At 44.9% G+C, this 71,377-nt stretch overlaps 5 protein-coding genes across 5 annotated transcripts; all 5 read right to left on the minus strand.

The window, feature by feature from the left end:
* Window positions 1-11,163: 11,163 nt before the first annotated feature.
* LOC136050495 (ankyrin repeat domain-containing protein 9-like) lies at window positions 11,164-12,054 on the minus strand. Its single transcript, XM_065739401.1, has one exon. The coding sequence runs from the start codon at window positions 12,052-12,054 to the stop codon at window positions 11,164-11,166; it is 891 nt and encodes a 296-aa protein (XP_065595473.1).
* A 12,502-nt stretch (window positions 12,055-24,556) lies between these two features.
* Window positions 24,557-25,447, minus strand: LOC136050496 (ankyrin repeat domain-containing protein 9-like). Its single transcript, XM_065739402.1, has one exon. The coding sequence runs from the start codon at window positions 25,445-25,447 to the stop codon at window positions 24,557-24,559; it is 891 nt and encodes a 296-aa protein (XP_065595474.1).
* Window positions 25,448-37,642: 12,195 nt separating this feature from the next.
* Window positions 37,643-38,533, minus strand: LOC136050498 (ankyrin repeat domain-containing protein 9-like). The gene has a single exon (XM_065739403.1). It carries the CDS (start codon window positions 38,531-38,533, stop codon window positions 37,643-37,645), a length of 891 nt encoding a protein of 296 aa, XP_065595475.1.
* Window positions 38,534-50,453: 11,920 nt separating this feature from the next.
* On the minus strand, window positions 50,454-51,344 carry LOC136050499 (ankyrin repeat domain-containing protein 9-like). The gene has a single exon (XM_065739404.1). The coding sequence runs from the start codon at window positions 51,342-51,344 to the stop codon at window positions 50,454-50,456; it is 891 nt and encodes a 296-aa protein (XP_065595476.1).
* Window positions 51,345-63,252: 11,908 nt separating this feature from the next.
* Window positions 63,253-64,143, minus strand: LOC136050500 (ankyrin repeat domain-containing protein 9-like). Its single transcript, XM_065739405.1, has one exon. The coding sequence runs from the start codon at window positions 64,141-64,143 to the stop codon at window positions 63,253-63,255; it is 891 nt and encodes a 296-aa protein (XP_065595477.1).
* Window positions 64,144-71,377: the final 7,234 nt, after the last annotated feature.

Below are 71,377 nucleotides of genomic sequence, written 5' to 3' on the forward strand. Positions count from 1 at the left end.
CCAATTTTTTCGTTTCTTTGTTTTTATTTTTTTTGTGCCATGGTCTCTACAAGACAGAGGGCTTGCCTTAAGAAGGCTGTGGCGACCCAGACAGAAGGTCTGCCTAGAAGTGTGGCTACACAGGTCTCTGGTTGCAAGGAGTGCCAGAGCCTGCTACTACTAGATGAGGGTGCTAAGCAGTACTCCTGTGCAAGGTGTGAGCAGGTGGAAGATCTGCTTAACATGGTGGTTGAATTGAAAGAGGCGGTTGAGAGACTGAGGGCCATCAGGGACTGTGAGCGGGAGATTGACTGGTGGAGTAACTCCCTAGAGTGCCAGAGAGAAAGGCACCAGGGAGATCCCCCGCAGTTGGTGGTGGACTCCCTGACCTGTCCCCGTAGGGCAGAAGGGGGATATCTGAGGGATAGGGAGGGCTGGCAGAGAGTCCCTGCTCGGTACCCTGCTCGGTACCGTGAGCAATCTCCCCCTCTGCCTCCCCAGTGTCCCCAGATACCCCTAAGCAATAGATTTGCAGCATTGGAAGTTGAAGAGGTGATAAGGGGTGAAGTGCAGGAAGATTCCCGCAGGAGGTCACCAATGGCAAGGCAGTCACCTCCGTGCATTGAGACTGCTGCTACTGAGAAAGAAAGGAAGGTGATCGTAGTGGGTGGCTCCCTTCTAAAGGGAACTGAGGGCCCCATTTGCAGACCAGACTGTGTGGGTTGCCTCTGGCAAAGGCAGTAGCTTGAAAGTAAGTGTCTGTCTGCCTGACTTCTCTCTGAAAACAAACACAGAAAAGCCTATTCCCTGTGAGGCTGACCCAGCTGCCATGTCTTGCCTGCTTGTTGGGATACAAGATGATTAATCTCCTTCTACATAACTCAGTACTTAAACCATATGTGAAGGGGGCACAAGGGCTTTCAGATAAAGCAGGAGTAAAAAAAGACTTGTTTTGTTCTTGATGAAGAAATAATTTTCTTAAGAACAAAAAGCTCTTTGCAGCCAGTGCTTATAAATTGCTTAATTGGAAATACACATAACAGTCCTATGAGGATTATCTGAGCGCTTCTGGCTGAATTAGTCAGGAAAGAAAAGTTATTTTAGAGATACTAATAAAACAGGCTGTTGTGAAGTCTTCTGAGATGTATACAGATGTTTTATTCTAGGCTTTGCATATAAAGCTGATTTTTGCTGTTGTTGTTGTTACTGGTTTGGAAGGTTTTCTGATTAGGTTGGAGGCAGACAGAAGTGGAAATAAAGAGTTAGACCCTCAGACCAGAGGGCTATAGCTCCAGAAAGCTATACTGATTTTTGTTAGCTGTCAGCAATACAGCTTGCTCCCACTGTCTAGGGAACCATTTGAGATTTAATCAAATGTGCCAGAAACACAAATAAATACATCTTTGACAATACCTTTCCTTGTTCCTGATGGGTATCAGCCTCCTCAGCAGTACTTTTTCTTTCAACAACAGTTAAGCATGCACACAGGTAACCTCCCTGTCCTTCTACAAAGCTTCTGCCAGAGTGGAAATGTTTTTCTTCATATCCTGCCAGTGTCCCACCAGCCTTCTGTTCAGAGAGGAAGAAATGAGGTTCAACAAGGCCAACTGCAAAGTACTGCACCTGAGCCAGGGCAACCCCAGATATGTATATGGAATAGGAGAAGAACTCATTGAGAGCGGCCCTGCCGAGAAGGACTAGGGGGTTCTTGTCATGGTTGTATGATTTTTGGTACTGGTATTCCACATCATAACATCATGTAGTGCATTTAGAGTTAAAGAGTTAATGCTCCAGCTCTGTGGAACATCGATAGTTCCAGGTATGCCTGTCTCAGAAGAGAAGAAGAACTCCATTCCCCAGAGGACTTTGCGATGCTTTGCGTTCTTACGTGTTTACGCTCAGAGGGAAAGATAAAAACTGTCTGCGGTCACGGGACACTTTCTTTTCCTTTGGGATCGACTCAGCAGTGGGTGCTCGCTGCCGTCTCGCCTTCAGCGTTAGCGTAAGGCCTTCGGTTTATCGGACACTCTCTCTCTTGCTCATTTTATTTGATTTATTAGCTTTAATTCCAATTATATTGTATTATATTGTGTTATTTTGCTTTCTGATATCTTATTTAGTAAATTAGCTTTCCTCCTCAGATCGTTGCCGCTGTTTTGTTTCTAGGCCCATCTCCCTTTTCCCTTTTCTTTTTCCCCCTTCCCTTTTCCTGGGGCGTGGGTCCGTGGGTCCCCCGCACCAATCGTCACGGAACCGGGCCAAACCTGCCCGTAAACCGTTGACAGTTCTGATGACAAAAAGCTGAACATAAGCCAGCAGTGTTCACTTGCAGCACTGAAAGCCAATGGTATCCTGGGCTGCAACCAAAGAGGAGATTGTCTCAACAGGGAGAGGTGATTGTCCCCCTCTACTCTGCCTTCATAAGGCTCCAGATGGAGTACTGTGTCCTGGCCTGGGGCTGCCAGCCCAAGAAAGATGTGGAACTGCTGGAGCACGTCCAGAGGAGACCATGAAGATGCTCAGCAGACTGGAGCACCTCTCCTCTGGAGGTATGCTGAGAAAGCTGGGTATGTTTAGGCCAGAGAAGAGAAGACTCCAGGGAGACCACCAGTATTTGAGGACAGCTTACAAACAGGAGGGAGCTTGACTTTTTACACAGTCTGATACTGATAGGACAAGGGGGAATCGCTTTAAACTAAAAGAGGGGAGATTTAGGTTAGATGTTAGGAAGAAATCCTTTACTCAGAGGGTAGTGAGGACCTGGCACTGCTGCCCAGAGCTGCAGGTGCCCCATCCCTGGAGGTGCCCAAGGCCACGTTGGATGGGCCCTGGGCAGCCTGAGCTGCTGGGGTCAGCCCTGCACATGGCTGGGAGGTCTTTGGGTCCCTTCCAACCCAAACCACTATGATTCTAGGAAATGGGCAACCCGTATCCGTGCATCCTTAGCTGAACTCCTTTCGTTATAATACCCTATGGGTCAAATAAGAGCCCTGCCCGGCTGAGGACCCCACCCCTGAGCAAGTGTAGTATGGAAGTACAGAGCCAGCAGTGTTACAATCACATGTAAAGCACAAACCAACCATTTCAGATGGGGAGAGGAGTGGAAAAAACGACTAACTCTGCAACTTTTAGATTTGCTCATTGGCATTTGCTTCGGATACAGCGTCCAAACGTGGCACCACCTCCGAGTCCCGGGGGCCGCTGAGAGAAGGGCCGGGCTCGCGACGCCATCTTGTGGCCGCTCCGACGCCATTTTGCGCCGTCTCTGCTTTGATTTTGCATGGCGCGAAAATGTATACATGCGTGCATACATACATGTATACATACATGCATGCACAAACAAACAAACAAACAAACAAATAAGTCATAATCATCGGTAGCATTTGCGCAGATGTAAGGATGACAGTGATTTTACTGACCACACTGCAGCTTTGGCAGCCGGTAAGCAGGGAAAGAGAGGATTTTGCCTCTGGGGTTAATGGAGCAATGGAGGCAGTGGCTCATGCCACGGTGGATGGGGCTTTCTAAAGCTAAATACTCATAAGAGGGGTCTAAAAAGGGCTGTGTGTAGGTCTAGGTTTGTACCTTATGTTTTCATTGATGTTAAGTGAAAAGATGTGTGAGACGTTTTAAAAACTAGTTCATGTTTTCCAAAGAGCACAATGCACAAATCTACTTATACAATTTGGTAGCTGTGAAAGACAGATGGATATTTTAGTAGGAAAAATCTCCTTGTCCTCCCTGATCCCAGTTTGGGTTGCTTACCTTGCCTTGAGGTTCAGCAGATCTGAGTAAGCAAGTGGATTTCTGAGTGCTTGCGTAACACATCTTTAAACAGAAATTTCACTTAAGCAAAGCTCTTCCTATCACTTCTCTTTTCCTCAAATCTCAGTTTATGCACAGAATATAATTTTATCCCAGTCTGTCACCATGCAGGGCTTCTGCGCCATGCCTACCAGTACAGAAATAAGCCAAAGCCAACAGCTATCACTGAAGCTCAGTTCTGCCACCTAGAAAAAAGATCTGATTGAGCAATCAGCTATATTGGTGGGAAGTTTAGTGTCTGGAAATATATGCATCGCAGCAGAAAACAGCATCGAAGACCTGTAAACTCAGGAAAAGAGTCTGCTTATAGTGTCACCATTTAACACATTCCAGGCAGTGAAACAGTAATTTTTGTCCTATAGTTGCTCATTTTCTGCTTCAGTGAAAGCTTCAGAATCAGGAGATGCTCTAAAATCTCATCTAGATTTTCCCTTCAATCTTACTGTGACAGCAGTTGCTTCAGCGGGACCATCATAATGATACTGATTGAGAGCCTATAAGTACTTCTTTCATGAAGAGGGCCTAATTATTATGTCGAGTATAATTTAAACAAAACCTGATTAATGTTCTTCATCTGGACAGTTTTGATACAAAGTAGGAAAGGTTGTCCAACTTTTGTTTGTCCCAATACCAGAGACAGATCTATCTTGAATAAGGATTTCAAGACTTTGTATGCTCTGCTATATTCTTCAAATCCTGGTCTTCGAGTCTTTAGTGGAAAGAACTACTATACTGGTAAAATACCATGGTGAGGTATATTCTGCTCCATCAGCTTCCATTCTATCCAGAGTGGCCCTTCTTCTCTTGGGGAGATAGTTCTGGAAGCAGCCTTTGCAGAAACTATAGAAATCTCCCCATGCATAATGCTTTCTACTTCTCTCTTACTCTATCAGAACATTTTTTACTGTGGAATGAACTTCCGTAAAAATTGAATTGTTTCTAAAAGTCATAGCTAACTTAAAAGGGTAGAGGATAAAGAAGAGATACAGTGAACATAATGTGTGTGGATTTTCAGAAAGCTTTTGACAATGTTCAGCACCCATGGCTGATAAGTAATGAGACAGTCACAGGATCGGATGAATTATTTCATGGTGTGAAAGCTGGTTATGGCAGAGGGTGGGACTCAGTGGACTGCGTGAAGAGCCAGCAGTGGGGTCTTGTAGAGATAAGTGCTGAAACTTGTACTGTCTAATGTAAGACCAAAGCTGGAGAAAGGAGAGAACAGAAAGAAAAATATTAAAATATCAAAATTATTCTATTCTTTAAAAAGTATTTTGATTGAAGTTTGGGATCCTCCACTAACTATAGGAGATGCTTCCCAGAGGGAATCTTGCTGTACTGCCTCTCCCACTCCTTTTCTTTCTTTTTTTCTTTTTTTTTTCCTCCTAAATTTTCTTTTGTCAGTCTGACAACTCCAGGATTATCATGCTATCTTCTCACAGCTCTGCGTGGTGATCTGCCCATCTGATCACGCGGATGGGTGCAGCCAATGCATGGAACATAGTAACCTTCTCTCTGTATGTATTCATGAGATTCAGCAACAGCTTTCCCACTGGCAATAAACTTCTCTAGAGAGGAATATGAACATACTTTATGAGGGCTGGAACTGGAACTTAGTCTGGAAATTTACCATTGATTTTACAATGCAAGCGGCCTTTTGGAGTCACCCCAAGAGAAACTTGGCTTCTTTGTGCAGCTTCCCAAGTGCTAGAGACAGCTGTGGCTGTCTTGGGAGCTGGATCGCTTGGAGGCTGCATGCAGTTGTCCCTATCATTCCCTGAGTGTGGTGGTGTAGCAAAATGCAATGTGTGCTCCCAGAAGGCCAGACAGCTGCTGGCTTGTGTGGAATGCATCAGACTTCTCTGCCTGGGGTAACTCAACCAGAGAGGTAACTGAGGTGTGGGCAGGACTACAGTCATTGCATTGTGTGATTCTGAAAACGCTTCCCCAGCACAAGAGAATATATACTTTATATTTCTCTCTTTTAAAATACCTGTCTTACTGCTTGCTGCTGTGTGGGCTGCAACTAAGTGCAGTTGTAAAAAGACTGGTAGCTAGATGAATCTGGCTTAGATGGATCTATCAGTTCATCTGTCCATCAGCTGCCAGAGCCACTCACTAATGTCCTGGTGGTCAGCCTCAGCAGAGCTGTCAGGGAACATGTGAGCTGAGTTCAAGCCTAAAGAATGAAAATCTACAAGAGCAATTACCATTCACCCCTAGGGAGCCTCTTCTGATTCAGCTCCGCCTTGCAGCAGCAGGTCTGTGGAACGTAGGTTCACTTCATCACTTGGGCCATCCTCTGTCAGCACAGCTAGATATTGCAAGCCTGGAAAATATTATGTTCTTCTGATCACAATTTGGAGGACATAGCTCAGCAGTCACTTTGGAGTCATCAAACACCAGAATGGACCAAAGCAAAAGCAGCTGGCAGTACTTTTGACCAACTGTCTAATAAAAGACACATCAAGATTATCCTGCAAGTTTATTATGGTAGTACAGTCAAATTTAATAATTTTCAAAGCCATTATATTGGGGCATATATATATGTGTGTATATATATATATATATATTTGTATGGGAACTGCTGAATCACGGCCTGAACCACTGATTGGTCACCTGAGGTGAGCACCAAGTCAGCCATGGGGGCACAGGTGAAGGTGATATACCTGTGTGGGTGGAAGGGGTGGAGCCTAGTTCCTCCTCTCTCAAACCCCATTTAAGGGCTGACCACCACCAGGGAAGGATCTCTTCTTGGAGATCCCTCCCATGTGGAGTCCTCTGCGAGCCTTGTCATCTTAAAGGTGAGCCATCTTCTCTTTTGTATTACCTGTATAACTGTTTGTATAGAACTACTTAAAATATACCATCTTCTATACTATTCCCTGGTGGAGTATCGTCATTAGGAGTTATTTACTCTACAATATTATTCCCAGCACACATTGCGATCTGTTTCTCTTTAATCATGCAGTGAGTAATGTATGTACAATTACATGGAAGATTTTTTCCCTAAAAAAGAGAAACCAAAATTACAAAAGTATGGCTTTGTAAGAAAGTTGTATCATATAATGAACATTCATTTGTACTTGGGCATGGAACATTCAGTCGTATTCAGTAAACAACAGCGTCAGTCCCTGTCACGCTAAAGCCAAAGGAAGCCAAGGGAGCAAGGAGCAGGAAAGTGCCCGTCACTATTAGAGAATGTCTATATCTGTATACATTCGAAGTGTGAAAAATGTAAAAAATGTTTTCGAGGATTAAGTATCACTTTTATTTATAAGCAGAAGTCAGAGTAAATGGAGTCTTGAAGAATGCGTGCACAGATTCTGTTTTATTTTATACCGGCAAACGTCAGCAGTGGTGCAATTGACTTAAAAAGTGTTACTTCGGGTGTAAAGAGATGAAACTGAGGTCAGATTCTGGCCTGTCCTCCCTCCTAATGGTGCTGCAGAAACAGACAGAAGCACAGGATTAAGAAGTCATAGGTGGCCAAATTTTGCTGTCAGACCAAAGAAAAGATGGAGATACACATTTAATATACTTTATTTTAATGAAATAAAATGTGCCCACTGTCACAAATCCTTCACTGGATGACTGCTGGAATGCAGAAGCCCTTGTGCTTGGTGCTTAGGGATAAACGCCTGTTTCAAAAGCACAGCTGCTGCCTCTTTGCCAGAGAAGAAATATCCTTACCTGACAGCAGCACAAAGCTTGGGGCACAAACTTATTTCATTGAAAGGCTGCTTTCTTAAGGCATTGGTCACTGTTGAGTACACGATGTCTTAAGTATTGTTAGTTCATTATGAGTTTTACCAGAAGAGGGCAGACACAGACACACATGCGTGACACACGCACACACCCAAAGTCACCCACAGAGCTCACTGAAATGACTCTCAATCATACTGAAGGAAAACACATATACACGTCAGATCTTTACAGGGCTACTTCTCAAGACTGAAATTAAAAATTCTAACCTGCAGAGCCAGTCTGTAACCCAAAGATGAGCACAGACTGCACCCTCTCCCTTTTCTCTTTTTGCCAAGTTCTGAAATGAAGATCTTAGCTACTCTTACTCGGTATGTTTATATGCAAAATGTAAACATCACTATGTAGCACCTAGCACCTTTTTTGATTAACAAAGTCACTAATGTATTTGTCATGCAAATATAGGGATTTTTAAAGACTGCTGACAATCAGTTGCGGGAACAGTGGGAAAGATACAGAATTTACTTTTGCTAATAACCTGGCTTGGAAAAAATAAAAAGAAAATCAATGCAGATGGGGCTGAGGTAGATTTGGCTGTATCCAATGTAATGTCACTGTACTGAGTAGGAAGATAAATGGGATATCAAACTAACAGGCAGGTCACTGCAAGATAAATCCTCCTGCAGAGGGGCAACACATCCTGCGCTCTTGGCACTACAGGTGATGCAAAAAGTTTTGTAGCAGAAGCACCAGAGCACTAATGCCCTACATTCTAGCCCAGTGGAACTGTACATCAAGGTCAGAAGGTAGGTGACTGGCTGAGGCCCAGACAGCGCTTGAGCTCTTGTTAAAATGGTCAGGGAAACAGAAATGGCAGGGCTCTGCTATGATCTTTCCAGTGTGGACAGCTGCCTGATGCTGGTCTGAGAATACCGAAGCTTTTACATGCTGGCCAATGAACAGCCAGCAGTCTTCTTCTAGGCAGACAAAGATACGCTCTTATCCTCTGCCTTGGTTAACGGAGAGAGGGTAAACTTGTGCATGCACACAAAGCATTACATGTGCTACAAGTGTGCTACAAAGCCACCAGAGTGCCTAAATTCCTGAACTCTGACCTTCGTGATGATCCCTGGCTATTACAGCCAATAAATAATCCTTGCACCATTTTAGATGCTCTTGTTCCCACTGGCTTGCTCTGGCTCCCCAGGCACAGCCCTCTGCCTTATGAGAAAGTGCCAGTGTCAGTAATGCCAAGAATCCCTACCTGCATCACTCAATTTGTAAGATGAACAACCTTCCCCTCCCTCCTGTCTTTTCTGAAATTATTAGCAACACAGCATTCATGCAACCAAGCCAGTGATTGATAATTTACCTTCACTCCTTTGCTGGCATATCTGCTCCTGGGGCCTAATTACAATTCTAATAATATCCATCTCCAGCCTACTCTGCCTCTCGCCCACTGAGATGAGGTATTGCATCGCTATTGGGGACAGGCCCAGCCCCACTCTGGGGTGCAGAGCACTGCACAGTTGCTCTCAGCAGCCTCAGGCAGCAGTGCCTGCTTCGTCTTCTGCCCCCAGCGCTGCCTTCCTGGGGGCTGCCAAGGCACAAGGGGCTCAGCCACTGCTTATTATGCAAATCTGCCTTTGGCTCTGCTTTGCTTTGTGAAGCTGTGACAGCCTCCACCTGCTAGCACATGCCACGGCCTCTCTACAAAAACCTTGTCCAAGATTTACCCTGAATTTCTCTGCCACCATTTGCTCCCTCCCCCTTGCACAAGGCAGAATAGACTCGGATGAGGAGAACAGGGCTAGTAGGACACCATGGGGGAGGTGGGACTGCAGGAGGAGAGTTAACCCTTTTCTGGCCTGCTCACCACTCTTAGGGCTGGGCTGGCATTTTCTTTGTCTCACCAGCAAGTCTGCATCATCACCTAGCACAGCACAGCAGGCACGGGCACAGCAGTGCTTCCCAGCACCTGGACAGAGGTGTCTGGGAGGAATGTCCCCATGTCTCCAAAAGTACCTTCCAGATGGCTCTTGTCTAGGCATGCAAGAAATCTTCCCCTTGCCCTGCATCACCATCAGTACCCTGACACACACTGGTGGTGCCCCAAGCAGAGAGAATCCATGCAGAAGTGCTCTGTGAGCTGATACAAAAGGGTGCAGCTCAGGTAAAGCAGTCCTGGCGCAAGTAGATAATGTGTGGAGGGATCTTCACCATGCAGCAAGATTTGAATGCACAGGTCTGGTGTACATCCTTCCATAGCCAGAGCCTTTCAAACTGGGGCTTGGGTCAAATGGCATTTTGCACCACATTTCTTTAAAGAGATCAGTTATTTATTCACTGCTGTTCAGAACAGATCTGGGGAAATGTGTTACAGCGCTTCATTGGAGCAGAGGGTTACACTTACAAAGAGAGAAGGACATCTGGTCCAAAATAAGAGACATTCCCCAGCTGGGATTCTGCCACTGCACTGGTGACACTGAGCACGGCCAGGAGAGCAAGAGCAGCTCCTGGAACAGACAGGGCTCTGGCTGGGCAGGGCATCCCCAGCCCTACAGAGAGCCTACTCTAGGAAAACTGCAAACATACAAACTACCTTCAGTTCCCAGGGAATTCAATGGGAACTACTTATCTTTTTCAGAAGCAGGCCCTCTGTCTGGACTTGAGTGACAAAAACACTCTGACAACAAGTGAAAACTTGTAATGCACAATGTCATACCCCAGGTTAGAGTAACGAGGAAACAGGCGGCTCTGAGACCCACTGCTAAATCGAGTTAGTGAGCTACATCTCTCTTGGAGACACATTCATCCCTAAAACGCAGGTCACTGATAATGTCACTCATGAAGGATAGGGCTGCCACTAGCCCTGCTACTTTTTGCAGTTTTTTACTGGACAGCAAAGAAAATGGTACTCTCCCCATTGCACAACTTTGTGGAGGCATAAGGGCTGGAGCTGTCTTTAACCCCCTCACTCCTGAGTGAGATAGGATGTTTTCCATTACTTCTTCTGTCTGTCCCAATTTCTCCATAGGAATACACGCTTGGTGGTCTTATCTAAACATACACACTCCATGCTATGACCCAATGCTAAGTAACTCGTTAAAATCATGTACTCTATAGGGCTGCCTCTACGTCTCTGTAATATCAGCCACAGACTTTTTGGTTATTAATAAATGATGCTGGATCATTGTTAGAAAGGAAACCTGATGTCTGAACCCTGTTCGTACAAGGTGGTATTTTTCCTAGCTCTGGTAGAACGCAGATCCATAGTTACACCCTTTGAAAATCCTAGTGTGCAAGTTGTTCATTTTTACCCAGGTGCATTACACAGGATACAGTTATGTTGGGAATTCAGATGCATTGATACCAGCTGACAGCTAAAAAAAAGCAAACAATGCAGTCTCAGCTACAGTTAACTCTTCACATGCACAACGTAATAGAAAACAAGGAAGGCTTTTGCCTTTAAAAGTGCCGTGCCTGCAATTGATGAGAAATAAAAACCCCGACATTTAACATCTTGTCACAAAATATTGGATTTTCCAGCATAGCCTAGCAAGATAAGTATTAAAATCACAATAAAATACACATAGGGGTGGGTGACCACATCCCCTAAACTGCCTTTAAAAATCCAAGACCCACTGAATAAAGTCAAGGAAAAACATTTACCACATTTTTTGTCGATTGCTTTTTGCCGTAGGATGGTAAGGGCTTTAGTGCCTGAGGTATAGGTAGTTCCTGGATGCTTTTAGGGAAGTGAGATGGAGGCAGAGTCTGGAGAATAGTTTGCATAGCTTGCAGATATAAAGAAGCAGGTGTGTTCCCCACCAGGCTGTTGAATTTCTCTTCCCCTAGCAAAGCTTTCCAGTGTTCTGGATGATCTCGTGGAACTTTCCGCATCTTAAACTGTGGGTTGGGCATGAAGAGCAAGAGGTAGTCAAGGCAGAGCTTCTTTGTTGCCATGTTGACTTTGGAGTCCCACATCTGTTCCAGGATGACGTCCAGCGGGGTAAGCCCTTTACTGTCCTCTATCCTGGGAGAAGCTCCGTTGCCGAGGAGGATGAGGACTATCTCTGACCTCAGCAGCTCACAGGCGAGGTGCAGGGGTGCTTTCCCATCTTCCAGATGAAAGCAACCAGTCCTGTTGATGTACGAGTTTAAGCTGGGAAGCTTGTGCGCAATTTTGATGATCAGCCCCAAGATATCTCTCCTGTCATATGTGACTGCCATGGCCAAGTGAGGAGCAGAGGATGGGCAATAGCAGAAGTGTTCTCCGGGTACCTTAAGAGCCTCCTCTGGAAAATGAGACAGCAGATACTGGGCGTAAGGCAGGTGGTTATGCACCACTGCATAGAGAAGGGCTTCTGAAGGTGAGTATGTTCTTAGGCTGGCATTCTCCTCCCAGTAAAAATACTCCATAGTTCTCATGTCTTCCAGCATCCACACAGGCTTATGATCTCTCACAGCCTGGTAGAACATGTAGGATAAGAACTTGCAGTGCCTGCTTTGATCATCCTGCATGCTGGCCTGGTTGCTGGCCATGGCTCAGCAAATAAAGAGCTCCACGCAAAATCTCTCCAGACTGTACGATCTGTGCACTTGGAATGCAGATCTCGATGCTGCTGCAACCTTCAGGCTGTCATTGCTGCCCGGACTGCACTAGCTTGAATGCATGGGCTGATCATCTCCACCCGTTCATTGTTTTTTCCCCTCACTGCAGTGGTTTTGTTTAGGTAAGCACAATCCCACAGGCTCAGTTAACCCATGCCATGCAAGCTGCTGGTTTGTACGTGTATCCTGCTCCCTGTATGGTGTGGGCTACTGGAACGCTGTCAGACTGCAAGTGATTTTATACATACGCAGCTAGAGAGAAGGCAGGGAGAGACTAAAATTAGCTTGAGAGGTGAGGTAGTTTTCTGTCTGCATTTCATGTCTAACGAGATCGGCTCATACATCACAGTAAGTGTGATAGTAATTTTCAGATGTTTTTTGCATGTTGCTCACACACAAAGCTCGTTAAATAGTAAAAATATATATTGCAGCATAAAATGCTCTATGGTTGGTAATACAGAGGGTTATATACTCGTGAAATCAAGGGATTGGTAGCTGTACTATTAGCAAAGACTCCCTGTTTTATAAATAATGGTATGGCTAGCCAATTAGGAGACACTGATGTTAATGGATTGTCTGTAAGGCATTAGTGATATTTAAGATCCCAACATTAATCTCTGCAGAGAAAAGAGTCAAACGGGATGTGGAGTAACCATGCCTGGAGTCATAAAGCATATTGCTCAATTTAAATGCCTGCCTTTGTTTAGCAAAGAAATGTCTGAAGTGCCTCTGTTTTGCACAGCAGGTACATAGGCAAAAGGTTAATGGCCAAACCACAATGGCAGATGGAGAGCTTTGATCTAAGTATCTCTCATATGTAATGTTCCAGGACTGGGGTCAGAGTGAGTTATAATAGGGGGAAATGGACTTAAGCAAACATACCTGACACATAAAGATAATATCTTACTGCTTCTATATCCAAAATCTAAGCACTTGATCCCGAAAAATCATTATTAGTACTCATAATCAACTGCACTGAAGTCGGCACAGCTGGAGCTGCAGCGGCTGATTGAAGTACAGCGTCGGTTCTCCGGAGGTTCCAGTCTCTCCGGAACCGAGTGAGAGCAGCGAGTCCCAACGGCTGTTCTCGCGAGAGGTTAACGGGGCGCTAACGAGGCATAGGCGTTGCCACGGTTTCAGCGTCCTCGCCCTCACCCCTCCGCTGAATAGGGCTGAAGGGGTATATCCCTGAAGGGCTCAGGGAGGGCAGCGAAGTATCGCATTACAATTCATATCTATCTATATATTATTATAAACTATTATTTATTTATTTACTTCCAATTTTTTCGTTTCTTTGTTTTTATTTTTTTTGTGCCATGGTCTCTACAAGACAGAGGGCTTGCCTTAAGAAGGCTGTGGCGACCCAGACAGAAGGTCTGCCTAGAAGTGTGGCTACACAGGTCTCTGGTTGCAAGGAGTGCCAGAGCCTGCTACTACTAGATGAGGGTGCTAAGCAGTACTCCTGTGCAAGGTGTGAGCAGGTGGAAGATCTGCTTAACATGGTGGTTGAATTGAAAGAGGCGGTTGAGAGACTGAGGGCCATCAGGGACTGTGAGCGGGAGATTGACTGGTGGAGTAACTCCCTAGAGTGCCAGAGAGAAAGGCACCAGGGAGATCCCCCGCAGTTGGTGGTGGACTCCCTGACCTGTCCCCGTAGGGCAGAAGGGGGATATCTGAGGGATAGGGAGGGCTGGCAGAGAGTCCCTGCTCGGTACCCTGCTCGGTACCGTGAGCAATCTCCCCCTCTGCCTCCCCAGTGTCCCCAGATACCCCTAAGCAATAGATTTGCAGCATTGGAAGTTGAAGAGGTGATAAGGGGTGAAGTGCAGGAAGATTCCCGCAGGAGGTCACCAATGGCAAGGCAGTCACCTCCGTGCATTGAGACTGCTGCTACTGAGAAAGAAAGGAAGGTGATCGTAGTGGGTGGCTCCCTTCTAAAGGGAACTGAGGGCCCCATTTGCAGACCAGACTGTGTGGGTTGCCTCTGGCAAAGGCAGTAGCTTGAAAGTAAGTGTCTGTCTGCCTGACTTCTCTCTGAAAACAAACACAGAAAAGCCTATTCCCTGTGAGGCTGACCCAGCTGCCATGTCTTGCCTGCTTGTTGGGATACAAGATGATTAATCTCCTTCTACATAACTCAGTACTTAAACCATATGTGAAGGGGGCACAAGGGCTTTCAGATAAAGCAGGAGTAAAAAAAGACTTGTTTTGTTCTTGATGAAGAAATAATTTTCTTAAGAACAAAAAGCTCTTTGCAGCCAGTGCTTATAAATTGCTTAATTGGAAATACACATAACAGTCCTATGAGGATTATCTGAGCGCTTCTGGCTGAATTAGTCAGGAAAGAAAAGTTATTTTAGAGATACTAATAAAACAGGCTGTTGTGAAGTCTTCTGAGATGTATACAGATGTTTTATTCTAGGCTTTGCATATAAAGCTGATTTTTGCTGTTGTTGTTGTTACTGGTTTGGAAGGTTTTCTGATTAGGTTGGAGGCAGACAGAAGTGGAAATAAAGAGTTAGACCCTCAGACCAGAGGGCTATAGCTCCAGAAAGCTATACTGATTTTTGTTAGCTGTCAGCAATACAGCTTGCTCCCACTGTCTAGGGAACCATTTGAGATTTAATCAAATGTGCCAGAAACACAAATAAATACATCTTTGACAATACCTTTCCTTGTTCCTGATGGGTATCAGCCTCCTCAGCAGTACTTTTTCTTTCAACAACAGTTAAGCATGCACACAGGTAACCTCCCTGTCCTTCTACAAAGCTTCTGCCAGAGTGGAAATGTTTTTCTTCATATCCTGCCAGTGTCCCACCAGCCTTCTGTTCAGAGAGGAAGAAATGAGGTTCAACAAGGCCAACTGCAAAGTACTGCACCTGAGCCAGGGCAACCCCAGATATGTATATGGAATAGGAGAAGAACTCATTGAGAGCGGCCCTGCCGAGAAGGACTAGGGGGTTCTTGTCATGGTTGTATGATTTTTGGTACTGGTATTCCACATCATAACATCATGTAGTGCATTTAGAGTTAAAGAGTTAATGCTCCAGCTCTGTGGAACATCGATAGTTCCAGGTATGCCTGTCTCAGAAGAGAAGAAGAACTCCATTCCCCAGAGGACTTTGCGATGCTTTGCGTTCTTACGTGTTTACGCTCAGAGGGAAAGATAAAAACTGTCTGCGGTCACGGGACACTTTCTTTTCCTTTGGGATCGACTCAGCAGTGGGTGCTCGCTGCCGTCTCGCCTTCAGCGTTAGCGTAAGGCCTTCGGTTTATCGGACACTCTCTCTCTTGCTCATTTTATTTGATTTATTAGCTTTAATTCCAATTATATTGTATTATATTGTGTTATTTTGCTTTCTGATATCTTATTTAGTAAATTAGCTTTCCTCCTCAGATCGTTGCCGCTGTTTTGTTTCTAGGCCCATCTCCCTTTTCCCTTTTCTTTTTCCCCCTTCCCTTTTCCTGGGGCGTGGGTCCGTGGGTCCCCCGCACCAATCGTCACGGAACCGGGCCAAACCTGCCCGTAAACCGTTGACAGTTCTGATGACAAAAAGCTGAACATAAGCCAGCAGTGTTCACTTGCAGCACTGAAAGCCAATGGTATCCTGGGCTGCAACCAAAGAGGAGATTGTCTCAACAGGGAGAGGTGATTGTCCCCCTCTACTCTGCCTTCATAAGGCTCCAGATGGAGTACTGTGTCCTGGCCTGGGGCTGCCAGCCCAAGAAAGATGTGGAACTGCTGGAGCACGTCCAGAGGAGACCATGAAGATGCTCAGCAGACTGGAGCACCTCTCCTCTGGAGGTATGCTGAGAAAGCTGGGTATGTTTAGGCCAGAGAAGAGAAGACTCCAGGGAGACCACCAGTATTTGAGGACAGCTTACAAACAGGAGGGAGCTTGACTTTTTACACAGTCTGATACTGATAGGACAAGGGGGAATCGCTTTAAACTAAAAGAGGGGAGATTTAGGTTAGATGTTAGGAAGAAATCCTTTACTCAGAGGGTAGTGAGGACCTGGCACTGCTGCCCAGAGCTGCAGGTGCCCCATCCCTGGAGGTGCCCAAGGCCACGTTGGATGGGCCCTGGGCAGCCTGAGCTGCTGGGGTCAGCCCTGCACATGGCTGGGAGGTCTTTGGGTCCCTTCCAACCCAAACCACTATGATTCTAGGAAATGGGCAACCCGTATCCGTGCATCCTTAGCTGAACTCCTTTCGTTATAATACCCTATGGGTCAAATAAGAGCCCTGCCCGGCTGAGGACCCCACCCCTGAGCAAGTGTAGTATGGAAGTACAGAGCCAGCAGTGTTACAATCACATGTAAAGCACAAACCAACCATTTCAGATGGGGAGAGGAGTGGAAAAAACGACTAACTCTGCAACTTTTAGATTTGCTCATTGGCATTTGCTTCGGATACAGCGTCCAAACGTGGCACCACCTCCGAGTCCCGGGGGCCGCTGAGAGAAGGGCCGGGCTCGCGACGCCATCTTGTGGCCGCTCCGACGCCATTTTGCGCCGTCTCTGCTTTGATTTTGCATGGCGCGAAAATGTATACATGCGTGCATACATACATGTATACATACATGCATGCACAAACAAACAAACAAACAAACAAACAAATAAGTCATAATCATCGGTAGCATTTGCGCAGATGTAAGGATGACAGTGATTTTACTGACCACACTGCAGCTTTGGCAGCCGGTAAGCAGGGAAAGAGAGGATTTTGCCTCTGGGGTTAATGGAGCAATGGAGGCAGTGGCTCATGCCACGGTGGATGGGGCTTTCTAAAGCTAAATACTCATAAGAGGGGTCTAAAAAGGGCTGTGTGTAGGTCTAGGTTTGTACCTTATGTTTTCATTGATGTTAAGTGAAAAGATGTGTGAGACGTTTTAAAAACTAGTTCATGTTTTCCAAAGAGCACAATGCACAAATCTACTTATACAATTTGGTAGCTGTGAAAGACAGATGGATATTTTAGTAGGAAAAATCTCCTTGTCCTCCCTGATCCCAGTTTGGGTTGCTTACCTTGCCTTGAGGTTCAGCAGATCTGAGTAAGCAAGTGGATTTCTGAGTGCTTGCGTAACACATCTTTAAACAGAAATTTCACTTAAGCAAAGCTCTTCCTATCACTTCTCTTTTCCTCAAATCTCAGTTTATGCACAGAATATAATTTTATCCCAGTCTGTCACCATGCAGGGCTTCTGCGCCATGCCTACCAGTACAGAAATAAGCCAAAGCCAACAGCTATCACTGAAGCTCAGTTCTGCCACCTAGAAAAAAGATCTGATTGAGCAATCAGCTATATTGGTGGGAAGTTTAGTGTCTGGAAATATATGCATCGCAGCAGAAAACAGCATCGAAGACCTGTAAACTCAGGAAAAGAGTCTGCTTATAGTGTCACCATTTAACACATTCCAGGCAGTGAAACAGTAATTTTTGTCCTATAGTTGCTCATTTTCTGCTTCAGTGAAAGCTTCAGAATCAGGAGATGCTCTAAAATCTCATCTAGATTTTCCCTTCAATCTTACTGTGACAGCAGTTGCTTCAGCGGGACCATCATAATGATACTGATTGAGAGCCTATAAGTACTTCTTTCATGAAGAGGGCCTAATTATTATGTCGAGTATAATTTAAACAAAACCTGATTAATGTTCTTCATCTGGACAGTTTTGATACAAAGTAGGAAAGGTTGTCCAACTTTTGTTTGTCCCAATACCAGAGACAGATCTATCTTGAATAAGGATTTCAAGACTTTGTATGCTCTGCTATATTCTTCAAATCCTGGTCTTCGAGTCTTTAGTGGAAAGAACTACTATACTGGTAAAATACCATGGTGAGGTATATTCTGCTCCATCAGCTTCCATTCTATCCAGAGTGGCCCTTCTTCTCTTGGGGAGATAGTTCTGGAAGCAGCCTTTGCAGAAACTATAGAAATCTCCCCATGCATAATGCTTTCTACTTCTCTCTTACTCTATCAGAACATTTTTTACTGTGGAATGAACTTCCGTAAAAATTGAATTGTTTCTAAAAGTCATAGCTAACTTAAAAGGGTAGAGGATAAAGAAGAGATACAGTGAACATAATGTGTGTGGATTTTCAGAAAGCTTTTGACAATGTTCAGCACCCATGGCTGATAAGTAATGAGACAGTCACAGGATCGGATGAATTATTTCATGGTGTGAAAGCTGGTTATGGCAGAGGGTGGGACTCAGTGGACTGCGTGAAGAGCCAGCAGTGGGGTCTTGTAGAGATAAGTGCTGAAACTTGTACTGTCTAATGTAAGACCAAAGCTGGAGAAAGGAGAGAACAGAAAGAAAAATATTAAAATATCAAAATTATTCTATTCTTTAAAAAGTATTTTGATTGAAGTTTGGGATCCTCCACTAACTATAGGAGATGCTTCCCAGAGGGAATCTTGCTGTACTGCCTCTCCCACTCCTTTTCTTTCTTTTTTTCTTTTTTTTTTCCTCCTAAATTTTCTTTTGTCAGTCTGACAACTCCAGGATTATCATGCTATCTTCTCACAGCTCTGCGTGGTGATCTGCCCATCTGATCACGCGGATGGGTGCAGCCAATGCATGGAACATAGTAACCTTCTCTCTGTATGTATTCATGAGATTCAGCAACAGCTTTCCCACTGGCAATAAACTTCTCTAGAGAGGAATATGAACATACTTTATGAGGGCTGGAACTGGAACTTAGTCTGGAAATTTACCATTGATTTTACAATGCAAGCGGCCTTTTGGAGTCACCCCAAGAGAAACTTGGCTTCTTTGTGCAGCTTCCCAAGTGCTAGAGACAGCTGTGGCTGTCTTGGGAGCTGGATCGCTTGGAGGCTGCATGCAGTTGTCCCTATCATTCCCTGAGTGTGGTGGTGTAGCAAAATGCAATGTGTGCTCCCAGAAGGCCAGACAGCTGCTGGCTTGTGTGGAATGCATCAGACTTCTCTGCCTGGGGTAACTCAACCAGAGAGGTAACTGAGGTGTGGGCAGGACTACAGTCATTGCATTGTGTGATTCTGAAAACGCTTCCCCAGCACAAGAGAATATATACTTTATATTTCTCTCTTTTAAAATACCTGTCTTACTGCTTGCTGCTGTGTGGGCTGCAACTAAGTGCAGTTGTAAAAAGACTGGTAGCTAGATGAATCTGGCTTAGATGGATCTATCAGTTCATCTGTCCATCAGCTGCCAGAGCCACTCACTAATGTCCTGGTGGTCAGCCTCAGCAGAGCTGTCAGGGAACATGTGAGCTGAGTTCAAGCCTAAAGAATGAAAATCTACAAGAGCAATTACCATTCACCCCTAGGGAGCCTCTTCTGATTCAGCTCCGCCTTGCAGCAGCAGGTCTGTGGAACGTAGGTTCACTTCATCACTTGGGCCATCCTCTGTCAGCACAGCTAGATATTGCAAGCCTGGAAAATATTATGTTCTTCTGATCACAATTTGGAGGACATAGCTCAGCAGTCACTTTGGAGTCATCAAACACCAGAATGGACCAAAGCAAAAGCAGCTGGCAGTACTTTTGACCAACTGTCTAATAAAAGACACATCAAGATTATCCTGCAAGTTTATTATGGTAGTACAGTCAAATTTAATAATTTTCAAAGCCATTATATTGGGGCATATATATATGTGTGTATATATATATATATATATTTGTATGGGAACTGCTGAATCACGGCCTGAACCACTGATTGGTCACCTGAGGTGAGCACCAAGTCAGCCATGGGGGCACAGGTGAAGGTGATATACCTGTGTGGGTGGAAGGGGTGGAGCCTAGTTCCTCCTCTCTCAAACCCCATTTAAGGGCTGACCACCACCAGGGAAGGATCTCTTCTTGGAGATCCCTCCCATGTGGAGTCCTCTGCGAGCCTTGTCATCTTAAAGGTGAGCCATCTTCTCTTTTGTATTACCTGTATAACTGTTTGTATAGAACTACTTAAAATATACCATCTTCTATACTATTCCCTGGTGGAGTATCGTCATTAGGAGTTATTTACTCTACAATATTATTCCCAGCACACATTGCGATCTGTTTCTCTTTAATCATGCAGTGAGTAATGTATGTACAATTACATGGAAGATTTTTTCCCTAAAAAAGAGAAACCAAAATTACAAAAGTATGGCTTTGTAAGAAAGTTGTATCATATAATGAACATTCATTTGTACTTGGGCATGGAACATTCAGTCGTATTCAGTAAACAACAGCGTCAGTCCCTGTCACGCTAAAGCCAAAGGAAGCCAAGGGAGCAAGGAGCAGGAAAGTGCCCGTCACTATTAGAGAATGTCTATATCTGTATACATTCGAAGTGTGAAAAATGTAAAAAATGTTTTAGAGGATTAAGTATCACTTTTATTTATAAGCAGAAGTCAGAGTAAATGGAGTCTTGAAGAATGCGTGCACAGATTCTGTTTTATTTTATACCGGCAAACGTCAGCAGTGGTGCAATTGACTTAAAAAGTGTTACTTCGGGTGTAAAGAGATGAAACTGAGGTCAGATTCTGGCCTGTCCTCCCTCCTAATGGTGCTGCAGAAACAGACAGAAGCACAGGATTAAGAAGTCATAGGTGGCCAAATTTTGCTGTCAGACCAAAGAAAAGATGGAGATACACATTTAATATACTTTATTTTAATGAAATAAAATGTGCCCACTGTCACAAATCCTTCACTGGATGACTGCTGGAATGCAGAAGCCCTTGTGCTTGGTGCTTAGGGATAAACGCCTGTTTCAAAAGCACAGCTGCTGCCTCTTTGCCAGAGAAGAAATATCCTTACCTGACAGCAGCACAAAGCTTGGGGCACAAACTTATTTCATTGAAAGGCTGCTTTCTTAAGGCATTGGTCACTGTTGAGTACACGATGTCTTAAGTATTGTTAGTTCATTATGAGTTTTACCAGAAGAGGGCAGACACAGACACACATGCGTGACACACGCACACACCCAAAGTCACCCACAGAGCTCACTGAAATGACTCTCAATCATACTGAAGGAAAACACATATACACGTCAGATCTTTACAGGGCTACTTCTCAAGACTGAAATTAAAAATTCTAACCTGCAGAGCCAGTCTGTAACCCAAAGATGAGCACAGACTGCACCCTCTCCCTTTTCTCTTTTTGCCAAGTTCTGAAATGAAGATCTTAGCTACTCTTACTCGGTATGTTTATATGCAAAATGTAAACATCACTATGTAGCACCTAGCACCTTTTTTGATTAACAAAGTCACTAATGTATTTGTCATGCAAATATAGGGATTTTTAAAGACTGCTGACAATCAGTTGCGGGAACAGTGGGAAAGATACAGAATTTACTTTTGCTAATAACCTGGCTTGGAAAAAATAAAAAGAAAATCAATGCAGATGGGGCTGAGGTAGATTTGGCTGTATCCAATGTAATGTCACTGTACTGAGTAGGAAGATAAATGGGATATCAAACTAACAGGCAGGTCACTGCAAGATAAATCCTCCTGCAGAGGGGCAACACATCCTGCGCTCTTGGCACTACAGGTGATGCAAAAAGTTTTGTAGCAGAAGCACCAGAGCACTAATGCCCTAAATTCTAGCCCAGTGGAACTGTACATCAAGGTCAGAAGGTAGGCGACTGGCTGAGGCCCAGACAGCGCTTGAGCTCTTGTTAAAATGGTCAGGGAAACAGAAATGGCAGGGCTCTGCTATGATCTTTCCAGTGTGGACAGCTGCCTGATGCTGGTCTGAGAATACCCAAGCTTTTACATGCTGGCCAATGAACAGCCAGCAGTCTTCTTCTAGGCAGACAAAGATACGCTCTTATCCTCTGCCTTGGTTAACGGAGAGAGGGTAAACTTGTGCATGCACACAAAGCATTACGTGTGCTACAAAGCCACCAGAGTGCCTAAATTCCTGAACTCTGACCTTCGTGATGATCCCTGGCTATTACAGCCAATAAATAATCCTTGCACCATTTTAGATGCTCTTGTTCCCACTGGCTTGCTCTGGCTCCCCAGGCACAGCCCTCTGCCTTATGAGAAAGTGCCAGTGTCAGTAATGCCAAGAATCCCTACCTGCATCACTCAATTTGTAAGATGAACAACCTTCCCCTCCCTCCTGTCTTTTCTGAAATTATTAGCAACACAGCATTCATGCAACCAAGCCAGTGATTGATAATTTACCTTCACTCCTTTGCTGGCATATCTGCTCCTGGGGCCTAATTACAATTCTAATAATATCCATCTCCAGCCTACTCTGCCTCTCGCCCACTGAGATGAGGTATTGCATCGCTATTGGGGACAGGCCCAGCCCCACTCTGGGGTGCAGAGCACTGCACAGTTGCTCTCAGCAGCCTCAGGCAGCAGTGCCTGCTTCGTCTTCTGCCCCCAGCGCTGCCTTCCTGGGGGCTGCCAAGGCACAAGGGGCTCAGCCACTGCTTATTATGCAAATCTGCCTTTGGCTCTGCTTTGCTTTGTGAAGCTGTGACAGCCTCCACCTGCTAGCACATGCCACGGCCTCTCTACAAAAACCTTGTCCAAGATTTACCCTGAATTTCTCTGCCACCATTTGCTCCCTCCCCCTTGCACAAGGCAGAATAGACTCGGATGAGGAGAACAGGGCTAGTAGGACACCATGGGGGAGGTGGGACTGCAGGAGGAGAGTTAACCCTTTTCTGGCCTGCTCACCACTCTTAGGGCTGGGCTGGCATTTTCTTTGTCTCACCAGCAAGTCTGCATCATCACCTAGCACAGCACAGCAGGCACGGGCACAGCAGTGCTTCCCAGCACCTGGACAGAGGTGTCTGGGAGGAATGTCCCCATGTCTCCAAAAGTACCTTCCAGATGGCTCTTGTCTAGGCATGCAAGAAATCTTCCCCTTGCCCTGCATCACCATCAGTACCCTGACACACACTGGTGGTGCCCCAAGCAGAGAGAATCCATGCAGAAGTGCTCTGTGAGCTGATACAAAAGGGTGCAGCTCAGGTAAAGCAGTCCTGGCGCAAGTAGATAATGTGTGGAGGGATCTTCACCATGCAGCAAGATTTGAATGCACAGGTCTGGTGTACATCCTTCCATAGCCAGAGCCTTTCAAACTGGGGCTTGGGTCAAATGGCATTTTGCACCACATTTCTTTAAAGAGATCAGTTATTTATTCACTGCTGTTCAGAACAGATCTGGGGAAATGTGTTACAGCGCTTCATTGGAGCAGAGGGTTACACTTACAAAGAGAGAAGGACATCTGGTCCAAAATAAGAGACATTCCCCAGCTGGGATTCTGCCACTGCACTGGTGACACTGAGCACGGCCAGGAGAGCAAGAGCAGCTCCTGGAACAGACAGGGCTCTGGCTGGGCAGGGCATCCCCAGCCCTACAGAGAGCCTACTCTAGGAAAACTGCAAACATACAAACTACCTTCAGTTCCCAGGGAATTCAATGGGAACTACTTATCTTTTTCAGAAGCAGGCCCTCTGTCTGGACTTGAGTGACAAAAACACTCTGACAACAAGTGAAAACTTGTAATGCACAATGTCATACCCCAGGTTAGAGTAACGAGGAAACAGGCGGCTCTGAGACCCACTGCTAAATCGAGTTAGTGAGCTACATCTCTCTTGGAGACACATTCATCCCTAAAACGCAGGTCACTGATAATGTCACTCATGAAGGATAGGGCTGCCACTAGCCCTGCTACTTTTTGCAGTTTTTTACTGGACAGCAAAGAAAATGGTACTCTCCCCATTGCACAACTTTGTGGAGGCATAAGGGCTGGAGCTGTCTTTAACCCCCTCACTCCTGAGTGAGATAGGATGTTTTCCATTACTTCTTCTGTCTGTCCCAATTTCTCCATAGGAATACACACTTGGTGGTCTTATCTAAACATACACACTCCATGCTATGACCCAATGCTAAGTAACTCGTTAAAATCATGTACTCTATAGGGCTGCCTCTACGTCTCTGTAATATCAGCCACAGACTTTTTGGTTACTAATAAATGATGCTGGATCATTGTTAGAAAGGAAACCTGATGTCTGAACCCTGTTCGTACAAGGTGGTATTTTTCCTAGCTCTGGTAGAACGCAGATCCATAGTTACACCCTTTGAAAATCCTAGTGTGCAAGTTGTTCATTTTTACCCAGGTGCATTACACAGGATACAGTTATGTTGGGAATTCAGATGCACTGATACCAGCTGACAGCTAAAAAAAAGCAAACAATGCAGTCTCAGCTACAGTTAACTCTTCACATGCACAACGTAATAGAAAACAAGGAAGGCTTTTGCCTTTAAAAGTGCCGTGCCTGCAATTGATGAGAAATAAAAACCCCGACATTTAACATCTTGTCACAAAATATTGGATTTTCCAGCATAGCCTAGCAAGATAAGTATTAAAATCACAATAAAATACACATAGGGGTGGGTGACCACATCCCCTAAACTGCCTTTAAAAATCCAAGACCCACTGAATAAAGTCAAGGAAAAACATTTACCACATTTTTTGTCGATTGCTTTTTGCCATAGGATGGTAAGGGCTTTAGTGCCTGAGGTATAGGTAGTTCCTGGATGCTTTTAGGGAAGTGAGATGGAGGCAGAGTCTGGAGAATAGTTTGCATAGCTTGCAGATATAAAGAAGCAGGTGTGTTCCCCACCAGGCTGTTGAATTTCTCTTCCCCTAGCAAAGCTTTCCAGTGTTCTGGATGATCTCGTGGAACTTTCCGCATCTTAAACTGTGGGTTGGGCATGAAGAGCAAGAGGTAGTCAAGGCAGAGCTTCTTTGTTGCCATGTTGACTTTGGAGTCCCACATCTGTTCCAGGATGACGTCCAGCGGGGTAAGCCCTTTACTGTCCTCTATCCTGGGAGAAGCTCCGTTGCCGAGGAGGATGAGGACTATCTCTGACCTCAGCAGTTCACAGGCGAGGTGCAGGGGTGTTTTCCCATCTTCCAGATGAAAGCAACCAGTCCTGTTGATGTACGAGTTTAAGCTGGGAAGCTTGTGCGCAATTTTGATGATCAGCCCCAAGATATCTCTCCTGTCATATGTGACTGCCATGGCCAAGTGAGGAGCAGAGGATGGGCAATAGCAGAAGTGTTCTCCGGGTACCTTAAGAGCCTCCTCTGGAAAATGAGACAGCAGATACTGGGCGTAAGGCAGGTGGTTATGCACCACTGCATAGAGAAGGGCTTCTGAAGGTGAGTATGTTCTTAGGCTGGCATTCTCCTCCCAGTAAAAATACTCCATAGTTCTCATGTCTTCCAGCATCCACACAGGCTTATGATCTCTCACAGCCTGGTAGAACATGTAGGATAAGAACTTGCAGTGCCTGCTTTGATCATCCTGCATGCTGGCCTGGTTGCTGGCCATGGCTCAGCAAATAAAGAGCTCCACGCAAAATCTCTCCAGACTGTACGATCTGTGCACTTGGAATGCAGATCTCGATGCTGCTGCAACCTTCAGGCTGTCATTGCTGCCCGGACTGCACTAGCTTGAATGCATGGGCTGATCATCTCCACCCGTTCATTGTTTTTTCCCCTCACTGCAGTGGTTTTGTTTAGGTAAGCACAATCCCACAGGCTCAGTTAACCCATGCCATGCAAGCTGCTGGTTTGTACGTGTATCCTGCTCCCTGTATGGTGTGGGCTACTGGAACGCTGTCAGACTGCAAGTGATTTTATACATACGCAGCTAGAGAGAAGGCAGGGAGAGACTAAAATTAGCTTGAGAGGTGAGGTAGTTTTCTGTCTGCATTTCATGTCTAACGAGATCGGCTCATACATCACAGTAAGTGTGATAGTAATTTTCAGATGTTTTTTGCATGTTGCTCACACACAAAGCTCGTTAAATAGTAAAAATATATATTGCAGCATAAAATGCTCTATGGTTGGTAATACAGAGGGTTATATACTCGTGAAATCAAGGGATTGGTAGCTGTACTATTAGCAAAGACTCCCTGTTTTATAAATAATGGTATGGCTAGCCAATTAGGAGACACTGATGTTAATGGATTGTCTGTAAGGCATTAGTGATATTTAAGATCCCAACATTAATCTCTGCAGAGAAAAGAGTCAAACAGGATGTGGAGTAACCATGCCTGGAGTCATAAAGCATATTGCTCAATTTAAATGCCTGCCTTTGTTTAGCAAAGAAATGTCTGAAGTGCCTCTGTTTTGCACAGCAGGTACATAGGCAAAAGGTTAATGGCCAAACCACAATGGCAGATGGAGAGCTTTGATCTAAGTATCTCTCATATGTAATGTTCCAGGACTGGGGTCAGAGTGAGTTATAATAGGGGGAAATGGACTTAAGCAAACATACCTGACACATAAAGATAATATCTTACTGCTTCTATATCCAAAATCTAAGCACTTGATCCCGAAAAATCATTATTAGTACTCATAATCAACTGCACTGAAGTCGGCACAGCTGGAGCTGCAGCGGCTGATTGAAGTACAGCGTCGGTTCTCCGGAGGTTCCAGTCTCTCCGGAACCGAGTGAGAGCAGCGAGTCCCAACGGCTGTTCTCGCGAGAGGTTAACGAGGCGCTAACGAGGCATAGGCGTTGCCACGGTTTCAGCGTCCTCGCCCTCACCCCTCCGCTGAATAGGGCTGAAGGGGTATATCCCTGAAGGGCTCAGGGAGGGCAGCGAAGTATCGCATTACAATTCATATCTATCTATATATTATTATAAACTATTATTTATTTATTTACTTCCAATTTTTTCGTTTCTTTGCTTTTATTTTTTTTGTGCCACGGTCTCTACAAGACAGAGGGCTTGCCTTAAGAAGGCTGTGGCGACCCAGACAGAAGGTCTGCCTAGAAGTGTGGCTACACAGGTCTCTGGTTGCAAGGAGTGCCAGAGCCTGCTACTACTAGATGAGGGTGCTAAGCAGTTCTCCTGTGCAAGGTGTGAGCAGGTGGAAGATCTGCTTAACATGGTGGTTGAATTGAAAGAGGCGGTTGAGAGACTGAGGGCCATCAGGGACTGTGAGCGGGAGATTGACTGGTGGAGTAACTCCCTAGAGTGCCAGAGAGAAAGGCACCAGGGAGATCCCCCGCAGTTGGTGGTGGACTCCCTGACCTGTCCCCGTAGGGCAGAAGGGGGATATCTGAGGGATAGGGAGGGCTGGCAGAGAGTCACTGCTCGGTGCCGTGGGCGATCTCCCCCTCTGCCTCCCCAGTGTCCCCAGATACCCCTAAGCAATAGATTTGCAGCATTGGAAGTTGAAGAGGTGATAAGGGGTGAAGTGCAGGAAGATTCCCGCAGGAGGTCACCAATGGCAAGGCAGTCACCTCCGTGCATTGAGACTGCTGCTACTGAGAAAGAAAGGAAGGTGATCGTAGTGGGTGGCTCCCTTCTAAAGGGAACTGAGGGCCCCATTTGCAGACCAGACTGTGTGGGTTGCCTCTGGCAAAGGCAGTAGCTTGAAAGTAAGTGTCTGTCTGCCTGACTTCTCTCTGAAAACAAACACAGAAAAGCCTATTCCCTGTGAGGCTGACCCAGCTGCCATGTCTTGCCTGCTTGTTGGGATACAAGATGATTAATCTCCTTCTACATAACTCAGTACTTAAACCATATGTGAAGGGGGCACAAGGGCTTTCAGATACAGCAGGAGTAAAAAAAGACTTGTTTTGTTCTTGATGTGAAACATGTAAAGGTGATTCGTGTCAAAGATAAAAAGTCAAAGCTGCTGACCCAATACTTTCAGACTGGCATTAATTCCAATTGGTATACAAAGTTACTTAAAGGAATAAAATGTCCTTGTGAGACATGGAAGGATAGAACTTTATCTACATTACAAACACCAGTCTTGTGTAACAAAAAGCGTATTCCTCACACCAAGGGGTGAAACTAACACAGACCTTGGAAGATTAGCCTGGAATGCACCAAGAGATGGGGCCAGTGGCCCTTTTTCGGGGTACTTAGCTTGGGGAAGCTAATCCCTGGAAAAGGACCACATGGCGCCAAAGGTGCTACTCCCTTACTGATTTATCTGTTGGACCAGCTGTGTTAAGCTTATCGCTACCCCTCCTAACAAAATACCAGTGAGGGGCTCTTCCCCTTCAAGGTTTGAAGATTTACATCAAAATCAACCCTTAAGTGTAATCCTCTCTATAAATCAGAGTTTGGAATGTGATGAATATGTATGAACTATACTTTTAAATAGGTATTCTTTCTTTCTTTGCGGTGTGTCGTTGGTGGAGCGAGACTCCCCGGCACACCCAGCGCTGCTTGCTTATTGCTTTTCACCTTTTGATTATAATAAAATATTCTAAAAACTCAGATTGGACTCTGAGCGTTTATGACATTGATGAAGAAATAATTTTCTTAAGAACAAAAAGCTCTTTGCAGCCAGTGCTTATAAATTGCTTAATTGGAAATACACATAACAGTCCTATGAGGATTATCTGAGCGCTTCTGGCTGAATTAGTCAGGAAAGAAAAGTTATTTTAGAGATACTAATAAAACAGGCTGTTGTGAAGTCTTCTGAGATGTATACAGATGTTTTATTCTAGGCTTTGCATATAAAGCTGATTTTTGCTGTTGTTGTTGTTATTGGTTTGGAAGGTTTTCTGATTAGGTTGGAGGCAGACAGAAGTGGAAATAAAGAGTTAGACCCTCAGACCAGAGGGCTACAGCTCCAGAAAGCTATACTGATTTTTGTTAGCTGTCAGCAATACAGCTTGCTCCCACTGTCTAGGGAACCATTTGAGATTTAATCAAATGTGCCAGAAACACAAATAAATACATCTTTGACAATACCTTTCCTTGTTCCTGATGGGTATCAGCCTCCTCAGCAGTACTTTTTCTTTCAACAACAGTTAAGCATGCACACAGGTAACCTCCCTGTCCTTCTACAAAGCTTCTGCCAGAGTGGAAATGTTTTTCTTCATATCCTGCCAGTGTCCCACCAGCCTTCTGTTCAGAGAGGAAGAAATGAGGTTCAACAAGGCCAACTGCAAAGTACTGCACCTGAGCCAGGGCAACTCCAGATATGTATATGGAATAGGAGAAGAACTCATTGAGAGCGGCCCTGCCGAGAAGGACTAGGGGGTTCTGATGACAAAAAGCTGAACATAAGCCAGCAGTGTTCACTTGCAGCACTGAAAGCCAATGGTATCCTGGGCTGCAACCAAAGAGGAGATTGTCTCAGCAGGGAGAGGTGATTGTCCCCCTCTACTCTGCCTTCATAAGGCTCCAGATGGAGTACTGTGTCCTGGCCTGGGGCTGCCAGCCCAAGAAAGATGTGGAACTGCTGGAGCAGGTCCAGAGGGGACCATGAAGATGCTCAGCAGACTGGAGCACCTCTCCTCTGGAGGTATGCTGAGAAAGCTGGGTATGTTTAGGCCAGAGAAGAGAAGACTCCAGGGAGACCACCAGTATTTGAGGACAGCTTACAAACAGGAGGGAGCTTGACTTTTTACACAGTCTGATACTGATAGGACAAGGGGGAATCGCTTTAAACTAAAAGAGGGGAGATTTAGGTTAGATGTTAGGAAGAAATCCTTTACTCAGAGGGTAGTGAGGACCTGGCACTGCTGCCCAGAGCTGCAGGTGCCCCATCCCTGGAGGTGCCCAAGGCCACGTTGGATGGGCCCTGGGCAGCCTGAGCTGCTGGGGTCAGCCCTGCACATGGCTGGGAGGTCTTTGGGTCCCTTCCAACCCAAACCACTATGATTCTAGGAAATGGGCAACCCGTATCCGTGCATCCTTAGCTGAACTCCTTTCGTTATAATACCCTATGGGTCAAATAAGAGCCCTGCCCGGCTGAGGACCCCACCCCTGAGCAAGTGTAGTATGGAAGTACAGAGCCAGCAGTGTTACAATCACATGTAAAGCACAAACCAACCATTTCAGATGGGGAGAGGAGTGGAAAAAACGACTAACTCTGCAACTTTTAGATTTGCTCATTGGCATTTGCTTCGGATACAGCGTCCAAACGTGGCACCACCTCCGAGTCCCGGGGGCCGCTGAGAGAAGGGCCGGGCTCGCGACGCCATCTTGTGGCCGCTCCGACGCCATTTTGCGCCGTCTCTGCTTTGATTTTGCATGGCGCGAAAATGTATACATGCGTGCATACATACATGTATACATACATGCATGCACAAACAAACAAACAAACAAACAAATAAGTCATAATCATCGGTAGCATTTGCGCAGATGTAAGGATGACAGTGATTTTACTGACCACACTGCAGCTTTGGCAGCCGGTAAGCAGGGAAAGAGAGGATTTTGCATCTGGGGTTAATGGAGCAATGGAGGCAGTGGCTCATGCCACGGTGGATGGGGCTTTCTAAAGCTAAATACTCATAAGAGGGGTCTAAAAAGGGCTGTGTGTAGGTCTAGGTTTGTACCTTATGTTTTCATTGATGTTAAGTGAAAAGATGTGTGAGACGTTTTAAAAACTAGTTCATGTTTTCCAAAGAGCACAATGCACAAATCTACTTATACAATTTGGTAGCTGTGAAAGACAGATGGATAATTTAGTAGGAAAAATCTCCTTGTCCTCCCTGATCCCAGTTTGGGTTGCTTACCTTGCCTTGAGGTTCAGCAGATCTGAGTAAGCAAGTGGATTTCTGAGTGCTTGCGTAACACATCTTTAAACAGAAATTTCACTTAAGCAAAGCTCTTCCTATCACTTCTCTTTTCCTCAAATCTCAGTTTATGCACAGAATATAATTTTATCCCAGTCTGTCACCATGCAGGGCTTCTGCGCCATGCCTACCAGTACAGAAATAAGCCAAAGCCAACAGCTATCACTGAAGCTCAGTTCTACCACCTAGAAAAAAGATCTGATTGAGCAATCAGCTATATTGGTGGGAAGTTTAGTGTCTGGAAATATATGCATCGCAGCAGAAAACAGCATCTAAGACCTGTAAACTCAGGAAAAGAGTCTGCTTATAGTGTCACCATTTAACACATTCCAGGCAGTGAAACAGTAATTTTTGTCCTATAGTTGCTCATTTTCTGCTTCAGTGAAAGCTTCAGAATCAGGAGATGCTCTAAAATCTCATCTAGATTTTCCCTTCAATCTTACTGTGACAGCAGTTGCTTCAGCGGGACCATCATAACGATACTGATTGAGAGCCTATAAGTACTTCTTTCATGAAGAGGGCCTAATTATTATGTCGAGTATAATTTAAACAAAACCTGATTAATGTTCTTCATCTGGACAGTTTTGATACAAAGTAGGAAAGGTTGTCCAACTTTTGTTTGTCCCAATACCAGAGATAGATCTATCTTGAATAAGGATTTCAAGACTTTGTATGCTCTGCTATATTCTTCAAATCCTGGTCTTCGAGTTTTTAGTGGAAAGAACTACTATACTGGTAAAATACCATGGTGAGGTATATTCTGCTCCATCAGCTTCCATTCTATCCAGAGTGGCCCTTCTTCTCTTGGGGAGATAGTTCTGGAAGCAGCCTTTGCAGAAACTATAGAAATCTCCCCATGCATAATGCTTTCTAATTCTCTCTTACTCTATCAGAACATTTTTTACTGTGGAATGAACTTCCATAAAAATTGAATTGTTTCTAAGTGTCATAGCTAACTTAAAAGGGTAGAGGATAAAGAAGAGATACAGTGAACATAATGTGTGTGGATTTTCAGAAAGCTTTTGACAATGTTCAGCACCCATGGCTGATAAGTAATGAGACAGTCACAGGATCGGATGAATTATTTCATGGTGTGAAAGCTGGTTATGGCAGAGGGTGGGACTCAGTGGACTGCGTGAAGAGCCAGCAGTGGGGTCTTGTAGAGATAAGTGCTGAAACTTGTACTGTCTAATGTAAGACCAAAGCTGGAGAAAGGAGAGAACAGAAAGAAAAATATTAAAATATCAAAATTATTCTATTCTTTAAAAAGTATTTTGATTGAAGTTTGGGATCCTCCACTAACTATAGGAGATGCTTCCCAGAGGGAATCTTGCTGTACTGCCTCTCCCACTCCTTTTCTTTCTTTTTTTCTTTTTTTTTTCCTCCTAAATTTTCTTTTGTCAGTCTGACAACTCCAGGATTATCATGCTATCTTCTCACAGCTCTGCGTGGTGATCTGCCCATCTGATCACGCGGATGGGTGCAGCCAATGCATGGAACATAGTAACCTTCTCTCTGTATGTATTCATGAGATTCAGCAACAGCTTTCCCACTGGCAATAAACTTCTCTAGAGAGGAATATGAACATACTTTATGAGGGCTGGAACTGGAACTTAGTCTGGAAATTTACCATTGATTTTACAATGCAAGCGGCCTTTTGGAGTCACCCCAAGAGAAACTTGGCTTCTTTGTGCAGCTTCCCAAGTGCTAGAGACAGCTGTGGCTGTCTTGGGAGCTGGATCGCTTGGAGGCTGCATGCAGTTGTCCCTATCATTCCCTGAGTGTGGTGGTGTAGCAAAATGCAATGTGTGCTCCCAGAAGGCCAGACAGCTGCTGGCTTGTGTGGAATGCATCAGACTTCTCTGCCTGGGGTAACTCAACCAGAGAGGTAACTGAGGTGTGGGCAGGACTACAGTCATTGCATTGTGTGATTCTGAAAACGCTTCCCCAGCACAAGAGAATATATACTTTATATTTCTCTCTTTTAAAATACCTGTCTTACTGCTTGCTGCTGTGTGGGCTGCAACTAAGTGCAGTTGTAAAAAGACTGGTAGCTAGATGAATCTGGCTTAGATGGATCTATCAGTTCATCTGTCCATCAGCTGCCAGAGCCACTCACTAATGTCCTGGTGGTCAGCCTCAGCAGAGCTGTCAGGGAACATGTGAGCTGAGTTCAAGCCTAAAGAATGAAAATCTACAAGAGCAATTACCATTCACCCCTAGGGAGCCTCTTCTGATTCAGCTCCGCCTTGCAGCAGCAGCTCTGTGGAACGTAGGTTCACTTCATCACTTGGGCCATCCTCTGTCAGCACAGCTAGATATTGCAAGCCTGGAAAATATTATGTTCTTCTGATCACAATTTGGAGGACATAGCTCAGCAGTCACTTTGGAGTCATCAAACACCAGAATGGACCAAAGCAAAAGCAGCTGGCAGTACTTTTGACCAACTGTCTAATAAAAGACACATCAAGATTATCCTGCAAGTTTATTATGGTAGTACAGTCAAATTTAATAATTTTCAAAGCCATTATATTGGGGCATATATATATGTGTGTATATATATATATATTATTCCCAGCACACATTGCGATCTGTTTCTCTTTAATCATGCAGTGAGTAATGTATGTACAATTACATGGAAGATTTTTTCCCTAAAAAAGAGAAACCAAAATTACAAAAGTATGGCTTTGTAAGAAAGTTGTATCATATAATGAACACTCATTTGTACTTGGGCATGGAACATTCAGTCGTATTCAGTAAACAACAGCGTCAGTCCCTGTCACGCTAAAGCCAAAGGAAGCCAAGGGAGCAAGGAGCAGGAAAGTGCCCGTCACTATTAGAGAATGTCTATATCTGTATACATTCGAAGTGTGAAAAATGTAAAAAATGTTTTAGAGGATTAAGTATCACTTTTATTTATAAGCAGAAGTCAGAGTAAATGGAGTCTTGAAGAATGCGTGCACAGATTCTGTTTTATTTTATACCGGCAAACGTCAGCAGTGGTGCAATTGACTTAAAAAGTGTTACTTCGGGTGTAAAGAGATGAAACTGAGGTCAGATTCTGGCCTGTCCTCCCTCCTAATGGTGCTGCAGAAACAGACAGAAGCACAGGATTAAGAAGTCATAGGTGGCCAAATTTTGCTGTCAGACCAAAGAAAAGATGGAGATACACATTTAATATACTTTATTTTAATGAAATAAAATGTGTCCACTGTCACAAATCCTTCGCTGGATGACTGCTGGAATGCAGAAGCCCTTGTGCTTGGTGCTTAGGGATAAACGCCTGTTTCAAAAGCACAGCTGCTGCCTCTTTGCCAGAGAAGAAATATCCTTACCTGACAGCAGCACAAAGCTTGGGGCACAAACTTATTTCATTGAAAGGCTGCTTTCTTAAGGCATTGGTCACTGTTGAGTACACGATGTCTTAAGTATTGTTAGTTATGAGTTTTACCAGAAGAGGGCAGACACAGACACACATGCGTGACACACGCACACACCCAAAGTCACCCACAGAGCTCACTGAAATGACTCTCAATCATACTGAAGGAAAACACATATACACGTCAGATCTCTACAGGGCTACTTCTCAAGACTGAAATTAAAAATTCTAACCTGCAGAGCCAGTCTGTAACCCAAAGATGAGCACAGACTGCACCCTCTCCCTTTTCTCTTTTTGCCAAGTTCTGAAATGAAGATCTTAGCTACTCTTACTCGCTATGTTTATATGCAAAATGTAAACATCACTATGTAGCACCTAGCACCTTTTTTGATTAACAAAGTCACTAATGTATTTGTCATGCAAATATAGGGATTTTTAAAGACTGCTGACAATCAGTTGCAGGAACAGTGGGAAAGATACAGAATTTACTTTTGCTAATAACCTGGCTTGGAAAAAATAAAAAGAAAATCAATGCAGATGGGGCTGAGGTAGATTTGGCTGTATCCAATGTAATGTCACTGTACTGAGTAGGAAGATAAATGGGATATCAAACTAACAGGCAGGTCACTGCAAGATAAATCCTCCTGCAGAGGGGCAACACATCCTGCGCTCTTGGCACTACAGGTGATGCAAAAAGTTTTGTAGCAGAAGCACCAGAGCACTAATGCCCTAAATTCTAGCCCAGTGGAACTGTACATCAAGGTCAGAAGGTAGGTGACTGGCTGAGGCTGTTAAAATGGTCAGGGAAACAGAAATGGCAGGGCTCTGCTATGATCTTTCCAGTGTGGACAGCTGCCTGATGCTGGTCTGAGAATACCCAAGCTTTTACATGCTGGCCAATGAACAGCCAGCAGTCTTCTTCTAGGCAGACAAAGATACGCTCTTATCCTCTGCCTTGGTTAACGGAGAGGGGGTAAACTTGTGCATGCACACAAAGCATTACGTGTGCTACAAAGCCACCAGAGTGCCTAAATTCCTGAACTCTGACCTTCGTGATGATCCCTGGCTATTACAGCCAATAAATAATCCTTGCACCATTTTAGATGCTCTTGTTCCCACTGGCTTGCTCTGGCTCCCCAGGCACAGCCCTCTGCCTTATGAGAAAGTGCCAGTGTCAGTAATGCCAAGAATCCCTACCTGCATCATTCAATTTGTAAGATGAACAACCTTCCCCTCCCTCCTGTCTTTTCTGAAATTATTAGCAACACAGCATTCATGCAACCAAGCCAGTGATTGATAATTTACCTTCACTCCTTTGCTGGCATATCTGCTCCTGGGGCCTAATTACAATTCTAATAATATCCATCTCCAGCCTACTCTGCCTCTCGCCCACTGAGATGAGGTATTGCATCGCTATTGGGGACAGGCCCAGCCCCACTCTGGGGTGCAGAGCACTGCACAGTTGCTCTCAGCAGCCTCAGGCAGCAGTGCCTGCTTCGTCTTCTGCCCCCAGCACTGCCTTCCTGGGGGCTGCCAAGGCACAAGGGGCTCAGCCACTGCTTATTATGCAAATCTGCCTTTGGCTCTGCTTTGCTTTGTGAAGCTGTGACAGCCTCCACCTGCTAGCACATGCCACGGCCTCTCTACAAAAACCTTGTCCAAGATTTACCCTGAATTTCTCTGCCACCATTTGCTCCCTCCCCCTTGCACAAGGCAGAATAGACTCGGATGAGGAGAACAGGGCTAGTAGGACACCATGGGGGAGGTGGGACTGCAGGAGGAGAGTTAACCCTTTTCTGGCCTGCTCACCACTCTTAGGGCTGGGCTGGCATTTTCTTTGTCTCACCAGCAAGTCTGCATCATCACCTAGCACAGCACAGCAGGCACGGGCACAGCAGTGCTTCCCAGCACCTGGACAGAGGTGTCTGGGAGGAATGTCCCCATGTCTCCAAAAGTACCTTCCAGATGGCTCTTGTCTAGGCATGCAAGAAATCTTCCCCTTGCCCTGCATCACCATCAGTACCCTGACACACACTGGTGGTGCCCCAAGCAGAGAGAATCCATGCAGAAGTGCTCTGTGAGCTGATACAAAAGGGTGCAGCTCAGGTAAAGCAGTCCTGGCACAAGTAGATAATGTGTGGAGGGATCTTCACCATGCAGCAAGATTTGAATGCACAGGTCTGGTGTACATCCTTCCATAGCCAGAGCCTTTCAAACTGGGGCTTGGGTCAAATGGCATTTTGCACCACATTTCTTTAAAGAGATCAGTTATTTATTCACTGCTGTTCAGAACAGATCTGGGGAAATGTGTTACAGCGCTTCATTGGAGCAGAGGGTTACACTTACAAAGAGAGAAGGACATCTGGTCCAAAATAAGAGACATTCCCCGGCTGGGATTCTGCCACTGCACTGGTGACACTGAGCACGGCCAGGAGAGCAAGAGCAGCTCCTGGAACAGACAGGGCTCTGGCTGGGCAGGGCATCCCCAGCCCTACAGAGAGCCTACTCTAGGAAAACTGCAAACATACAAACTACCTTCAGTTCCCAGGGAATTCAATGGGAACTACTTATCTTTTTCAGAAGCAGGCCCTCTGTCTGGACTTGAGTGACAAAAACACTCTGACAACAAGTGAAAACTTGTAATGCACAATGTCATACCCCAGGTTAGAGTAACGAGGAAACAGGCGGCTCTGAGACCCACTGCTAAATCGAGTTAGTGAGCTACATCTCTCTTGGAGACACATTCATCCCTAAAACGCAGGTCACTGATAACGTCACTCATGAAGGATAGGGCTGCCACTAGCCCTGCTACTTTTTGCAGTTTTTTACTGGACAGCAAAGAAAATGGTACTCTCCCCATTGCACAACTTTGTGGAGGCATAAGGGCTGGAGCTGTCTTTAACCCCCTCACTCCTGAGTGAGATAGGATGTTTTCCATTACTTCTTCTGCCTGTCCCAATTTCTCCATAGGAATACACACTTGGTGGTCTTATCTAAACATACACACTCCATGCTATGACCCAATGCTAAGTAACTCGTTAAAATCATGTACTCTATAGGGCTGCCTCTACGTCTCTGTAATATCAGCCACAGACTTTTTGGTTATTAATAAATGATGCTGGATCATTGTTAGAAAGGAAACCTGATGTCTGAACCCTGTTTGTACAAGGTGGTATTTTTCCTAGCTCTGGTAGAACGCAGATCCATAGTTACACCCTTTGAAAATCCTAGTGTGCAAGTTGTTCATTTTTACCCAGGTGCATTACACAGGATACAGTTATGTTGGGAATTCAGATGCATTGATACCAGCTGACAGCTAAAAAAAAGCAAACAATGCAGTCTCAGCTACAGTTAACTCTTCACATGCACAACATAATAGAAAACAAGGAAGGCTTTTGCCTTTAAAAGTGCCGTGCCTGCAATTGATGAGAAATAAAAACCCCGACATTTAACATCTTGTCACAAAATATTGGATTTTCCAGCATAGCCTAGCAAGATAAGTATTAAAATCACAATAAAATACACATAGGGGTGGGTGACCACATCCCCTAAACTGCCTTTAAAAATCCAAGACCCACTGAATAAAGTCAAGGAAAAACATTTACCACATTTTTTGTCGATTGCTTTTTGCCATAGGATGGTAAGGGCTTTAGTGCCTGAGGTATAGGTAGTTCCTGGATGCTTTTAGGGAAGTGAGATGGAGGCAGAGTCTGGAGAATAGTTTGCATAGCTTGCAGATATAAAGAAGCAGGTGTGTTCCCCACCAGGCTGTTGAATTTCTCTTCCCCTAGCAAAGCTTTCCAGTGTTCTGGATGATCTCGTGGAACTTTCCGCATCTTAAACTGTGGGTTGGGCATGAAGAGCAAGAGGTAGTCAAGGCAGAGCTTCTTTGTTGCCATGTTGACTTTGGAGTCCCACATCTGTTCCAGGATGACGTCCAGCGGGGTAAGCCCTTTACTGTCCTCTATCCTGGGAGAAGCTCCGTTGCCGAGGAGGATGAGGACTATCTCTGACCTCAGCAGCTCACAGGCGAGGTGCAGGGGTGTTTTCCCATCTTCCAGATGAAAGCAACCAGTCCTGTTGATGTACGAGTTTAAGCTGGGAAGCTTGTGCGCAATTTTGATGATCAGCCCCAAGATATCTCTCCTGTCATATGTGACTGCCATGGCCAAGTGAGGAGCAGAGGATGGGCAATAGCAGAAGTGTTCTCCGGGTACCTTAAGAGCCTCCTCTGGAAAATGAGACAGCAGATACTGGGCGTAAGGCAGGTGGTTATGCACCACTGCATAGAGAAGGGCTTCTGAAGGTGAGTATGTTCTTAGGCTGGCATTCTCCTCCCAGTAAAAATACTCCATAGTTCTCATGTCTTCCAGCATCCACACAGGCTTATGATCTCTCACAGCCTGGTAGAACATGTAGGATAAGAACTTGCAGTGCCTGCTTTGATCATCCTGCATGCTGGCCTGGTTGCTGGCCATGGCTCAGCAAATAAAGAGCTCCACGCAAAATCTCTCCAGACTGTACGATCTGTGCACTTGGAATGCAGATCTCGATGCTGCTGCAACCTTCAGGCTGTCATTGCTGCCCGGACTGCACTAGCTTGAATGCATGGGCTGATCATCTCCACCCGTTCATTGTTTTTTCCCCTCACTGCAGTGGTTTTGTTTAGGTAAGCACAATCCCACAGGCTCAGTTAACCCATGCCATGCAAGCTGCTGGTTTGTACGTGTATCCTGCTCCCTGTATGGTGTGGGCTACTGGAACGCTGTCAGACTGCAAGTGATTTTATACATACGCAGCTAGAGAGAAGGCAGGGAGAGACTAAAATTAGCTTGAGAGGTGAGGTAGTTTTCTGTCTGCATTTCATGTCTAACGAGATCGGCTCATACATCACAGTAAGTGTGATAGTAATTTTCAGATGTTTTTTGCATGTTGCTCACACACAAAGCTCGTTAAATAGTAAAAATATATATTGCAGCATAAAATGCTCTATGGTTGGTAATACAGAGGGTTATATACTCGTGAAATCAAGGGATTGGTAGCTGTACTATTAGCAAAGACTCCCTGTTTTATAAATAATGGTATGGCTAGCCAATTAGGAGACACTGATGTTAATGGATTGTCTGTAAGGCATTAGTGATATTTAAGATCCCAACATTAATCTCTGCAGAGAAAAGAGTCAAACAGGATGTGGAGTAACCATGCCTGGAGTCATAAAGCATATTGCTCAATTTAAATGCCTGCCTTTGTTTAGCAAAGAAATGTCTGAAGTGCCTCTGTTTTGCACAGCAGGTACATAGACAAAAGGTTAATGGCCAAACCACAATGGCAGATGGAGAGCTTTGATCTAAGTATCTCTCATATGTAATGTTCCAGGTCTGGGGTCAGAGTGAGTTATAACAGGGGGAAATGGACTTAAGCAAACTGACTTGTGAGGTGCCCTGGTAAGATGACCAAGGCCCACAGGCTTGAGGGGTGCTAACTATAGGATGAGGTAAAAGGACCTGACCAAAATTAAATGCATAGAAAAGAAATGAACAAAACACCTCCTAATTTTTGCAGTAGTTTAGGAAAGCTGGTGCCGATGACATGTTTGATGGCAGTGCATCTCTTCTAAGTTTTCTTACAGTATAATATCTGTAAGACGTTATAGGTCCATTAGAAATGGAAGACATGAACTTGGAAGGGTTTACTGAGGAAGAAGAAGATTAGGAGTTTGTAAGTTTTATTCTTAGAATTTTGATCTGTGGTTAAAAATAATGCACCCATCTCTTAAGATATTTTTTGTGGTTTCCTTCTTGGCCAAACTGCAGTGCGGAAGGTGAGCAGAATCAGTTTTGAATAAGGGAAGGAAGTGCAAGGGAGAAGAAAAAATTTTGAAGGGTAAGTCAAAAAGAAAAAAAAAGCTGATTTTACCCAGAACACCATTTGCCATTCTAGCTGAGACCAAAAGACTCTCTAGCTCTCTCACGAGGAGATGCGTTTTTCATGTTTTGATGGCAATTTCGGCTCATAAAGTGATTTTATATTGTGACTCTGTGAGAAGTACAATGTGCTTCTGAGTTATTAGGGAACCTTCTTATAGTGTTAAGCTCAAAATGTTGTTTCTGGCCAGAAGAGAAACATACCTGACACATAAAGATAATATCTTACTGCTTCTATATCCAAAATCTAAGCACTTGATCCCGAAAAATCATTATTAGTACTCATAATCAACTGCACTGAAGTCGGCACAGCTGGAGCTGCAGCGGCTGATTGAAGTACAGCGTCGGTTCTCCGGAGGTTCCAGTCTCTCCGGAACCGAGTGAGAGCAGCGAGTCCCAACGGCTGTTCTCGCGAGAGGTTAACGAGGCGCTAACGAGGCATAGGCGTTGCCACGGTTTCAGCGTCCTCGCCCTCACCCCTCCGCTGAATAGGGCTGAAGGGGTATATCCCTGAAGGGCTCAGGGAGGGCAGCGAAGTATCGCATTACAATTCATATCTATCTATATATTATTATAAACTATTATTTATTTATTTACTTCCAATTTTTTCGTTTCTTTGCTTTTATTTTTTTTGTGCCACGGTCTCTACAAGACAGAGGGCTTGCCTTAAGAAGGCTGTGGCGACCCAGACAGAAGGTCTGCCTAGAAGTGTGGCTACACAGGTCTCTGGTTGCAAGGAGTGCCAGAGCCTGCTACTACTAGATGAGGGTGCTAAGCAGTTCTCCTGTGCAAGGTGTGAGCAGGTGGAAGATCTGCTTAACATGGTGGTTGAATTGAAAGAGGCGGTTGAGAGACTGAGGGCCATCAGGGACTGTGAGCGGGAGATTGACTGGTGGAGTAACTCCCTAGAGTGCCAGAGAGAAAGGCACCAGGGAGATCCCCCGCAGTTGGTGGTGGACTCCCTGACCTGTCCCCGTAGGGCAGAAGGGGGATATCTGAGGGATAGGGAGGGCTGGCAGAGAGTCCCTGCTCGGTACCCTGCTCGGTACCGTGGGCAATCTCCCCCTCTGCCTCCCCAGTGTCCCCAGATACCCCTAAGCAATAGATTTGCAGCATTGGAAGTTGAAGAGGTGATAAGGGGTGAAGTGCAGGAAGATTCCCGCAGGAGGTCACCAATGGCAAGGCAGTCACCTCCGTGCATTGAGACTGCTGCTACTGAGAAAGAAAGGAAGGTGATCGTAGTGGGTGGCTCCCTTCTAAAGGGAACTGAGGGCCCCATTTGCAGACCAGACTGTGTGGGTTGCCTCTGGCAAAGGCAGTAGCTTGAAAGTAAGTGTCTGTCTGCCTGACTTCTCTCTGAAAACAAACACAGAAAAGCCTATTCCCTGTGAGGCTGACCCAGCTGCCATGTCTTGCCTGCTTGTTGGGATACAAGATGATTAATCTCCTTCTACATAACTCAGTACTTAAACCATATGTGAAGGGGGCACAAGGGCTTTCAGATACAGCAGGAGTAAAAAAAGACTTGTTTTGTTCTTGATGTGAAACATGTAAAGGTGATTCGTGTCAAAGATAAAAAGTCAAAGCTGCTGACCCAATACTTTCAGACTGGCATTAATTCCAATTGGTATACAAAGTTACTTAAAGGAGTAAAATGTCCTTGTGAGACATGGAAGGATAGAACTTTATCTACATTACAAACACCAGTCTTGTGTAACAAAAAGCGTATTCCTCACACCAAGGGGTGAAACTAACACAGACCTTGGAAGATTAGCCTGGAATGCACCAAGAGATGGGGCCAGTGGCCCTTTTTCGGGGTACTTAGCTTGGGGAAGCTAATCCCTGGAAAAGGACCACATGGCGCCAAAGGTGCTACTCCCTTACTGATTTATCTGTTGGACCAGCTGTGTTAAGCTTATCGCTACCCCTCCTAACAAAATACCAGTGAGGGGCTCTTCCCCTTCAAGGTTTGAAGATTTACATCAAAATCAACCCTTAAGTGTAATCCTCTCTATAAATCAGAGTTTGGAATGTGATGAATATGTATGAACTATACTTTTAAATAGGTATTCTTTCTTTCTTTGCGGTGTGTCGTTGGTGGAGCGAGACTCCCCGGCACACCCAGCGCTGCTTGCTTATTGCTTTTCACCTTTTGATTATAATAAAATATTCTAAAAACTCAGATTGGACTCTGAGCGTTTATGACATTGATGAAGAAATAATTTTCTTAAGAACAAAAAGCTCTTTGCAGCCAGTGCTTATAAATTGCTTAATTGGAAATACACATAACAGTCCTATGAGGATTATCTGAGCGCTTCTGGCTGAATTAGTCAGGAAAGAAAAGTTATTTTAGAGATACTAATAAAACAGGCTGTTGTGAAGTCTTCTGAGATGTATACAGATGTTTTATTCTAGGCTTTGCATATAAAGCTGATTTTTGCTGTTGTTGTTGTTATTGGTTTGGAAGGTTTTCTGATTAGGTTGGAGGCAGACAGAAGTGGAAATAAAGAGTTAGACCCTCAGACCAGAGGGCTACAGCTCCAGAAAGCTATACTGATTTTTGTTAGCTGTCAGCAATACAGCTTGCTCCCACTGTCTAGGGAACCATTTGAGATTGAATCAAATGTGCCAGAAACACAAATAAATACATCTTTGACAATACCTTTCCTTGTTCCTGATGGGTATCAGCCTCCTCAGCAGTACTTTTTCTTTCAACAACAGTTAAGCATGCACACAGGTAACCTCCCTGTCCTTCTACAAAGCTTCTGCCAGAGTGGAAATGTTTTTCTTCATATCCTGCCAGTGTCCCACCAGCCTTCTGTTCAGAGAGGAAGAAATGAGGTTCAACAAGGCCAACTGCAAAGTACTGCACCTGAGCCAGGGCAACTCCAGATATGTATATGGAATAGGAGAAGAACTCATTGAGAGCGGCCCTGCCGAGAAGGACTAGGGGGTTCTGATGACAAAAAGCTGAACATAAGCCAGCAGTGTTCACTTGCAGCACTGAAAGCCAATGGTATCCTGGGCTGCAACCAAAGAGGAGATTGTCTCAGCAGGGAGAGGTGATTGTCCCCCTCTACTCTGCCTTCATAAGGCTCCAGATGGAGTACTGTGTCCTGGCCTGGGGCTGCCAGCCCAAGAAAGATGTGGAACTGCTGGAGCAGGTCCAGAGGGGACCATGAAGATGCTCAGCAGACTGGAGCACCTCTCCTCTGGAGGTATGCTGAGAAAGCTGGGTATGTTTAGGCCAGAGAAGAGAAGACTCCAGGGAGACCACCAGTATTTGAGGACAGCTTACAAACAGGAGGGAGCTTGACTTTTTACACAGTCTGATACTGATAGGACAAGGGGGAATCGCTTTAAACTAAAAGAGGGGAGATTTAGGTTAGATGTTAGGAAGAAATCCTTTACTCAGAGGGTAGTGAGGACCTGGCACTGCTGCCCAGAGCTGCAGGTGCCCCATCCCTGGAGGTGCCCAAGGCCACGTTGGATGGGCCCTGGGCAGCCTGAGCTGCTGGGGTCAGCCCTGCACATGGCTGGGAGGTCTTTGGGTCCCTTCCAACCCAAACCACTATGATTCTAGGAAATGGGCAACCCGTATCCGTGCATCCTTAGCTGAACTCCTTTCGTTATAATACCCTATGGGTCAAATAAGAGCCCTGCCCGGCTGAGGACCCCACCCCTGAGCAAGTGTAGTATGGAAGTACAGAGCCAGCAGTGTTACAATCACATGTAAAGCACAAACCAACCATTTCAGATGGGGAGAGGAGTGGAAAAAACGACTAACTCTGCAACTTTTAGATTTGCTCATTGGCATTTGCTTCGGATACAGCGTCCAAACGTGGCACCACCTCCGAGTCCCGGGGGCCGCTGAGAGAAGGGCCGGGCTCGCGACGCCATCTTGTGGCCGCTCCGACGCCATTTTGCGCCGTCTCTGCTTTGATTTTGCATGGCGCGAAAATGTATACATGCATGCATACATACATGTATACATACATGCATGCACAAACAAAGAAACAAACAAACAAATAAGTCATAATCATCGGTAGCATTTGCGCAGATGTAAGGATGACAGTGATTTTACTGGCCACACTGCAGCTTTGGCAGCCGGTAAGCAGGGAAAGAGAGGATTTTGCCTCTGGGGTTAATGGAGCAATGGAGGCAGTGGCTCATGCCACGGTGGATGGGGCTTTCTAAAGCTAAATACTCATAAGAGGGGTCTAAAAAGGGCTGTGTGTAGGTCTAGGTTTGTACCTTATGTTTTCATTGATGTTAAGTGAAAAGATGTGTGAGACGTTTTAAAAACTAGTTCATGTTTTCCAAAGAGCACAATGCACAAATCTACTTATACAATTTGGTAACTGTGAAAGACAGATGGATATTTTAGTAGGAAAAATCTCCTTGTCCTCCCTGATCCCAGTTTGGGTTGCTTACCTTGCCTTGAGGTTCAGCAGATCTGAGTAAGCAAGTGGATTTCTGAGTGCTTGCGTAACACATCTTTAAACAGAAATTTCACTTAAGCAAAGCTCTTCCTATCACTTCTCTTTTCCTCAAATCTCAGTTTATGCACAGAATATAATTTTATCCCAGTCTGTCACCATGCAGGGCTTCTGCGCCATGCCTACCAGTACAGAAATAAGCCAAAGCCAACAGCTATCACTGAAGCTCAGTTCTACCACCTAGAAAAAAGATCTGATTGAGCAATCAGCTATATTGGTGGGAAGTTTAGTGTCTGGAAATATATGCATCGCAGCAGAAAACAGCATCTAAGACCTGTAAACTCAGGAAAAGAGTCTGCTTATAGTGTCACCATTTAACACATTCCAGGCAGTGAAACAGTAATTTTTGTCCTATAGTTGCTCATTTTCTGCTTCAGTGAAAGCTTCAGAATCAGGAGATGCTCTAAAATCTCATCTAGATTTTCCCTTCAATCTTACTGTGACAGCAGTTGCTTCAGCGGGACCATCATAACGATACTGATTGAGAGCCTATAAGTACTTCTTTCATGAAGAGGGCCTAATTATTATGTCGAGTATAATTTAAACAAAACCTGATTAATGTTCTTCATCTGGACAGTTTTGATACAAAGTAGGAAAGGTTGTCCAACTTTTGTTTGTCCCAATACCAGAGACAGATCTATCTTGAATAAGGATTTCAAGACTTTGTATGCTCTGCTATATTCTTCAAATCCTGGTCTTCGAGTCTATAGTGAAAAGAACTACTATACTGGTAAAATACCATGATGAGGTATATTCATCATCATGATGAGGTATATTCATCATCATGATGAGGTGGTGGTGTAGCAAAATGCAATGTGTGCTCCCAGAAGGCCAGACAGCTGCTGGCTTGTGTGGAATGCATCAGACTTCTCTGCCTGGGGTAACTCAACCAGAGAGGTAACTGAGGTGTGGGCAGGACTACAGTCATTGCATTGTGTGATTCTGAAAACGCTTCCCCAGCACAAGAGAATATATACTTTATATTTCTCTCTTTTAAAATACCTGTCTTACTGCTTGCTGCTGTGTGGGCTGCAACTAAGTGCAGTTGTAAAAAGACTGGTAGCTAGATGAATCTGGCTTAGATGGATCTATCAGTTCATCTGTCCATCAGCTGCCAGAGCCACTCACTAATGTCCTGGTGGTCAGCCTCAGCAGAGCTGTCAGGGAACATGTGAGCTGAGTTCAAGCCTAAAGAATGAAAATCTACAAGAGCAATTACCATTCACCCCTAGGGAGCCTCTTCTGATTCAGCTCCGCCTTGCAGCAGCAGGTCTGTGGAACGTAGGTTCACTTCATCACTTGGGCCATCCTCTGTCAGCACAGCTAGATATTGCAAGCCTGGAAAATATTATGTTCTTCTGATCACAATTTGGAGGACATAGCTCAGCAGTCACTTTGGAGTCATCAAACACCAGAATGGACCAAAGCAAAAGCAGCTGGCAGTACTTTTGACCAACTGTCTAATAAAAGACACATCAAGATTATCCTGCAAGTTTATTATGGTAGTACAGTCAAATTTAATAATTTTCAAAGCCATTATATTGGGGCATATATATATGTGTGTATATATATATATATTATTCCCAGCACACATTGCGATCTGTTTCTCTTTAATCATGCAATGAGTAATGTATGTACAATTACATGGAAGATTTTTTCCCTAAAAAAGAGAAACCAAAATTACAAAAGTATGGCTTTGGAAGAAAGTTGTATCATATAATGAACACTCATTTGTACTTGGGCATGGAACATTCAGTCGTATTCAGTAAACAACAGCGTCAGTCCCTGTCACGCTAAAGCCAAAGGAAGCCAAGGGAGCAAGGAGCAGGAAAGTGCCCGTCACTATTAGAGAATGTCTATATCTGTATACATTCGAAGTGTGAAAAATGTAAAAAATGTTTTCGAGGATTAAGTATCACTTTTATTTATAAGCAGAAGTCAGAGTAAATGGAGTCTTGAAGAATGCGTGCACAGATTCTGTTTTATTTTATACCGGCAAACGTCAGCAGTGGTGCAATTGACTTAAAAAGTGTTACTTCGGGTGTAAAGAGATGAAACTGAGGTCAGATTCTGGCCTGTCCTCCCTCCTAATGGTGCTGCAGAAACAGACAGAAGCACAGGATTAAGAAGTCATAGGTGGCCAAATTTTGCTGTCAGACCAAAGAAAAGATGGAGATACACATTTAATATACTTTATTTTAATGAAATAAAATGTGTCCACTGTCACAAATCCTTCGCTGGATGACTGCTGGAATGCAGAAGCCCTTGTGCTTGGTGCTTAGGGATAAACGCCTGTTTCAAAAGCACAGCTGCTGCCTCTTTGCCAGAGAAGAAATATCCTTACCTGACAGCAGCACAAAGCTTGGGGCACAAACTTATTTCATTGAAAGGCTGCTTTCTTAAGGCATTGGTCACTGTTGAGTACACGATGTCTTAAGTATTGTTAGTTATGAGTTTTACCAGAAGAGGGCAGACACAGACACACATGCGTGACACACGCACACACCCAAAGTCACCCACAGAGCTCACTGAAATGACTCTCAATCATACTGAAGGAAAACACATATACACGTCAGATCTCTACAGGGCTACTTCTCAAGACTGAAATTAAAAATTCTAACCTGCAGAGCCAGTCTGTAACCCAAAGATGAGCACAGACTGCACCCTCTCCCTTTTCTCTTTTTGCCAAGTTCTGAAATGAAGATCTTAGCTACTCTTACTCGCTATGTTTATATGCAAAATGTAAACATCACTATGTAGCACCTAGCACCTTTTTTGATTAACAAAGTCACTAATGTATTTGTCATGCAAATATAGGGATTTTTAAAGACTGCTGACAATCAGTTGCAGGAACAGTGGGAAAGATACAGAATTTACTTTTGCTAATAACCTGGCTTGGAAAAAATAAAAAGAAAATCAATGCAGATGGGGCTGAGGTAGATTTGGCTGTATCCAATGTAATGTCACTGTACTGAGTAGGAAGATAAATGGGATATCAAACTAACAGGCAGGTCACTGCAAGATAAATCCTCCTGCAGAGGGGCAACACATCCTGCGCTCTTGGCACTACAGGTGATGCAAAAAGTTTTGTAGCAGAAGCACCAGAGCACTAATGCCCTAAATTCTAGCCCAGTGGAACTGTACATCAAGGTCAGAAGGTAGGTGACTGGCTGAGGCTGTTAAAATGGTCAGGGAAACAGAAATGGCAGGGCTCTGCTATGATCTTTCCAGTGTGGACAGCTGCCTGATGCTGGTCTGAGAATACCCAAGCTTTTACATGCTGGCCAATGAACAGCCAGCAGTCTTCTTCTAGGCAGACAAAGATACGCTCTTATCCTCTGCCTTGGTTAACGGAGAGGGGGTAAACTTGTGCATGCACACAAAGCATTACGTGTGCTACAAAGCCACCAGAGTGCCTAAATTCCTGAACTCTGACCTTCGTGATGATCCCTGGCTATTACAGCCAATAAATAATCCTTGCACCATTTTAGATGCTCTTGTTCCCACTGGCTTGCTCTGGCTCCCCAGGCACAGCCCTCTGCCTTATGAGAAAGTGCCAGTGTCAGTAATGCCAAGAATCCCTACCTGCATCATTCAATTTGTAAGATGAACAACCTTCCCCTCCCTCCTGTCTTTTCTGAAATTATTAGCAACACAGCATTCATGCAACCAAGCCAGTGATTGATAATTTACCTTCACTCCTTTGCTGGCATATCTGCTCCTGGGGCCTAATTACAATTCTAATAATATCCATCTCCAGCCTACTCTGCCTCTCGCCCACTGAGATGAGGTATTGCATCGCTATTGGGGACAGGCCCAGCCCCACTCTGGGGTGCAGAGCACTGCACAGTTGCTCTCAGCAGCCTCAGGCAGCAGTGCCTGCTTCGTCTTCTGCCCCCAGCGCTGCCTTCCTGGGGGCTGCCAAGGCACAAGGGGCTCAGCCACTGCTTATTATGCAAATCTGCCTTTGGCTCTGCTTTGCTTTGTGAAGCTGTGACAGCCTCCACCTGCTAGCACATGCCACGGCCTCTCTACAAAAACCTTGTCCAAGATTTACCCTGAATTTCTCTGCCACCATTTGCTCCCTCCCCCTTGCACAAGGCAGAATAGACTCGGATGAGGAGAACAGGGCTAGTAGGACACCATGGGGGAGGTGGGACTGCAGGAGGAGAGTTAACCCTTTTCTGGCCTGCTCACCACTCTTAGGGCTGGGCTGGCATTTTCTTTGTCTCACCAGCAAGTCTGCATCATCACCTAGCACAGCACAGCAGGCACGGGCACAGCAGTGCTTCCCAGCACCTGGACAGAGGTGTCTGGGAGGAATGTCCCCATGTCTCCAAAAGTACCTTCCAGATGGCTCTTGTCTAGGCATGCAAGAAATCTTCCCCTTGCCCTGCATCACCATCAGTACCCTGACACACACTGGTGGTGCCCCAAGCAGAGAGAATCCATGCAGAAGTGCTCTGTGAGCTGATACAAAAGGGTGCAGCTCAGGTAAAGCAGTCCTGGCACAAGTAGATAATGTGTGGAGGGATCTTCACCATGCAGCAAGATTTGAATGCACAGGTCTGGTGTACATCCTTCCATAGCCAGAGCCTTTCAAACTGGGGCTTGGGTCAAATGGCATTTTGCACCACATTTCTTTAAAGAGATCAGTTATTTATTCACTGCTGTTCAGAACAGATCTGGGGAAATGTGTTACAGCGCTTCATTGGAGCAGAGGGTTACACTTACAAAGAGAGAAGGACATCTGGTCCAAAATAAGAGACATTCCCCGGCTGGGATTCTGCCACTGCACTGGTGACACTGAGCACGGCCAGGAGAGCAAGAGCAGCTCCTGGAACAGACAGGGCTCTGGCTGGGCAGGGCATCCCCAGCCCTACAGAGAGCCTACTCTAGGAAAACTGCAAACATACAAACTACCTTCAGTTCCCAGGGAATTCAATGGGAACTACTTATCTTTTTCAGAAGCAGGCCCTCTGTCTGGACTTGAGTGACAAAAACACTCTGACAACAAGTGAAAACTTGTAATGCACAATGTCATACCCCAGGTTAGAGTAACGAGGAAACAGGCGGCTCTGAGACCCACTGCTAAATCGAGTTAGTGAGCTACATCTCTCTTGGAGACACATTCATCCCTAAAACGCAGGTCACTGATAATGTCACTCATGAAGGATAGGGCTGCCACTAGCCCTGCTACTTTTTGCAGTTTTTTACTGGACAGCAAAGAAAATGGTACTCTCCCCATTGCACAACTTTGTGGAGGCATAAGGGCTGGAGCTGTCTTTAACCCCCTCACTCCTGAGTGAGATAGGATGTTTTCCATTACTTCTTCTGCCTGTCCCAATTTCTCCATAGGAATACACACTTGGTGGTCTTATCTAAACATACACACTCCATGCTATGACCCAATGCTAAGTAACTCGTTAAAATCATGTACTCTATAGGGCTGCCTCTACGTCTCTGTAATATCAGCCACAGACTTTTTGGTTATTAATAAATGATGCTGGATCATTGTTAGAAAGGAAACCTGATGTCTGAACCCTGTTCGTACAAGGTGGTATTTTTCCTAGCTCTGGTAGAACGCAGATCCATAGTTACACCCTTTGAAAATCCTAGTGTGCAAGTTGTTCATTTTTACCCAGGTGCATTACACAGGATACAGTTATGTTGGGAATTCAGATGCACTGATACCAGCTGACAGCTAAAAAAAAGCAAACAATGCAGTCTCAGCTACAGTTAACTCTTCACATGCACAACGTAATAGAAAACAAGGAAGGCTTTTGCCTTTAAAAGTGCCGTGCCTGCAATTGATGAGAAATAAAAACCCCGACATTTAACATCTTGTCACAAAATATTGGATTTTCCAGCATAGCCTAGCAAGATAAGTATTAAAATCACAATAAAATACACATAGGGGTGGGTGACCACATCCCCTAAACTGCCTTTAAAAATCCAAGACCCACTGAATAAAGTCAAGGAAAAACATTTACCACATTTTTTGTCGATTGCTTTTTGCCATAGGATGGTAAGGGCTTTAGTGCCTGAGGTATAGGTAGTTCCTGGATGCTTTTAGGGAAGTGAGATGGAGGCAGAGTCTGGAGAATAGTTTGCATAGCTTGCAGATATAAAGAAGCAGGTGTGTTCCCCACCAGGCTGTTGAATTTCTCTTCCCCTAGCAAAGCTTTCCAGTGTTCTGGATGATCTCGTGGAACTTTCCGCATCTTAAACTGTGGGTTGGGCATGAAGAGCAAGAGGTAGTCAAGGCAGAGCTTCTTTGTTGCCATGTTGACTTTGGAGTCCCACATCTGTTCCAGGATGACGTCCAGCGGGGTAAGCCCTTTACTGTCCTCTATCCTGGGAGAAGCTCCGTTGCCGAGGAGGATGAGGACTATCTCTGACCTCAGCAGCTCACAGGCGAGGTGCAGGGGTGTTTTCCCATCTTCCAGATGAAAGCAACCAGTCCTGTTGATGTACGAGTTTAAGCTGGGAAGCTTGTGCGCAATTTTGATGATCAGCCCCAAGATATCTCTCCTGTCATATGTGACTGCCATGGCCAAGTGAGGAGCAGAGGATGGGCAATAGCAGAAGTGTTCTCCGGGTACCTTAAGAGCCTCCTCTGGAAAATGAGACAGCAGATACTGGGCGTAAGGCAGGTGGTTATGCACCACTGCATAGAGAAGGGCTTCTGAAGGTGAGTATGTTCTTAGGCTGGCATTCTCCTCCCAGTAAAAATACTCCATAGTTCTCATGTCTTCCAGCATCCACACAGGCTTATGATCTCTCACAGCCTGGTAGAACATGTAGGATAAGAACTTGCAGTGCCTGCTTTGATCATCCTGCATGCTGGCCTGGTTGCTGGCCATGGCTCAGCAAATAAAGAGCTCCACGCAAAATCTCTCCAGACTGTACGATCTGTGCACTTGGAATGCAGATCTCGATGCTGCTGCAACCTTCAGGCTGTCATTGCTGCCCGGACTGCACTAGCTTGAATGCATGGGCTGATCATCTCCACCCGTTCATTGTTTTTTCCCCTCACTGCAGTGGTTTTGTTTAGGTAAGCACAATCCCACAGGCTCAGTTAACCCATGCCATGCAAGCTGCTGGTTTGTACGTGTATCCTGCTCCCTGTATGGTGTGGGCTACTGGAACGCTGTCAGACTGCAAGTGATTTTATACATACGCAGCTAGAGAGAAGGCAGGGAGAGACTAAAATTAGCTTGAGAGGTGAGGTAGTTTTCTGTCTGCATTTCATGTCTAACGAGATCGGCTCATACATCACAGTAAGTGTGATAGTAATTTTCAGATGTTTTTTGCATGTTGCTCACACACAAAGCTCGTTAAATAGTAAAAATATATATTGCAGCATAAAATGCTCTATGGTTGGTAATACAGAGGGTTATATACTCGTGAAATCAAGGGATTGGTAGCTGTACTATTAGCAAAGACTCCCTGTTTTATAAATAATGGTATGGCTAGCCAATTAGGAGACACTGATGTTAATGGATTGTCTGTAAGGCATTAGTGATATTTAAGATCCCAACATTAATCTCTGCAGAGAAAAGAGTCAAACAGGATGTGGAGTAACCATGCCTGGAGTCATAAAGCATATTGCTCAATTTAAATGCCTGCCTTTGTTTAGCAAAGAAATGTCTGAAGTGCCTCTGTTTTGCACAGCAGGTACATAGACAAAAGGTTAATGGCCAAACCACAATGGCAGATGGAGAGCTTTGATCTAAGTATCTCTCATATGTAATGTTCCAGGTCTGGGGTCAGAGTGAGTTATAACAGGGGGAAATGGACTTAAGCAAACTGACTTGTGAGGTGCCCTGGTAAGATGACCAAGGCCCACAGGCTTGAGGGGTGCTAACTATAGGATGAGGTAAAAGGACCTGACCAAAATTAAATGCATAGAAAAGAAATGAACAAAACACCTCCTAATTTTTGCAGTAGTTTAGGAAAGCTGGTGCCGATGACATGTTTGATGGCAGTGCATCTCTTCTAAGTTTTCTTACAGTATAATATCTGTAAGACGTTATAGGTCCATTAGAAATGGAAGACATGAACTTGGAAGGGTTTACTGAGGAAGAAGAAGATTAGGAGTTTGTAAGTTTTATTCTTAGAATTTTGATCTGTGGTTAAAAATAATGCACCCATCTCTTAAGATATTTTTTGTGGTTTCCTTCTTGGCCAAACTGCAGTGCGGAAGGTGAGCAGAATCAGTTTTGAATAAGGGAAGGAAGTGCAAGGGAGAAGAAAAAATTTTGAAGGGTAAGTCAAAAAGAAAAAAAAAGCTGATTTTACCCAGAACACCATTTGCCATTCTAGCTGAGACCAAAAGACTCTCTAGCTCTCTCACGAGGAGATGCGTTTTTCATGTTTTGATGGCAATTTCGGCTCATAAAGTGATTTGATATTGTGACTCTGTGAGAAGTACAATGTGCTTCTGAGTTATTAGGGAACCTTCTTATAGTGTTAAGCTCAAAATGTTGTTTCTGGCCAGAAGAGAAACATACCTGACACATAAAGATAATATCTTACTGCTTCTATATCCAAAATCTAAGCACTTGATCCCGAAAAATCATTATTAGTACTCATAATCAACTGCACTGAAGTCGGCACAGCTGGAGCTGCAGCGGCTGATTGAAGTACAGCGTCGGTTCTCCGGAGGTTCCAGTCTCTCCGGAACCGAGTGAGAGCAGCGAGTCCCAACGGCTGTTCTCGCGAGAGGTTAACGAGGCGCTAACGAGGCATAGGCGTTGCCACGGTTTCAGCGTCCTCGCCCTCACCCCTCCGCTGAATAGGGCTGAAGGGGTATATCCCTGAAGGGCTCAGGGAGGGCAGCGAAGTATCGCATTACAATTCATATCTATCTATATATTATTATAAACTATTATTTATTTATTTACTTCCAATTTTTTCGTTTCTTTGCTTTTATTTTTTTTGTGCCACGGTCTCTACAAGACAGAGGGCTTGCCTTAAGAAGGCTGTGGCGACCCAGACAGAAGGTCTGCCTAGAAGTGTGGCTACACAGGTCTCTGGTTGCAAGGAGTGCCAGAGCCTGCTACTACTAGATGAGGGTGCTAAGCAGTTCTCCTGTGCAAGGTGTGAGCAGGTGGAAGATCTGCTTAACATGGTGGTTGAATTGAAAGAGGCGGTTGAGAGACTGAGGGCCATCAGGGACTGTGAGCGGGAGATTGACTGGTGGAGTAACTCCCTAGAGTGCCAGAGAGAAAGGCACCAGGGAGATCCCCCGCAGTTGGTGGTGGACTCCCTGACCTGTCCCCGTAGGGCAGAAGGGGGATATCTGAGGGATAGGGAGGGCTGGCAGAGAGTCCCTGCTCGGTGCCGTGGGCGATCTCCCCCTCTGCCTCCCCAGTGTCCCCAGATACCCCTAAGCAATAGATTTGCAGCATTGGAAGTTGAAGAGGTGATAAGGGGTGAAGTGCAGGAAGATTCCCGCAGGAGGTCACCAATGGCAAGGCAGTCACCTCCGTGCATTGAGACTGCTGCTACTGAGAAAGAAAGGAAGGTGATCGTAGTGGGTGGCTCCCTTCTAAAGGGAACTGAGGGCCCCATTTGCAGACCAGACTGTGTGGGTTGCCTCTGGCAAAGGCAGTAGCTTGAAAGTAAGTGTCTGTCTGCCTGACTTCTCTCTGAAAACAAACACAGAAAAGCCTATTCCCTGTGAGGCTGACCCAGCTGCCATGTCTTGCCTGCTTGTTGGGATACAAGATGATTAATCTCCTTCTACATAACTCAGTACTTAAACCATATGTGAAGGGGGCACAAGGGCTTTCAGATACAGCAGGAGTAAAAAAAGACTTGTTTTGTTCTTGATGTGAAACATGTAAAGGTGATTCGTGTCAAAGATAAAAAGTCAAAGCTGCTGACCCAATACTTTCAGACTGGCATTAATTCCAATTGGTATACAAAGTTACTTAAAGGAGTAAAATGTCCTTGTGAGACATGGAAGGATAGAACTTTATCTACATTACAAACACCAGTCTTGTGTAACAAAAAGCGTATTCCTCACACCAAGGGGTGAAACTAACACAGACCTTGGAAGATTAGCCTGGAATGCACCAAGAGATGGGGCCAGTGGCCCTTTTTCGGGGTACTTAGCTTGGGGAAGCTAATCCCTGGAAAAGGACCACATGGCGCCAAAGGTGCTACTCCCTTACTGATTTATCTGTTGGACCAGCTGTGTTAAGCTTATCGCTACCCCTCCTAACAAAATACCAGTGAGGGGCTCTTCCCCTTCAAGGTTTGAAGATTTACATCAAAATCAACCCTTAAGTGTAATCCTCTCTATAAATCAGAGTTTGGAATGTGATGAATATGTATGAACTATACTTTTAAATAGGTATTCTTTCTTTCTTTGCGGTGTGTCGTTGGTGGAGCGAGACTCCCCGGCACACCCAGCGCTGCTTGCTTATTGCTTTTCACCTTTTGATTATAATAAAATATTCTAAAAACTCAGATTGGACTCTGAGCGTTTATGACATTGATGAAGAAATAATTTTCTTAAGAACAAAAAGCTCTTTGCAGCCAGTGCTTATAAATTGCTTAATTGGAAATACACATAACAGTCCTATGAGGATTATCTGAGCGCTTCTGGCTGAATTAGTCAGGAAAGAAAAGTTATTTTAGAGATACTAATAAAACAGGCTGTTGTGAAGTCTTCTGAGATGTATACAGATGTTTTATTCTAGGCTTTGCATATAAAGCTGATTTTTGCTGTTGTTGTTGTTATTGGTTTGGAAGGTTTTCTGATTAGGTTGGAGGCAGACAGAAGTGGAAATAAAGAGTTAGACCCTCAGACCAGAGGGCTACAGCTCCAGAAAGCTATACTGATTTTTGTTAGCTGTCAGCAATACAGCTTGCTCCCACTGTCTAGGGAACCATTTGAGATTGAATCAAATGTGCCAGAAACACAAATAAATACATCTTTGACAATACCTTTCCTTGTTCCTGATGGGTATCAGCCTCCTCAGCAGTACTTTTTCTTTCAACAACAGTTAAGCATGCACACAGGTAACCTCCCTGTCCTTCTACAAAGCTTCTGCCAGAGTGGAAATGTTTTTCTTCATATCCTGCCAGTGTCCCACCAGCCTTCTGTTCAGAGAGGAAGAAATGAGGTTCAACAAGGCCAACTGCAAAGTACTGCACCTGAGTCAGGGCAACTCCAGATATGTATATGGAATAGGAGAAGAACTCATTGAGAGCGGCCCTGCCGAGAAGGACTAGGGGGTTCTGATGACAAAAAGCTGAACATAAGCCAGCAGTGTTCACTTGCAGCACTGAAAGCCAATGGTATCCTGGGCTGCAACCAAAGAGGAGATTGTCTCAGCAGGGAGAGGTGATTGTCCCCCTCTACTCTGCCTTCATAAGGCTCCAGATGGAGTACTGTGTCCTGGCCTGGGGCTGCCAGCCCAAGAAAGATGTGGAACTGCTGGAGCACGTCCAGAGGAGACCATGAAGATGCTCAGCAGACTGGAGCACCTCTCCTCTGGAGGTATGCTGAGAAAGCTGGGTATGTTTAGGCCAGAGAAGAGAAGACTCCAGGGAGACCACCAGTATTTGAGGACAGCTTACAAACAGGAGGGAGCTTGACTTTTTACACAGTCTGATACTGATAGGACAAGGGGGAATCGCTTTAAACTAAAAGAGGGGAGATTTAGGTTAGATGTTAGGAAGAAATCCTTTACTCAGAGGGTAGTGAGGACCTGGCACTGCTGCCCAGAGCTGCAGGTGCCCCATCCCTGGAGGTGCCCAAGGCCACGTTGGATGGGCCCTGGGCAGCCTGAGCTGCTGGGGTCAGCCCTGCACATGGCTGGGAGGTCTTTGGGTCCCTTCCAACCCAAACCACTATGATTCTAGGAAATGGGCAACCCGTATCCGTGCATCCTTAGCTGAACTCCTTTCGTTATAATACCCTATGGGTCAAATAAGAGCCCTGCCCGGCTGAGGACCCCACCCCTGAGCAAGTGTAGTATGGAAGTACAGAGCCAGCAGTGTTACAATCACATGTAAAGCACAAACCAACCATTTCAGATGGGGAGAGGAGTGGAAAAAACGACTAACTCTGCAACTTTTAGATTTGCTCATTGGCATTTGCTTCGGATACAGCGTCCAAACGTGGCACCACCTCCGAGTCCCGGGGGCCGCTGAGAGAAGGGCCGGGCTCGCGACGCCATCTTGTGGCCGCTCCGACGCCATTTTGCGCCGTCTCTGCTTTGATTTTGCATGGCGCGAAAATGTATACATGCATGCATACATACATGTATACATACATGCATGCACAAACAAAGAAACAAACAAACAAATAAGTCATAATCATCGGTAGCATTTGCGCAGATGTAAGGATGACAGTGATTTTACTGGCCACACTGCAGCTTTGGCAGCCGGTAAGCAGGGAAAGAGAGGATTTTGCCTCTGGGGTTAATGGAGCAATGGAGGCAGTGGCTCATGCCACGGTGGATGGGGCTTTCTAAAGCTAAATACTCATAAGAGGGGTCTAAAAAGGGCTGTGTGTAGGTCTAGGTTTGTACCTTATGTTTTCATTGATGTTAAGTGAAAAGATGTGTGAGACGTTTTAAAAACTAGTTCATGTTTTCCAAAGAGCACAATGCACAAATCTACTTATACAATTTGGTAACTGTGAAAGACAGATGGATATTTTAGTAGGAAAAATCTCCTTGTCCTCCCTGATCCCAGTTTGGGTTGCTTACCTTGCCTTGAGGTTCAGCAGATCTGAGTAAGCAAGTGGATTTCTGAGTGCTTGCGTAACACATCTTTAAACAGAAATTTCACTTAAGCAAAGCTCTTCCTATCACTTCTCTTTTCCTCAAATCTCAGTTTATGCACAGAATATAATTTTATCCCAGTCTGTCACCATGCAGGGCTTCTGCGCCATGCCTACCAGTACAGAAATAAGCCAAAGCCAACAGCTATCACTGAAGCTCAGTTCTACCACCTAGAAAAAAGATCTGATTGAGCAATCAGCTATATTGGTGGGAAGTTTAGTGTCTGGAAATATATGCATCGCAGCAGAAAACAGCATCTAAGACCTGTAAACTCAGGAAAAGAGTCTGCTTATAGTGTCACCATTTAACACATTCCAGGCAGTGAAACAGTAATTTTTGTCCTATAGTTGCTCATTTTCTGCTTCAGTGAAAGCTTCAGAATCAGGAGATGCTCTAAAATCTCATCTAGATTTTCCCTTCAATCTTACTGTGACAGCAGTTGCTTCAGCGGGACCATCATAACGATACTGATTGAGAGCCTATAAGTACTTCTTTCATGAAGAGGGCCTAATTATTATGTCGAGTATAATTTAAACAAAACCTGATTAATGTTCTTCATCTGGACAGTTTTGATACAAAGTAGGAAAGGTTGTCCAACTTTTGTTTGTCCCAATACCAGAGACAGATCTATCTTGAATAAGGATTTCAAGACTTTGTATGCTCTGCTATATTCTTCAAATCCTGGTCTTCGAGTCTATAGTGAAAAGAACTACTATACTGGTAAAATACCATGATGAGGTATATTCATCATCATGATGAGGTATATTCATCATCATGATGAGGTGGTGGTGTAGCAAAATGCAATGTGTGCTCCCAGAAGGCCAGACAGCTGCTGGCTTGTGTGGAATGCATCAGACTTCTCTGCCTGGGGTAACTCAACCAGAGAGGTAACTGAGGTGTGGGCAGGACTACAGTCATTGCATTGTGTGATTCTGAAAACGCTTCCCCAGCACAAGAGAATATATACTTTATATTTCTCTCTTTTAAAATACCTGTCTTACTGCTTGCTGCTGTGTGGGCTGCAACTAAGTGCAGTTGTAAAAAGACTGGTAGCTAGATGAATCTGGCTTAGATGGATCTATCAGTTCATCTGTCCATCAGCTGCCAGAGCCACTCACTAATGTCCTGGTGGTCAGCCTCAGCAGAGCTGTCAGGGAACATGTGAGCTGAGTTCAAGCCTAAAGAATGAAAATCTACAAGAGCAATTACCATTCACCCCTAGGGAGCCTCTTCTGATTCAGCTCCGCCTTGCAGCAGCAGGTCTGTGGAACGTAGGTTCACTTCATCACTTGGGCCATCCTCTGTCAGCACAGCTAGATATTGCAAGCCTGGAAAATATTATGTTCTTCTGATCACAATTTGGAGGACATAGCTCAGCAGTCACTTTGGAGTCATCAAACACCAGAATGGACCAAAGCAAAAGCAGCTGGCAGTACTTTTGACCAACTGTCTAATAAAAGACACATCAAGATTATCCTGCAAGTTTATTATGGTAGTACAGTCAAATTTAATAATTTTCAAAGCCATTATATTGGGGCATATATATATGTGTGTATATATATATATATTATTCCCAGCACACATTGCGATCTGTTTCTCTTTAATCATGCAATGAGTAATGTATGTACAATTACATGGAAGATTTTTTCCCTAAAAAAGAGAAACCAAAATTACAAAAGTATGGCTTTGGAAGAAAGTTGTATCATATAATGAACACTCATTTGTACTTGGGCATGGAACATTCAGTCGTATTCAGTAAACAACAGCGTCAGTCCCTGTCACGCTAAAGCCAAAGGAAGCCAAGGGAGCAAGGAGCAGGAAAGTGCCCGTCACTATTAGAGAATGTCTATATCTGTATACATTCGAAGTGTGAAAAATGTAAAAAATGTTTTCGAGGATTAAGTATCACTTTTATTTATAAGCAGAAGTCAGAGTAAATGGAGTCTTGAAGAATGCGTGCACAGATTCTGTTTTATTTTATACCGGCAAACGTCAGCAGTGGTGCAATTGACTTAAAAAGTGTTACTTCGGGTGTAAAGAGATGAAACTGAGGTCAGATTCTGGCCTGTCCTCCCTCCTAATGGTGCTGCAGAAACAGACAGAAGCACAGGATTAAGAAGTCATAGGTGGCCAAATTTTGCTGTCAGACCAAAGAAAAGATGGAGATACACATTTAATATACTTTATTTTAATGAAATAAAATGTGTCCACTGTCACAAATCCTTCGCTGGATGACTGCTGGAATGCAGAAGCCCTTGTGCTTGGTGCTTAGGGATAAACGCCTGTTTCAAAAGCACAGCTGCTGCCTCTTTGCCAGAGAAGAAATATCCTTACCTGACAGCAGCACAAAGCTTGGGGCACAAACTTATTTCATTGAAAGGCTGCTTTCTTAAGGCATTGGTCACTGTTGAGTACACGATGTCTTAAGTATTGTTAGTTATGAGTTTTACCAGAAGAGGGCAGACACAGACACACATGCGTGACACACGCACACACCCAAAGTCACCCACAGAGCTCACTGAAATGACTCTCAATCATACTGAAGGAAAACACATATACACGTCAGATCTCTACAGGGCTACTTCTCAAGACTGAAATTAAAAATTCTAACCTGCAGAGCCAGTCTGTAACCCAAAGATGAGCACAGACTGCACCCTCTCCCTTTTCTCTTTTTGCCAAGTTCTGAAATGAAGATCTTAGCTACTCTTACTCGCTATGTTTATATGCAAAATGTAAACATCACTATGTAGCACCTAGCACCTTTTTTGATTAACAAAGTCACTAATGTATTTGTCATGCAAATATAGGGATTTTTAAAGACTGCTGACAATCAGTTGCAGGAACAGTGGGAAAGATACAGAATTTACTTTTGCTAATAACCTGGCTTGGAAAAAATAAAAAGAAAATCAATGCAGATGGGGCTGAGGTAGATTTGGCTGTATCCAATGTAATGTCACTGTACTGAGTAGGAAGATAAATGGGATATCAAACTAACAGGCAGGTCACTGCAAGATAAATCCTCCTGCAGAGGGGCAACACATCCTGCGCTCTTGGCACTACAGGTGATGCAAAAAGTTTTGTAGCAGAAGCACCAGAGCACTAATGCCCTAAATTCTAGCCCAGTGGAACTGTACATCAAGGTCAGAAGGTAGGTGACTGGCTGAGGCTGTTAAAATGGTCAGGGAAACAGAAATGGCAGGGCTCTGCTATGATCTTTCCAGTGTGGACAGCTGCCTGATGCTGGTCTGAGAATACCCAAGCTTTTACATGCTGGCCAATGAACAGCCAGCAGTCTTCTTCTAGGCAGACAAAGATACGCTCTTATCCTCTGCCTTGGTTAACGGAGAGGGGGTAAACTTGTGCATGCACACAAAGCATTACGTGTGCTACAAAGCCACCAGAGTGCCTAAATTCCTGAACTCTGACCTTCGTGATGATCCCTGGCTATTACAGCCAATAAATAATCCTTGCACCATTTTAGATGCTCTTGTTCCCACTGGCTTGCTCTGGCTCCCCAGGCACAGCCCTCTGCCTTATGAGAAAGTGCCAGTGTCAGTAATGCCAAGAATCCCTACCTGCATCATTCAATTTGTAAGATGAACAACCTTCCCCTCCCTCCTGTCTTTTCTGAAATTATTAGCAACACAGCATTCATGCAACCAAGCCAGTGATTGATAATTTACCTTCACTCCTTTGCTGGCATATCTGCTCCTGGGGCCTAATTACAATTCTAATAATATCCATCTCCAGCCTACTCTGCCTCTCGCCCACTGAGATGAGGTATTGCATCGCTATTGGGGACAGGCCCAGCCCCACTCTGGGGTGCAGAGCACTGCACAGTTGCTCTCAGCAGCCTCAGGCAGCAGTGCCTGCTTCGTCTTCTGCCCCCAGCGCTGCCTTCCTGGGGGCTGCCAAGGCACAAGGGGCTCAGCCACTGCTTATTATGCAAATCTGCCTTTGGCTCTGCTTTGCTTTGTGAAGCTGTGACAGCCTCCACCTGCTAGCACATGCCACGGCCTCTCTACAAAAACCTTGTCCAAGATTTACCCTGAATTTCTCTGCCACCATTTGCTCCCTCCCCCTTGCACAAGGCAGAATAGACTCGGATGAGGAGAACAGGGCTAGTAGGACACCATGGGGGAGGTGGGACTGCAGGAGGAGAGTTAACCCTTTTCTGGCCTGCTCACCACTCTTAGGGCTGGGCTGGCATTTTCTTTGTCTCACCAGCAAGTCTGCATCATCACCTAGCACAGCACAGCAGGCACGGGCACAGCAGTGCTTCCCAGCACCTGGACAGAGGTGTCTGGGAGGAATGTCCCCATGTCTCCAAAAGTACCTTCCAGATGGCTCTTGTCTAGGCATGCAAGAAATCTTCCCCTTGCCCTGCATCACCATCAGTACCCTGACACACACTGGTGGTGCCCCAAGCAGAGAGAATCCATGCAGAAGTGCTCTGTGAGCTGATACAAAAGGGTGCAGCTCAGGTAAAGCAGTCCTGGCACAAGTAGATAATGTGTGGAGGGATCTTCACCATGCAGCAAGATTTGAATGCACAGGTCTGGTGTACATCCTTCCATAGCCAGAGCCTTTCAAACTGGGGCTTGGGTCAAATGGCATTTTGCACCACATTTCTTTAAAGAGATCAGTTATTTATTCACTGCTGTTCAGAACAGATCTGGGGAAATGTGTTACAGCGCTTCATTGGAGCAGAGGGTTACACTTACAAAGAGAGAAGGACATCTGGTCCAAAATAAGAGACATTCCCCGGCTGGGATTCTGCCACTGCACTGGTGACACTGAGCACGGCCAGGAGAGCAAGAGCAGCTCCTGGAACAGACAGGGCTCTGGCTGGGCAGGGCATCCCCAGCCCTACAGAGAGCCTACTCTAGGAAAACTGCAAACATACAAACTACCTTCAGTTCCCAGGGAATTCAATGGGAACTACTTATCTTTTTCAGAAGCAGGCCCTCTGTCTGGACTTGAGTGACAAAAACACTCTGACAACAAGTGAAAACTTGTAATGCACAATGTCATACCCCAGGTTAGAGTAACGAGGAAACAGGCGGCTCTGAGACCCACTGCTAAATCGAGTTAGTGAGCTACATCTCTCTTGGAGACACATTCATCCCTAAAACGCAGGTCACTGATAATGTCACTCATGAAGGATAGGGCTGCCACTAGCCCTGCTACTTTTTGCAGTTTTTTACTGGACAGCAAAGAAAATGGTACTCTCCCCATTGCACAACTTTGTGGAGGCATAAGGGCTGGAGCTGTCTTTAACCCCCTCACTCCTGAGTGAGATAGGATGTTTTCCATTACTTCTTCTGCCTGTCCCAATTTCTCCATAGGAATACACACTTGGTGGTCTTATCTAAACATACACACTCCATGCTATGACCCAATGCTAAGTAACTCGTTAAAATCATGTACTCTATAGGGCTGCCTCTACGTCTCTGTAATATCAGCCACAGACTTTTTGGTTATTAATAAATGATGCTGGATCATTGTTAGAAAGGAAACCTGATGTCTGAACCCTGTTCGTACAAGGTGGTATTTTTCCTAGCTCTGGTAGAACGCAGATCCATAGTTACACCCTTTGAAAATCCTAGTGTGCAAGTTGTTCATTTTTACCCAGGTGCATTACACAGGATACAGTTATGTTGGGAATTCAGATGCACTGATACCAGCTGACAGCTAAAAAAAAGCAAACAATGCAGTCTCAGCTACAGTTAACTCTTCACATGCACAACGTAATAGAAAACAAGGAAGGCTTTTGCCTTTAAAAGTGCCGTGCCTGCAATTGATGAGAAATAAAAACCCCGACATTTAACATCTTGTCACAAAATATTGGATTTTCCAGCATAGCCTAGCAAGATAAGTATTAAAATCACAATAAAATACACATAGGGGTGGGTGACCACATCCCCTAAACTGCCTTTAAAAATCCAAGACCCACTGAATAAAGTCAAGGAAAAACATTTACCACATTTTTTGTCGATTGCTTTTTGCCATAGGATGGTAAGGGCTTTAGTGCCTGAGGTATAGGTAGTTCCTGGATGCTTTTAGGGAAGTGAGATGGAGGCAGAGTCTGGAGAATAGTTTGCATAGCTTGCAGATATAAAGAAGCAGGTGTGTTCCCCACCAGGCTGTTGAATTTCTCTTCCCCTAGCAAAGCTTTCCAGTGTTCTGGATGATCTCGTGGAACTTTCCGCATCTTAAACTGTGGGTTGGGCATGAAGAGCAAGAGGTAGTCAAGGCAGAGCTTCTTTGTTGCCATGTTGACTTTGGAGTCCCACATCTGTTCCAGGATGACGTCCAGCGGGGTAAGCCCTTTACTGTCCTCTATCCTGGGAGAAGCTCCGTTGCCGAGGAGGATGAGGACTATCTCTGACCTCAGCAGCTCACAGGCGAGGTGCAGGGGTGTTTTCCCATCTTCCAGATGAAAGCAACCAGTCCTGTTGATGTACGAGTTTAAGCTGGGAAGCTTGTGCGCAATTTTGATGATCAGCCCCAAGATATCTCTCCTGTCATATGTGACTGCCATGGCCAAGTGAGGAGCAGAGGATGGGCAATAGCAGAAGTGTTCTCCGGGTACCTTAAGAGCCTCCTCTGGAAAATGAGACAGCAGATACTGGGCGTAAGGCAGGTGGTTATGCACCACTGCATAGAGAAGGGCTTCTGAAGGTGAGTATGTTCTTAGGCTGGCATTCTCCTCCCAGTAAAAATACTCCATAGTTCTCATGTCTTCCAGCATCCACACAGGCTTATGATCTCTCACAGCCTGGTAGAACATGTAGGATAAGAACTTGCAGTGCCTGCTTTGATCATCCTGCATGCTGGCCTGGTTGCTGGCCATGGCTCAGCAAATAAAGAGCTCCACGCAAAATCTCTCCAGACTGTACGATCTGTGCACTTGGAATGCAGATCTCGATGCTGCTGCAACCTTCAGGCTGTCATTGCTGCCCGGACTGCACTAGCTTGAATGCATGGGCTGATCATCTCCACCCGTTCATTGTTTTTTCCCCTCACTGCAGTGGTTTTGTTTAGGTAAGCACAATCCCACAGGCTCAGTTAACCCATGCCATGCAAGCTGCTGGTTTGTACGTGTATCCTGCTCCCTGTATGGTGTGGGCTACTGGAACGCTGTCAGACTGCAAGTGATTTTATACATACGCAGCTAGAGAGAAGGCAGGGAGAGACTAAAATTAGCTTGAGAGGTGAGGTAGTTTTCTGTCTGCATTTCATGTCTAACGAGATCGGCTCATACATCACAGTAAGTGTGATAGTAATTTTCAGATGTTTTTTGCATGTTGCTCACACACAAAGCTCGTTAAATAGTAAAAATATATATTGCAGCATAAAATGCTCTATGGTTGGTAATACAGAGGGTTATATACTCGTGAAATCAAGGGATTGGTAGCTGTACTATTAGCAAAGACTCCCTGTTTTATAAATAATGGTATGGCTAGCCAATTAGGAGACACTGATGTTAATGGATTGTCTGTAAGGCATTAGTGATATTTAAGATCCCAACATTAATCTCTGCAGAGAAAAGAGTCAAACAGGATGTGGAGTAACCATGCCTGGAGTCATAAAGCATATTGCTCAATTTAAATGCCTGCCTTTGTTTAGCAAAGAAATGTCTGAAGTGCCTCTGTTTTGCACAGCAGGTACATAGACAAAAGGTTAATGGCCAAACCACAATGGCAGATGGAGAGCTTTGATCTAAGTATCTCTCATATGTAATGTTCCAGGTCTGGGGTCAGAGTGAGTTATAACAGGGGGAAATGGACTTAAGCAAACTGACTTGTGAGGTGCCCTGGTAAGATGACCAAGGCCCACAGGCTTGAGGGGTGCTAACTATAGGATGAGGTAAAAGGACCTGACCAAAATTAAATGCATAGAAAAGAAATGAACAAAACACCTCCTAATTTTTGCAGTAGTTTAGGAAAGCTGGTGCCGATGACATGTTTGATGGCAGTGCATCTCTTCTAAGTTTTCTTACAGTATAATATCTGTAAGACGTTATAGGTCCATTAGAAATGGAAGACATGAACTTGGAAGGGTTTACTGAGGAAGAAGAAGATTAGGAGTTTGTAAGTTTTATTCTTAGAATTTTGATCTGTGGTTAAAAATAATGCACCCATCTCTTAAGATATTTTTTGTGGTTTCCTTCTTGGCCAAACTGCAGTGCGGAAGGTGAGCAGAATCAGTTTTGAATAAGGGAAGGAAGTGCAAGGGAGAAGAAAAAATTTTGAAGGGTAAGTCAAAAAGAAAAAAAAAGCTGATTTTACCCAGAACACCATTTGCCATTCTAGCTGAGACCAAAAGACTCTCTAGCTCTCTCACGAGGAGATGCGTTTTTCATGTTTTGATGGCAATTTCGGCTCATAAAGTGATTTGATATTGTGACTCTGTGAGAAGTACAATGTGCTTCTGAGTTATTAGGGAACCTTCTTATAGTGTTAAGCTCAAAATGTTGTTTCTGGCCAGAAGAGAAACATACCTGACACATAAAGATAATATCTTACTGCTTCTATATCCAAAATCTAAGCACTTGATCCCGAAAAATCATTATTAGTACTCATAATCAACTGCACTGAAGTCGGCACAGCTGGAGCTGCAGCGGCTGATTGAAGTACAGCGTCGGTTCTCCGGAGGTTCCAGTCTCTCCGGAACCGAGTGAGAGCAGCGAGTCCCAACGGCTGTTCTCGCGAGAGGTTAACGAGGCGCTAACGAGGCATAGGCGTTGCCACGGTTTCAGCGTCCTCGCCCTCACCCCTCCGCTGAATAGGGCTGAAGGGGTATATCCCTGAAGGGCTCAGGGAGGGCAGCGAAGTATCGCATTACAATTCATATCTATCTATATATTATTATAAACTATTATTTATTTATTTACTTCCAATTTTTTCGTTTCTTTGCTTTTATTTTTTTTGTGCCACGGTCTCTACAAGACAGAGGGCTTGCCTTAAGAAGGCTGTGGCGACCCAGACAGAAGGTCTGCCTAGAAGTGTGGCTACACAGGTCTCTGGTTGCAAGGAGTGCCAGAGCCTGCTACTACTAGATGAGGGTGCTAAGCAGTTCTCCTGTGCAAGGTGTGAGCAGGTGGAAGATCTGCTTAACATGGTGGTTGAATTGAAAGAGGCGGTTGAGAGACTGAGGGCCATCAGGGACTGTGAGCGGGAGATTGACTGGTGGAGTAACTCCCTAGAGTGCCAGAGAGAAAGGCACCAGGGAGATCCCCCGCAGTTGGTGGTGGACTCCCTGACCTGTCCCCGTAGGGCAGAAGGGGGATATCTGAGGGATAGGGAGGGCTGGCAGAGAGTCCCTGCTCGGTGCCGTGGGCGATCTCCCCCTCTGCCTCCCCAGTGTCCCCAGATACCCCTAAGCAATAGATTTGCAGCATTGGAAGTTGAAGAGGTGATAAGGGGTGAAGTGCAGGAAGATTCCCGCAGGAGGTCACCAATGGCAAGGCAGTCACCTCCGTGCATTGAGACTGCTGCTACTGAGAAAGAAAGGAAGGTGATCGTAGTGGGTGGCTCCCTTCTAAAGGGAACTGAGGGCCCCATTTGCAGACCAGACTGTGTGGGTTGCCTCTGGCAAAGGCAGTAGCTTGAAAGTAAGTGTCTGTCTGCCTGACTTCTCTCTGAAAACAAACACAGAAAAGCCTATTCCCTGTGAGGCTGACCCAGCTGCCATGTCTTGCCTGCTTGTTGGGATACAAGATGATTAATCTCCTTCTACATAACTCAGTACTTAAACCATATGTGAAGGGGGCACAAGGGCTTTCAGATACAGCAGGAGTAAAAAAAGACTTGTTTTGTTCTTGATGTGAAACATGTAAAGGTGATTCGTGTCAAAGATAAAAAGTCAAAGCTGCTGACCCAATACTTTCAGACTGGCATTAATTCCAATTGGTATACAAAGTTACTTAAAGGAGTAAAATGTCCTTGTGAGACATGGAAGGATAGAACTTTATCTACATTACAAACACCAGTCTTGTGTAACAAAAAGCGTATTCCTCACACCAAGGGGTGAAACTAACACAGACCTTGGAAGATTAGCCTGGAATGCACCAAGAGATGGGGCCAGTGGCCCTTTTTCGGGGTACTTAGCTTGGGGAAGCTAATCCCTGGAAAAGGACCACATGGCGCCAAAGGTGCTACTCCCTTACTGATTTATCTGTTGGACCAGCTGTGTTAAGCTTATCGCTACCCCTCCTAACAAAATACCAGTGAGGGGCTCTTCCCCTTCAAGGTTTGAAGATTTACATCAAAATCAACCCTTAAGTGTAATCCTCTCTATAAATCAGAGTTTGGAATGTGATGAATATGTATGAACTATACTTTTAAATAGGTATTCTTTCTTTCTTTGCGGTGTGTCGTTGGTGGAGCGAGACTCCCCGGCACACCCAGCGCTGCTTGCTTATTGCTTTTCACCTTTTGATTATAATAAAATATTCTAAAAACTCAGATTGGACTCTGAGCGTTTATGACATTGATGAAGAAATAATTTTCTTAAGAACAAAAAGCTCTTTGCAGCCAGTGCTTATAAATTGCTTAATTGGAAATACACATAACAGTCCTATGAGGATTATCTGAGCGCTTCTGGCTGAATTAGTCAGGAAAGAAAAGTTATTTTAGAGATACTAATAAAACAGGCTGTTGTGAAGTCTTCTGAGATGTATACAGATGTTTTATTCTAGGCTTTGCATATAAAGCTGATTTTTGCTGTTGTTGTTGTTATTGGTTTGGAAGGTTTTCTGATTAGGTTGGAGGCAGACAGAAGTGGAAATAAAGAGTTAGACCCTCAGACCAGAGGGCTACAGCTCCAGAAAGCTATACTGATTTTTGTTAGCTGTCAGCAATACAGCTTGCTCCCACTGTCTAGGGAACCATTTGAGATTTAATCAAATGTGCCAGAAACACAAATAAATACATCTTTGACAATACCTTTCCTTGTTCCTGATGGGTATCAGCCTCCTCAGCAGTACTTTTTCTTTCAACAACAGTTAAGCATGCACACAGGTAACCTCCCTGTCCTTCTACAAAGCTTCTGCCAGAGTGGAAATGTTTTTCTTCATATCCTGCCAGTGTCCCACCAGCCTTCTGTTCAGAGAGGAAGAAATGAGGTTCAACAAGGCCAACTGCAAAGTACTGCACCTGAGTCAGGGCAACTCCAGATATGTATATGGAATAGGAGAAGAACTCATTGAGAGCGGCCCTGCCGAGAAGGACTAGGGGGTTCTGATGACAAAAAGCTGAACATAAGCCAGCAGTGTTCACTTGCAGCACTGAAAGCCAATGGTATCCTGGGCTGCAACCAAAGAGGAGATTGTCTCAGCAGGGAGAGGTGATTGTCCCCCTCTACTCTGCCTTCATAAGGCTCCAGATGGAGTACTGTGTCCTGGCCTGGGGCTGCCAGCCCAAGAAAGATGTGGAACTGCTGGAGCACGTCCAGAGGAGACCATGAAGATGCTCAGCAGACTGGAGCACCTCTCCTCTGGAGGTATGCTGAGAAAGCTGGGTATGTTTAGGCCAGAGAAGAGAAGACTCCAGGGAGACCACCAGTATTTGAGGACAGCTTACAAACAGGAGGGAGCTTGACTTTTTACACAGTCTGATACTGATAGGACAAGGGGGAATCGCTTTAAACTAAAAGAGGGGAGATTTAGGTTAGATGTTAGGAAGAAATCCTTTACTCAGAGGGTAGTGAGGACCTGGCACTGCTGCCCAGAGCTGCAGGTGCCCCATCCCTGGAGGTGCCCAAGGCCACGTTGGATGGGCCCTGGGCAGCCTGAGCTGCTGGGGTCAGCCCTGCACATGGCTGGGAGGTCTTTGGGTCCCTTCCAACCCAAACCACTATGATTCTAGGAAATGGGCAACCCGTATCCGTGCATCCTTAGCTGAACTCCTTTCGTTATAATACCCTATGGGTCAAATAAGAGCCCTGCCCGGCTGAGGACCCCACCCCTGAGCAAGTGTAGTATGGAAGTACAGAGCCAGCAGTGTTACAATCACATGTAAAGCACAAACCAACCATTTCAGATGGGGAGAGGAGTGGAAAAAACGACTAACTCTGCAACTTTTAGATTTGCTCATTGGCATTTGCTTCGGATACAGCGTCCAAACGTGGCACCACCTCCGAGTCCCGGGGGCCGCTGAGAGAAGGGCCGGGCTCGCGACGCCATCTTGTGGCCGCTCCGACGCCATTTTGCGCCGTCTCTGCTTTGATTTTGCATGGCGCGAAAATGTATACATGCATGCATACATACATGTATACATACATGCATGCATGCACAAACAAACAAACAAACAAATAAGTCATAATCATCGGTAGCATTTGCGCAGATGTAAGGATGACAGTGATTTTACTGACCACACTGCAGCTTTGGCAGCCGGTAAGCAGGGAAAGAGAGGATTTTGCCTCTGGGGTTAATGGAGCAATGGAGGCAGTGGCTCATGCCACGGTGGATGGGGCTTTCTAAAGCTAAATACTCATAAGAGGGGTCTAAAAAGGGCTGTGTGTAGGTCTAGGTTTGTACCTTATGTTTTCATTGATGTTAAGTGAAAAGATGTGTGAGACGTTTTAAAAACTAGTTCATGTTTTCCAAAGAGCACAATGCACAAATCTACTTATACAATTTGGTAACTGTGAAAGACAGATGGATATTTTAGTAGGAAAAATCTCCTTGTCCTCCCTGATCCCAGTTTGGGTTGCTTACCTTGCCTTGAGGTTCAGCAGATCTGAGTAAGCAAGTGGATTTCTGAGTGCTTGCGTAACACATCTTTAAACAGAAATTTCACTTAAGCAAAGCTCTTCCTATCACTTCTCTTTTCCTCAAATCTCAGTTTATGCACAGAATATAATTTTATCCCAGTCTGTCACCATGCAGGGCTTCTGCGCCATGCCTACCAGTACAGAAATAAGCCAAAGCCAACAGCTATCACTGAAGCTCAGTTCTACCACCTAGAAAAAAGATCTGATTGAGCAATCAGCTATATTGGTGGGAAGTTTAGTGTCTGGAAATATATGCATCGCAGCAGAAAACAGCATCTAAGACCTGTAAACTCAGGAAAAGAGTCTGCTTATAGTGTCACCATTTAACACATTCCAGGCAGTGAAACAGTAATTTTTGTCCTATAGTTGCTCATTTTCTGCTTCAGTGAAAGCTTCAGAATCAGGAGATGCTCTAAAATCTCATCTAGATTTTCCCTTCAATCTTACTGTGACAGCAGTTGCTTCAGCGGGACCATCATAACGATACTGATTGAGAGCCTATAAGTACTTCTTTCATGAAGAGGGCCTAATTATTATGTCGAGTATAATTTAAACAAAACCTGATTAATGTTCTTCATCTGGACAGTTTTGATACAAAGTAGGAAAGGTTGTCCAACTTTTGTTTGTCCCAATACCAGAGACAGATCTATCTTGAATAAGGATTTCAAGACTTTGTATGCTCTGCTATATTCTTCAAATCCTGGTCTTCGAGTCTATAGTGAAAAGAACTACTATACTGGTAAAATACCATGATGAGGTATATTCATCATCATGATGAGGTATATTCATCATCATGATGAGGTGGTGGTGTAGCAAAATGCAATGTGTGCTCCCAGAAGGCCAGACAGCTGCTGGCTTGTGTGGAATGCATCAGACTTCTCTGCCTGGGGTAACTCAACCAGAGAGGTAACTGAGGTGTGGGCAGGACTACAGTCATTGCATTGTGTGATTCTGAAAACGCTTCCCCAGCACAAGAGAATATATACTTTATATTTCTCTCTTTTAAAATACCTGTCTTACTGCTTGCTGCTGTGTGGGCTGCAACTAAGTGCAGTTGTAAAAAGACTGGTAGCTAGATGAATCTGGCTTAGATGGATCTATCAGTTCATCTGTCCATCAGCTGCCAGAGCCACTCACTAATGTCCTGGTGGTCAGCCTCAGCAGAGCTGTCAGGGAACATGTGAGCTGAGTTCAAGCCTAAAGAATGAAAATCTACAAGAGCAATTACCATTCACCCCTAGGGAGCCTCTTCTGATTCAGCTCCGCCTTGCAGCAGCAGGTCTGTGGAACGTAGGTTCACTTCATCACTT

The sequence above is a fragment of the Cyrtonyx montezumae genome, unplaced genomic scaffold (assembly GCF_038088225.1).
Source record: "Cyrtonyx montezumae isolate F1298 unplaced genomic scaffold, pur_monq_1.0 scaffold_24, whole genome shotgun sequence".
NCBI lineage: Eukaryota > Metazoa > Chordata > Aves > Galliformes > Odontophoridae > Cyrtonyx > Cyrtonyx montezumae.

Excerpts from the sequence above, each read along its gene's own strand:
- LOC136050495 (XM_065739401.1), bottom strand. The coding sequence starts at position 12,054 with ATGGCCAGCAACCAGGCCAGCATGCAGGATGATCAAAGCAGGCACTGC.
- LOC136050499 (XM_065739404.1), bottom strand. The coding sequence starts at position 51,344 with ATGGCCAGCAACCAGGCCAGCATGCAGGATGATCAAAGCAGGCACTGC.
- LOC136050500 (XM_065739405.1), bottom strand. The coding sequence starts at position 64,143 with ATGGCCAGCAACCAGGCCAGCATGCAGGATGATCAAAGCAGGCACTGC.
- LOC136050496 (XM_065739402.1), bottom strand. The coding sequence starts at position 25,447 with ATGGCCAGCAACCAGGCCAGCATGCAGGATGATCAAAGCAGGCACTGC.
- LOC136050498 (XM_065739403.1), bottom strand. The coding sequence starts at position 38,533 with ATGGCCAGCAACCAGGCCAGCATGCAGGATGATCAAAGCAGGCACTGC.